Below are 72,089 nucleotides of genomic sequence, written 5' to 3'. Positions count from 1 at the left end.
AGGGTGATTGACACCCGACCGGGTGGGGCTTGGTACATTCAGGTCGGCTGATTGACAGCCGGCCAGGTGTTGTCTTGTTCCCATGCTCTTCTGCAGGTACAGAGGTTTCCCCCTGCAGTAGGCCGGTGGTACACTCCTGCAGGTACAGAGGTTTCCCCCTGCAGTAGGCCGGTGGTACACTCCTGCAGGTACAGAGGTTGCCCCCTGCAGTAGGCCGGTGGTACACTCCTGCAGGTACAGAGGTTGCCCCCTGCAGTAGGCCGGTGGTACACTCCTGCAGGTACAGATGTTGCCCCCTGCAGTAGGCCGGTGGTACACTCCTGCAGGTACAGAGGTTGCCCCCTGCAGTAGGCCGGTGGTAAACTCCTGCAGGTACAGAGGTTTCCCCCTGCAGTAGGCCGGTGGTACACTCCTGCAGGTACAGAGGTTGCCCCCTGCTGTAGGCCGGTGGTACACTCCTGCCAGTACAGAGGTTGCCCCCTGCAGTAGGCCGGTGGTACACTCCTGCAGGTACAGAGGTTGCCCCCTGCAGTAGGCCGGTGGTACACTCCTACAGGTACAGAGGTTTCCCCCTGCAGTAGGCCGGTGGTATACTCCTACAGGTGCAGAGGTTGCCCCCTGCAGTAGGCTGGTGGTACACTCCTACAGGTACAGAGGTTGCCCCCTGCAGTAGGCCGGTGGTACACTCCTGCAGGTACAGAGGTTGCTCCCTGCAGTAGGCCGGTGGTACACTCCTACAGGTACAGAGGTTGCTCCCTGAAGTAGGCCGATGGTACACTCCTGCAGGTACAGAGGTTGCCCCCTGCAGTAGGCCGGTGGTACACTCCTGCAGGTACAGAGGTTGCCCCCTGCAGTAGGCCGGTGGTGTATAACGTACATATTCAGAGACAATGAACTCAATATCATTAGCCGAAACATTTCAGAAATGCAAGTCCTTCTCTGCATTGGAGAAATCTGTGAGCAGTAATGTTGTGTGCTCCCATTGGAGGAGGAGTGTGGAGGCTTTAGAGAGAGTCCAGAGGAGGTTTGCCAGGATGTTGCCTGGATTGGAGAGTATGAGCCATGAAGAGAGGTTGGGAAAAACCTGGATTGTTTCCTCTGGAGTATTGGAGGCTGAGGGGTGACTGATAGAAGTATGCATCTTATGAGTTCAGATCACCTATCCAGAGATTTATTTTCCCAGGGTGGAACTATTAAATACTAAGACATAGGTTTGTTCTGAGAGGAGAAAAGCTTAAAGAAGGTTCATGAGGCAAGATGGAGAGTGGTAGAAGGTGCCTAGAACATGCTTCCAGCAGAGGTGGTAGAAGCAAATATATGATAGTAACATTCAAGAGGCTTACAGACAGGTAGGTGAACAGCCAGAGAATGTGGAATGTAGGCCATGTCCAGGCAGATAGGATTAGTTAGATTGACATCATGGTCAACACCAACATGCTGGGCTGAATGGCTTGTCGCTATGTTGAAAGGAATTGTGCAGGACAACGTTTTTTTACACAGAGAGTGGGGGGTGGCTGTAATGGGCTGCCAAGAGTGGTGGTGGAAGCAGGTACAATTGTAGCATTTAAGAGGCCACTGGACAGACAGATGAATAAGCAGGGAATGGAGGGGCATGGATCATGTGTGGGCAGCAGAGATTTAACATGACCATCGTGTTCAGCACAGACTTCATAGGTTTGTTCCCGTGCTTACTGTTCTATAAAATATGTTTTGCCCATTCTACCTTCATGAATTATGATTCACGTGGAGTCAAACACATCTGAGCATCACACAACACTGGAGTCTTGATGCAATAGAAAGAAAAGTTCCACAGTGTGCAGCAGAATTGAGAAGCTGGACATAATCCAAGCCACATCTGGAAACTTGGTTGAAGTGCAGAGATATTTGGAATTTTTTTTCTCTGTTAAATCCTGGTGAATTTTGGCAAAGCATCATGTTGTTAAGCCCTCATGTTAAAAACTGTTATAAATCTAAAGCAATGTGAAGCTGATGTCTGAAATGCTGATGTGACCTCTGACCTTCCATTGCTTTATCCTGAGTTCAGCAGCGAGCGTCGTTACAGAATACCTGAGCTCACCAATGATAGCACACTGGAAATATCTTTAAAATTTTGAATGTAGACTGGTAACGGGCCATTTCAGCTCATAAGCCCGTGCTGCCAAATTACACACAATTAACCTGCACCACCAGCATGTTTTGAACGGTGGGAGGAAACCGGAGCCCTGGGGAAAACCCCAGCAGACATGGGGAGAATGTACAAACTCCTCACAGTGTGGGATTTGAACCCTGGACCCGATCGCTGGTGCTGTAATGCTTTGCGCTAACCACTACGCCAACCATGCCAGCCAAAACTCCATTTTGAGCCACACTTCACCAGAGTAATCATAAAGAACACAGAAATGCTGGAGGATCTCAGCAGGTCTCACAGTGTCCATATGAGGTAAAGATTGTTCAGGTGTGATAGGTCTCAGGTCCAAAACATCAGAACAGTATATCCTTACAGTATATTCTTGCTGCAAGTCCTGCTGAGTTCCTACAGGATTTCTGTGTTTTTACTACAATCACAGCATCTGCTGACTTTCATGTTTCACCACCAGAATAATAACCCGATACCTTAGTGTTGGTCAAGGAATGCAGGAGAATTTCCCTCCTCCTTCTATCAATAACGTAGTGCCTTCTACACCTCTAAAAGGCAGCTCCTGTTTCAGGGCAGCACTCCCTCCTCAAGGTTCCTTTATTGTCACAAAATAATACATTAAAAATGCAATATACATGATATACTTCAACGTTTGCCTGTTGTAAGGCAAACAAAGAGTTGCTGTGAGCAATGCCCGGCGCCTCTAACAAGAGGAGAAAGAGAAGCCAAAGAGACTTCTTTCAGAGCCACTGAGTGTCTGTGGATTTGCTTCCAGCACTCCTGCAGCCTCACAGACTCCTGTTCAATCCATCAGCAACCTGAGCTCCAGATCCAATCTTTTTAAGTATCTTTTCAAGTATCAGATCAGCAAAGTCCCTAAATCTGCTGTCATGGTTTGAGGCCATCCAAAGAGAGAAAGGTCATTAATTTACAGTGAAGAGCTTGTTAATTCACATGACAGGATCTCTATTCTCCCAAAATAAACAAACACAAGTTGGGCAAATCATCTCACAGCCTCACAGCTCCCAGTGACCCTGGTTCAATGCTCACCGCTGGCCCCGTCTCTGATGGAATTTGCACGTTTTCTCTGTGATTTTGTGAATTTCCTTTGGCTGCTCCAGTTTCTTCCCACATCCCAGGGACATGCTATATCGGGAAGAGGCTTATTACAACATTATTGGATAGGAGCTGGAGAGAGTAGATTGGGAACAGTTGCTACTGGGTAAATCTGCGTCGGACATGTGGGAGCTGTTAGCTGATCTGAATTCAGGACCAATATGTTCCTGTGATGTAGAGAGCCAAGGATAGCAAGATTCAGGTACCTTGGATGTCGAGAAATGTTGCAAATTTAATTGATTGCTGCAGATTATTTGTTAGTGTAGGTCAGTGACAAGAATGAGAGTTAATCAAGAAAGTCTGAAGGTCAGGGGTGGCCAACCACAAGTTTTAATTTTTAATTTAGACATACAGCACAGGAACAGGCCATTTCGGCCCATGAGTCTGTGCCGCCCAATTATCCTACATCCCCAATACATACTCGTGGGCCAAAATGGCCTGTTACCATGCTCTATGTCTAAATTAAAAATTAAAAGGTTGGCCACCCTTGCGGGATGCTGGGGTCGAGTGCAATGCACAAAGATGCTGGAGAAACTCAGAAGTCACGCAGCATCAATAGGAACTTGACGTTTCAGACCTGAGCCCTTCTACAGGAGTGATGAAAAACAGGTTGACAACTGAGTAAAATGGTGGTTGGCGGAGGGGGGGGAGGGGATGAGCACAGGCTAACAGGTAAGAGGTAATAAGCAGATCTAGGTGGAGGGTGAAAGAGAAAGAAGCTGAGAAGTGATAGCGGGAGAGGGCAGAGGGCTAACAAGGGTAGTTCTCTGATAGCAAAAAGACAGGAAGGGGGTGGGGAAGTGAGACAGAGGAATAGGGAAAGAGAAAGACTGGAGGGGGTTAATGGAAATTGGAGAAGTCGATACTGATGCCATCTGGTTGGAGACTGCTGAGACCACATACAAAGTGTGGCCTTGATTTGGAAGAGCATGAGACCTCTCCAATTGCAGGTGGCAGATGGCCTCATAGAAATCATAGAAACATACAGCATAGTAAAGGATTCAACCCTCCTCATCCACACCAACCACGATTTCTGCCTGTACTAATCCCAATTGCCTGCATGAGGCCTGTCATCTCTCCATGACTTTCCTATCTGTGTAGCTCTCTGAATACCTTTAAAACACTGTAATTGTATATGCCTCCACCATGACACCTCATTCCAGATATTCACTACCCTCAGATCTCCTTCGAATTTCTACCTTCTTCCCTTAAGCCTGTGCAAAGGGGAAAATACATACTATCTATTGTATAATATTCTCATAATTTTATAAACCTGTATAAGGTCACCCCTCAGCCTCCTTTGTGGCAGTGAGAGTAAATTGAGGCTAATCCAACTGCTCCTTATAGCTACAGCCTTCCATTCCGAGCCATGTCCTGGTGATTCTTTTCTGCACAACTCTCTATGGCTACCACATCACCCTGTAGTTTTTTTCTTTGGCTTGGCTTCGTGGACGAAGATTTATGGAGGGGGTAAATGTCCACGTCAGCTGCAGACTTGTTTGTAGCTGACAAGACCGATGCGGGACAGGCAGACACGGTTGCAGCGGTTGCAGGGGAAAATTGGTTGGTTGGGGTTGGGCGTTGGGTTTTTCCTCCTTTGCCTTTTGTCAGTGAGGTGGGCTCTGCGGTCTTCTTCAAAGGAGGTTGCTGCCCGCCGAACTGTGAGGCGCCAAGATGCACGGTTTGAGGTGATTTCAGCCCACTGGCGGTGGTCAATGTGGCAGGCACCAAGAGATTTCTTTAGGCAGTCCTTGTACCTTTTCTTTGGTGCACCTCTGTCACGGTGGCCAGTAGAGAGCTCGCCATAGAACACGATCTTGGGAAGGCGATGGTCCTCCATTCTGGAGACGTGACCCACCCAGCGCAGCTGGATCTTCAGCAGCATGGACTCGATGCTGTCGACCTCTGCCATCTCGAGTACTTCGACGTTAGGGATGAAAGCGCTCCAATGAATGTTGAGGATGGAGCGGAGACAACGCTGGTGGAAGCGTTCTAGGAGCTGTAGGTGATGCCGGTAGAGGACCCATGATTTGGAGCCGAACAGGAGTGTGGGTATGACAACGGCTCTGTATACGCTTATCTTTGTGGGGTTTTTCAGTTGGTTGTTTTTCCAGACTCTTTTGTGTAGTACAGCACAGCAAACAGAAATGAACACAATACTCCAAAGTGGTGATCTTCTCACAAGTAGTCTGGGTGTGAATTTCGGCATTATTAGAGTGTGTTCAGATGAAGTCACATACTCTTTATTATCATGTCATAAAATGGAAATGTAATAGTCCATGAGATTGCCTTTAGTCTGTCATAAGGCAGACAAAGATTCACCAATAATATTGACTGGTGCTCTTTACAATCAGGGAAAGAGAAGCAAAAGAGAGTTCCCTCAGAGTCACTAAGTGTCCATGATTTGTCTCCAGTGCCCCTGCAGCTTCTGCAGCCACACAAAACTCCTGTTCAGATCAAACCATCCGAAACCCGAGCCAAGATCCAAACTTCCGACAAGATGAGGAAGCCTTCAGCGCCCAGGGTCCTTCAGGATCCAACCTTGCCCTCTTCACCTTCTTGAATTCAAATTCCGATACCTGGTTCTCATGAGCCAATCTCCAGCAGCCCGCAGTTTGGTATGAGTCGTTAGCAGGCCCACAGTCTGTGTGCATTCCTTGCCCACAAGTTTTTTTTCTCTATATTGCACAGTCAATTTGTTTACATTTTTTATTTGTTTACGTGTTCATTGAGTACACTTTTTTTTGCACTACCAATAAGTGGTAATTCTGCCTTGCACAGAGGAAATCTCAGGGTTGTATGTGGTCATGTATGTAATCTGACAATTCAGAGAGCTACACAGATAGGAAAGTCATGGAGAGATTACAGGCCTCATGCAGGCAATTGGGATTAGTACAGCAGAAATCGTGGTTGGTGTGGATGAGGAGGGTTGAATCCTTTACTATGCTCTATGTTTCTATGATTTCTATGAGGCCACCTGTGTGTGTCCTTCAGCCACAGAGCCCCTTGTTGGTTCACCTCAGTGGTCACCATCCTTAGTGTCATCTCCTTTGCTTCTCCTTCTCAACAAGAGTGGAGGGGGGTGTTATTTCTCCATTACTGGTGCCCTGTGTTGTTACCATAGAACATAACAGCATAGAAACAAGACCCTTCAGCCCTTCTAGTCTGTGCCAAACCATTTTTATGCCTAGTCCCATTGACCTGTACCTAGTCCATAGCCATTCATACCTCTCCCATCCATGTACCTGTCCAAATTCTTAAATGTGAAAATTGACCCCATATTCACCACTTCAGCTGATAACTCATTCTACCCTCTCACCACTCTCTGTGTGAAGAAATTCCCCTTAATGTTCTTGCTAAACTTTTCCCTTTCACCCTAAATCTATATCCTCTTGTTTGTATCTCATCTACACTCAGTGGGAAAAGATTACTTGCATTTAGTCTATCTATATCCATCATCAATTTGTATAAATCTCACCTCATTCTTCTATGGTCCAGGGAATAAAGTTCTAACCTGTTTAACCTTTCCCTGTATCTCAGTTCCTGGAGTCCAAGCAACATCCTAGTTATGATCTGTAAAGGCCAGGGGGTGGAAGTTGGAGAAAGGTACAAAGTGGAGCGTTCCTTCAAAGTCCTCTGTATGCACTTATCATTCAATGTGTGGATCTTTGAATTCGTTTACAGCCCACAACGTTCTGGGACAAGATCAGTTTGCTTCACATTGCTCCTTGGGTGTATCTACAAGTAGGGGAGGTTAACAAGCAACTCCTCGACAGCAGTATGTACACATGACCTTGCATTAGACCTCATCTAATGTGAGTGGAGCTATCCTTTCATACCGACAGCACTGATTCACTGAAGACACCTCACAATCAGGCGGATTGGAGTACTGCGATAATTCATTATCTGTCACATGCCCTGCTAATAAAAGACTGTGGAAAGAAAGATTCCTCAGGCCCCTCAGTATTTCAAGCAAGCCGTGTGAATCTGAAAAGTCTCTCTGTGTGATTTCTTTTACTGCTGTCAGTTTGCACTTTGGTCAAAGTGAGATGATAAGCCTTGTTGAGCAGGAGGTGAAGCAGGTCAACAAGCCTCAGCAAGGTCGAAGTGCTGGTTTAGTTAGTGTTCACGACAGCAGATTGTCCAAAACAACTAGTTATACAAATCCTCTCCTTACTCACCCAATAAAGGATTAGAAGTAAGACCCTCATGCATTTATCACCTTGCACTCTTCTGGGACAGGCCAAAGCACTTTGCAACCACAAAGCTCTCCGTCTAAAGGGCACATAACTGTAATAATCAAACCATGAAAAAGAGGTTCCGGCCATCAGATGTGTGGCAGGTAGGGAGCCAATGTTAGAGAGAGAGAGAGAGAGAGAGAGAGAGAGAGAGAGAGAGAGAGAAAGAGTGTGTGTGTGTGTGTGTGTGTGTGTGTGTGTGTGTGTGTGGGGGGGTGGGGGGGGGGTTAAGGGTCATTTGCACACATTATTGTCTTTTTGCATGTCAGCTTTTGCCAAACCCTCAAGGACTTTTACTCAAACATGGGTTTCAGAGCTAGTGACCTGGATTCGATTCCACCACTGTCTATAAGGAGTTTGTATGTTTTACACCCTCCCCCCCCCACCCATTTCTGCGCTTGTTTCGTCCAGGTGCTCCTGTTTCCTCCCACCCTTCAATCTGTACTGGAGTTAATTGAGTTATTTGGGTGACACAGTCTTGTGGGCCAGAAGGGCTTTTTGTCTACATTTAAATTTAAAATATAACATCGAATATTTCTGGACACCAATTATCAGGCTTGCCGGAAAGTCTTGAGTATGCTTGCTGGTGGACAGGCTCCAATTAGAATATTTAAAAATAGGCTGTGGACTGGGTTGAAATGTCCTCTCTACTGACCCGGGTGACTTTTCATATTTCACATGTTTTCCGCCTTAATCAACTGGTTGGAAGTGGTATTGATCTGTTGACGCAGGTCCAAAGTGACAGGGAATGGCATTCCTCCTGGTGTATTGCATCTGGTTGCTGCCTTAAACATTGGCTGCAGAAGAAGAAATGCTAGCTACCAGGATGAGGTGGAGACATGTTTTGTATTTTAATTCTCATTGAATTAAAGTTTTAAAATTCATTTCTAATCCCTTTTCTGGCTATCCACCACCTTTTCTCATCAGAGGTCTGACAGCCACAGATGCATGCAATTGCAGAAGCCTGAATCTGGAGCAAAAGATTGGAATCTTCAGCAAAAATTAATAAGAGATTCACCAGGACTTTGCCTGATTGGAACACATTCATGGTTTACTTGAATCTTCTTTTCTTCTTTTTCAATTAACCTCATGATACACTATCAATAAGTCAAAAGACTGGAATTACGGAACTATAGGCTTTTATTTACAATAAACTTGGAAATCATCTTGTGCTGTGACCCAGGCTTTCTGGGGAGGGGTTGTGGTGTCAGAGCCTTTATACAGGGTCAAGAAAGAGGAACCACGGTCCAGCCACAGGACGGGGCAGAACCAGATTAAAGAGTGTACAGCAGTTCACCACATTCACCCCCTTGTTTTTTTTTGTCCAGCAGGGTGACGTGGAGCACAAAGTCTTACAAACGTCTTAGAAGTTAAGTCTGTCCGGTGGCCTGGTCTTCCGTTGAGACCAGCAGAGAGTCAGTTGTTCTGCTGTAGCTGGGGCCGTTGATCCTTCCTGGACCTCCAGCGCTGTGTTGGCCTGCTGGGGGCGTGGCGGCTTGACTGGAGTGAGGGAAATGGGGATAGGGTGCCATGGTATGTGGTGTGTGTCCATGAAAGGGGAGGGTGCTGTTTTGTGGGTATGCTTCTTGGGTCCTGGATGGAAACAGTTTCCTTGCAGCCATTTAAGTAGGCCACATACATTTGCATGAGGACCTGGACCCTTTGGACTAGTGGGTCAGTTTTATGGCCCCTCACGTGCTTCCTTTGCAGGACTGGCTCTGGGGACATCAACCAGGATGGAAGGGTGATCCCTGATGTGGACTTCCTAGGGAAGGAGAACATCCATTCATGAGAGGTAGCATGGATGGCAGTACATAGCAATGACCTGATTGCATGGAGCACTTTGGGCAGGACTTCCTGCTAATGAGAGACATGCAGTCTCTTAGACTTAAAGGCAAGGAGGATGGTATTCTACATGGCGGTGTTTTCCCTCTCTATCTAGCATTAGCTGTAATGTTCCCCTTATATTAGATCTCCAAAAGTTCAATGCCTCATAGTTTACCTGATTAAACTCCATCTACCATTACTCTGCCCATATCTGTAACTGATTTATAGCCTGCTGTATACCCTTTTGCTTCAGTCCAAGTAACACCCTTCCACCACCCTTCTGAGATTCCATCCTTTAAGTTTCTCTCAAATTCCAAGCTGAATTTATTGGTGACTGTATTCTTGGCTTCTAATTCTCGAAATATTTACTTTTCATAATTGTACTAACCCCATCACATCTTATTGCTTCTGAAGCCTTCAAAGAATATTAAAAACAGACAAATAAAGTTTCCATGGTTCTTGTAGCCACATTAAACTTCAGATGGAACAATAATACACATGAGTAAAACACGAAACTCTGCGGACACTTTGATCAAAGTAAACACACAAGGCTGGACAAACTCAGCAGGTCAAACAGTGTACTTTATGTAGCAAAGATAAAGATACATAACCAACATTTTGGGCTTGAGCCCTTCATCAAGGCTTGAAATTATAACCATATAACAATTACAGCATGGAAACAGGCCATTTTGGCCCTTCTAGTCTGCACTGAACTAAGTACTCTTCTCTGGTCCCACCTACCTGCACCCTGCCCATAACCCTCTATTCCCCTCCCATCCATATACCTATCCAATTTTTCCTTATACAATATTAAGTGCACAGTTTGACCTGTTGAGTTTCTCCAGCATAATGTTTTTACATTTATACACATTGTTTGGCTTTAAGTTAGTTGCAAGAGGTCCTGCTTTGTGCAAAGATTTAATTACCAATAAATACTATCTCACACAATTAGATCCTAGAATGATTTTTCCAAATTTTTTGTGAAGTCTTTGGAGCTATTCCACAGGGCAGCTGGAAGCTGAGAAGCCCTTAGTGTTGCAAGAGACATTTGGTGTCCTCTGGACCGTCTGCAGATTTCAGGGTGCTGTTTTGCACTGATATTAATATGTCTTTCTCTAGCTTAGTCATCACATTGAATAATGCCAAGTTAAACCTGCACATGATCCAAACCCCCCTCCAATAACATATAAAGTACTGGAGGAATTCAGTTTGGCATGGTTACAGTAGCTGTTAGCACACCAGTGAACCGATTTCAAATCCAGCACGGTCTGTAAGGAGATTGTATACTCTCCCCATGACCTGCGTGGCTTTTTCCTGGTACTCCGGATACCTCCCACCCTCCAAAAATGTACGGGGTTGGGAGGTTAATTGGGCGGCATGGATTTCAATGGCCAGAATTGACTTTTACAATGTTATAATTAATTGTTTTAAAACTTCAGTGGGTTAGGCAGCATCCGTGGAAGGCAATAGGAAGTCATGTTTTGGGCCAAGACCATTTATCAGGAACCAATGCCCAAAATATTGCATGTCTATTGCCTTCCACAGTGTTACCTGACCCACTGAATTCCTCCAGTACTTGGTGTGCTGTTTCACTTTCCCACCATCAACTGATTATACACATTCAAGATTATTTTAATGTCATGTAATAAAGTAGAAGATGTGATATTACACAAATCTTTCTTTAGTCTACCGTAAAGCAAAGATCTGCTATCAAAATAAATTATTCAACGTCCCTTACAGTCAAAGAAAGAGAAACAAAAGATTCTCCTCCAGCGCTTTTACAGTCTCCACAGTCTCACAGACGTTAGTACAAACCATCGGCAACCTGAGCTCCAGATCCAAACATCCAATACAATCAGGAAGCCTCCATCACCCTCTCGAATCCCAGATCCAATACCTGGTATCCTTTCTGTCAGTCTCCAGCAGTTCGCAGCCTCGTGTGAGTCCCTTGACCTCAGTCACAAGCAGCCCGCTGTCTTTGTCTTTTTCAACCTAAAAGCCCCTAGCTGGACTGCCGCTGTGGATATCATCCCATGGATCGGCTCCTCTGCTTCTCCTTCTCAAATGGGGGATGGTATCCACATTTTCTGGTGCCCTGCACTAGTCCCCTGATCAGTCCCTGAAGTCACAGGAATTTAAAATTAACCTCCAGGTATTTTAACGCCTATATGCACCTTAGCAGTCAGATTGGACAGTGGACCACGCGGGGGAGTGCTGTATCTCCACTCCCTATTCTCTGTGGGTCCGCACCAAAGGCAGCGCTGCTATTGCAGCAACTCTGTCAGTGCTGTCACATAGTTTTGTCCCACCATTCCCTGCATATTTAGGGTCTATTCCAGTGATTCCTCCGCTGACCTTATATGAATGTTCTCCAGTTCTTGGCATTTTTACCCCAATAAAAAATTATTCTAAATGTCTTAAAAGTTTCCGGCTGTCTAAAAAGATTCTGACTGTCTAAGTTTGTGTGGAGTTGTAAATAAAAATTAATGCATCAAATGTCAGGAATGTGCTAAATATTTTTGTCATGGGACTGTAATCCTGCAAATTCATCGGGAGTTCAAATCCCAGATGGGCATCTGGAATCTTAAATTGATTTTAATTGTATAAGAAGAAGCTTGAGTCAGTAATAGGATGCAATTACTGGATGCTGTAAGAATGCAGGTGGTTTCACTAACTCTCTTTGAGGGAAGGGAATCTGCCAGCTTTGCCCAGTGTGGTCTGTGTGTGGCTCCAGACACACAGAAGTGCAATCAAAGATGAATAATCCCTGAAATTGTGCAGCAAGCCACACAGTTCAAGGAGCATTGAGAGTGGGCAATGAAAGCTGACTTTCCCCTTGACTCTCATATTCTTCATTCAAGTTTATTATCATCTGAATCTACATATTCAACCAGATGAAAAGGTGTTTCTCTGGACCACGGTGCATAGTCATAAACCCATAATAGAACCCTACAGCACAGTAGAGCACAAAAAACAAGCCCTTCAGTGCTTCTAGTCCATGCTGACCTATTATTCTGCCTAGTCCCACTGACTTGCACCCATTCCATAGACCTTCATACCCCTCCCATCCATGTACCTATCCAAATTTTTCTTAAATGTTAAAAGTGAGCCCACATTCACCGCTTCAGTTGGCAGCTCGTTCCACACTCCTACCACCCTTTCACCTTTAACCCATGCCCTCAAGGTCATGGCTGGCGGGGGTGGGGGGGGGGTGGTGTCCAATTGCCCTCTTAATTACAGCTCAGACCTGCATATGAGTAGTGAGATTCATGAAGTTATCACTTTATCCTGATCCGTTTACAATGTACATCAGAGAGTCAGTTCAAGAGAGAGCTTGAACACACTCTAAAAATCTTCCATCAAATTGTAGCACTGCTTTATGATGGTTACAATGTTCACATGCTGCTTTCACAACTTCACAATCCCCCAACTTTCCCCTCCAGGATGGTGACCACACATTGGTTATTGATTTATACCAAACTTGATACTACTCCTCGATGGTCAAACAGACAAGATTTTGACCTACAAAAAAGTGGCTCATATGTCCATCTTCTGCATATACTGAAGAATTTATGGACCTACCTTTCTATCTCCTCTTTGACCCATGACCTCACATAAGTTCCAATCATTGTTATCTTTTGGTTTTTGGTGGATTGGCCTAATTTCCCATTCATCCTTTTCCCTGAGGTATAATTATATGGCGAGCTCTCCACTGGCCACCATGACAGAGGTGCACCAAAGAAAAGGTACAAGGACTGCCTAAAGAAATCTCTTGGTGCCTGCCCCATTGACCACCGCCAGTGGGCTGATCTCGCCTCAAACCGTGCATCTTGGCGCCTCACAGTTTGGCGGGCAGCAACCTCCTTTGAAGAAGACCGCAGACAAAAGGCAAAGGAGGAAAAACCCAACACCCAACCCCAACCAACCAATTTTCCCCTGCAGCCGCTGCAACCGTGTCTGCCTGTCCCGCATCGGACTTGTCAGCCACAAACGTGCCTGCAGCTGACGTGGACTTTTACACCCTCCATAAATCTTCGTCCGCGAAGCCAAGCCAAAGAAAAAGAAATTATTGCACATTTTACTTATGATTTCTGGAGATACCCTCTTTGGGGACCACACATTCCAGTGCATCCTCTTTACCCAGGAGGCCTAGCTTCCAGCTCTGTGTGATTCAGAGGTGAAACACAAAAGTCTGCAGTCACTGTGATTGTAGTAAAAACACACTGATATGCTGGAGGAATGCAACCGGTCTTGCAGCACCAGTGGGAGGTAAAGATATATTACCGACGTTAGGGGCCTGAGGCCTTCTTCAAGGTATGAGTAAAGAACAGGTAGGTGTCAGAATAAAGACTGAAAGAGAAAGGAAGAAGAATGGGAGTGGGAGGAAACCAGACCAGCCCCCAAAAACTGTTAATTCGATATGATAAGAGGAAATGTGAAAATTGATTTTGGTTCTGTCAAAGGAAAGAGAGGGAAAAGAGAAAGACGAAGCTGGGGGGAAGGGGGGGGGGTGGTTTTACAGAAAATGGAGAAGTCGATGTTAATGCCGTCCAATTGAAGGGTGTCCAGACAGAAGATGAGGTGTTGTTCCTCCAATTTGTGGGTGGTCTCAGTCTGGCAGGTCATGAGACCACAGACATGTCAGCAAGGCAATGGGATGGGGAATTGAAATGGGTGGCCACTGGGAAATCCACACTATTGCAGCGGACAGAGGCGAGGTGCTCAATGAAGCGATCATCCAGTCTCTCCAATGTAGAGGAGGCTACAATGGGAGCACCAGATGCAGTTGTATGACTGTCCATTGGACCCAAACATACTTTAGCAAGGGACACCACTGTACTTGCTTTCAATGACGCTGAGTGGAACTGAGCAGCTGCCAAAAATACTCCAATTATTGATTCAATCATCAGAACAAATAAGCTGAAGAGACTGAATAACTTCCCTGCCCCAAATCCATCAGTAAAAAAGCAGCAGAAAAGGGATTTCTGAAAATCCCCCCACTGATGTTTTTTGAGTAAGCTTTATTTGCTTATTCTCTGGTACAAAATTAGCTCTGTGGTGACAAATGTATTTCACTTCCAGTCCTGTGAGAAAGTATTATATTTATATTGTGTTTATTTTTTTGCAACTCTTAATATAATCCAGTCACGCTTCTTTGAAACAAGTCCACCGTGGTTTGTTCCTGGCCATGGGTACTGTCTATGTGGGGTTCGCACGTTCTCTCGGTGACCCCGCGGGTTTCCTCCGGGTGATCAAGGCGACATGGACGTGTGAAGGGTGAATTACCTGGGAGTGTAGCTGAGGCTGGGGGAGTTGAAGGGAATGTGGGGAGATGAAGAAGACATTTGTGTGAACTGGTGGTAGGGTTGGGGGGGGGCTGAAGGCCCTGTTTCTGTACTGTGTCTCTGTAACTATGGTAGTGTAGGAACAATGGTTGCAGTTTTGCCCACAGCAAACTCCTGTTAACTAGGAACAAGCAAGGTTCAAGTTTCCTTTTAATGTCAGATAATAATACATTAAAAATGTAACATACATGATGTACTTTAAACTTTGTCTGCCCTGAGGGCAAAGAGTTGCCATGAGGCTGGCGACTAACAGTAGGAGAAAGAGAAGCAAACGAGAGCACCTTCAGAGTCACTGAGCAAGGGAGATAAGCAAGGAAGCCGGTCCTTGTTAAAATTGACAGCTTCCAAGGAAAGAAAGTTGATGTCTTTAGATTTGAGGGATATTGAAGTGATGGTTGTTGAAGGATAAGTGATGGACCTGTTAACTCCTGTTTGATAACCCAGCGAAGGCAGGTGAGACCTCATTCTACAGCCTATCTTGAAAGATGGATGCTCTGATAACACAGCTTGTGCTCAATACAGGTCGGCAGGATGTCTGTTGCTACATCTCTGGGAGAGGTTGGGACAGACCCCAATGTGGTCCAAAGTAAACAGAACTCATCGAAAAATTAGTGATCAGTGCTACGCTGTTACAGCACCAGTTACCTGTGTTCGAATCTGGAGCAGTCAATAAGGAGTTTATACGTTCTCCCCGTGACCTGTATGGGTTTTCTCCAGGACCTCCGATTTCCTCCCCCTTCAAAAACGTATGTGAGTTTGTAGATTAATTGGGTGTAATTGGAGTACACATGTTTCAATGGCCGGAATTGCCATACACTATGTTGATTCTTAAAATTTTTCAATATTTAAATTAAATTTTAAAAAAAGTACTGTTGTCAGCAGTGTGAGAACACAGAACTGTTCTGCGCAGGAACAGGCACTTCGGCCCACGATATCTTTGTCCAATGTAATGCCTAAATTAAACTAAAACTTGCTACTTGCTCACTATACACTTGGTAGAAATATTAAGCCTTGGTTATGAAGACAAAAGAACTATCAGGTGGATCATTCAAGTAGTTATATTCTCCAATAATTAATCGTTTGAGCTCTGTAAGGAGAAAAGAGAATATCCAGGAGGACAGAGCAAAGGATGCCACCAAAGCTTCTGTGAAGGGATACATCATCCCCACTGCCCTGTGAATCTCTGGCCAATGAAGGAGCATTCAAGATGGTCATGGGATCATGAATCATGAGCTTACAGAAGACTTGTACAAGCAGTGTCACCTCCCCATCACCCACCTCCTGCCCCATCTGCAGGAGTCTTCACTTCCAACAGTGCCCACCTCTGAGCCAGGAAAACTTGAGTTGATGCAAGTCATCTTCCATCCTGAGGGGCAGACTGAGAAGAACCATTCTCTGGAGCCCCCGAGTTATTGGTAGGTGAGTGGACCATCTCTCGTGTGGTTTGGAGCTGGCTGGTTCGATGTCCTGGAGTGAGTCAAATGACTTTTTAGTAGACATGAGATAATCTCAAACACAGAAATGCTGGAAGAACACAGCCAGTATCACAGTGTCCATAGGAGGCAAAGGTATATTACTGATGTTTCAGGCCTGAGCCCTTCCCCAAGGTTATATCTTTACCTCCTGTGTCTATGCAAAATAGTGTCTATGGCAGGGATGGCCAATACGTCAAAATACAAGGTTTCAAGGAAGTCACGCGAGAGCTGGCCTTGGTGGCTCTCATGTTGTATTTGGCATTGTATAATTGAGAGTGAACGCAAGGAAGAGGAAGGAGGATGAGTGTACCGAGGGTAGAAGAAACAGGTGTGTTCCTTCTATGTCCGGGGTGGTGCTGGGTAGGGGCAAGGGGGCACACAGGCATGTGCCATACGCCCCTGCCTGGCTGAGTTCCTCCAGTATTTCTGTGTTTTGAATGCAATCACAGCATCTGCAGGCTTTTGTGTTTTACACAAGGTAGACTGCAGAGGTTAGAATCTAGAGCAGATCTCCCAATGTTGCTGCTCTCCCCACTGAGATCCTCATGTGCTTTGTACTTGGCTCTTCAGTGAAGACTAAATATAGAACCAACAGGTTTATTTGTCTGATGACAAAAGCCTCTCCCCCCATTTTAGATCCCCACTTTATGCTGGCATGTCTTCACATCTGTCTTCACATGACTGACGTTGCAAAAATGTCAGATGTGCTGGCAAAATTTCTCACAGGACTAGCGTGGTCCAATCTTGACCAAAAATGATTGCTTAAAACCATTTACTCTAGGTTGCATGAATTTTTTGGATTGTATCACTTCAAGCAAACAGCAAACAGATTTCTAGTCACTTAGCCTGGATGTACTGATCAAAGACTGTTTTTATTGCAAAATTCTACAATACATGAAGTCTATATTACAGAAATAGGTTCAAAATTCACCTACAAAAGTCAATGTAGAAAGCGGGTAGAAAATGCTGTACATTATTGTCATTGTAGAGTGAGGACAATGAACCTGTACATGGGTTTCCAAAGTTAAGTCCAATGTAAACTCCTCATTCACTGTCTGAAGCACCTGGAGATTCAGATTAAAAAAAAATAGGAACATGGGTCTACAAATAGGATTATCACCCCTCCAGTTTTGTCCAGGAGTCTCTAATGAAGTAGAGATGGACCTTTGAACACCAATGCATGGATCACCCAGGATCCTTTAAACAATCACATTCAATTCACTTTCATTGAATGTTTCTCTTTATTGCTTGCTGACTGTAGTGTGGATTGTGAAGGGTCATGTGGTCTCTCCATCTGGAACCTAGTGGGAATGTGGATTGTGGAGGGTCACGCGACCTTCCCACCTCAAACTTAGTCAGAAGTCACCTGGCAATCACAAGGAACAGAAGTAGGCCATTCGGCCCATCGAGTCAGCTCTGCAACTCCACCTTGAGCTAAACCATTCTCACATCTAATTCCGATTTCTGGCCTTTTCCCCATATCCCTTGATTAATTAGACACCTATCAATCTCCTCAAGCTCTGCCAATGCTCGGGCATCCACAGCTGTATGTGGCCACAAATTCACCACCCTCTGTTTAATGATATTTCTCCTCATCTCTGTTTTAAATGGGTACCTTCTAATTCTAAGACTGTGCCCTCTTGTCCTGGATTCATCAACCAAGGGAAACATCTTATTCACATCTACTCTGTCCAATCCTTTCACCATTCAAAATGTTTATATGAGATCTCCTTTCATTCTTCTATACTCCACTGAATACAGTCCAAGAGCCACTAAACATTCCTCATTATTTTAGCCTTTTCATTCCAGGAATCATCCTGGTAAATCTTTTCTGTACTCTTTCCAATACCATTACATCCTTTCCAGGATAAGGGGCCCAAAACTGCACACAGTACTCCAAATGAGGTCTCGTCAGTGCCCCATAGAGCCTCATCAACACCTCTTTACTCATACACTATTCCTCTTCAAATGAATACCAACATAAAATTCACTTTCTTCACTGCTGATCCAACCTGGTGGTTAACCTTTAGCTTATCCTGCACGAGGACCCTCAAGTCCCTTTGCACTTCCGAATTTTGAATTTTCTCCACATCCAAATGATCACCTGCCTGTTTATTTCCTCTTCCAAAATGTACAACTGTATATTTCTCAACATTGTATCTCATCTGCCAATTCAAGGTTGGACTCTGCCACCTATTTGGAGCACACCTGACCACTGGCCCCTTTAAAGAACCTACTGATTACCTAGGCCAGACTCACCGGTTTATTGCACTTTAAAAGCCTACCACATGCAGCCAATTACTCTCTTTGCTTCTTGGTCCTGACTACCAATGCTACTCCACACCAGGTCAAACTGTGGACATCACTGGAGGGGTCACTGGTAAGGTATGCACTACACTTAGAGCGGGACTGTAGTATTGTGTGGGAATACTTAGCATTGAGCCACATCCCGTCGGTTCAGGGAATCGGGAGCATTGTGCAGGGAGGTGGGACTAGAAAGGGGTGTTTGGTTCGGTGCGGACTAGAAGGGCCTAATGGCCTGTTTCCGTGCTGTAATTGTTATGTTATGTTATCGAGGACCCTGTCTGGTAAGAGTAGTTACTGAATATTACTACATGTGTATAAAGAGAGAGAGAGTGTGGATAGCCACTGGTATCAGAGATTGCTGTATCCAATGTTAATGCAGTTTTAGCATCAAGTGATGTTTTGTGTCTTTCCCATTTCAATTTTCCCATGTGAGCAATAAAAATCATTTTTTGTTCGTTAGCTTGTGTCTGGACTCGCTTCTCTGTGAACCTGCCGAACCGGACTAAAATCTTAATTAACCCTGACCTATCGGAGATAGGGAATAGTCCATTTAATTGAAGGCCATCATCCAAATAGAAATGCCAGACTCTTACTCATTCTCCAATTGGTCTCAAAGAAGGGGGTGGCTAGATGATGAGAAATCAATAGCATGATGGTAGTGGACTAGTCATGTGACAAGACCTCTGGGAATAGGATCAGCCTGAGAAGGGGAATTATCTTCTGGAATAGACTGCCATTGACACTATCCATGGGTCTGAGAAGAAATATAACCTAGAGAGTTTCAAAGAGGTGCTGACAACGTAGGTAGGCTTGAGCTATTAGTAAGAGATGGAAGCATTATATTACATTCTGGAGATTGCTTCAATTGGCTTTTCAGATTAATTGCTCTGCATATCACTATCTACAGATTCTTATGAAATGTTCCAGATCACAGCTCAATATTTGGTTACCCCAGTAGGTTAATTAGTATTTCACCATTAGTAGGTGCAATTTAAAAAATGATCACAGCTGCAACATCAACTACCTTTTTATTTCTGATGAACGCTGCGTGGCCTGCTGAGTTTCTCCAGCACTTTTGTGTACTGCAGTAGGCCCCAGTATCAGCAGATGTTCTTGTTTACTAGCATCAAAGCACCAAGCAGAGATTTATTCAAAATGATTCTGCTCCTTGAGCTTGTAAACATCATTACGTGAGTAACACAAAAGTTTGCAGACACTGTGATTGAAGTAAAAACACAGTGCTGAAGAAACTCAGCCAGTCAAACAGTGTCCTTTATATAGCAAAGATAAAGATACATAATCAACATTACAGGCGTGAGCCCTTCGACAAGGGATGAGCCTGAAATGCGGGCGCCTGTCTACATTTTGTTCATCCTTTGATGAAGGGCTCAAGCCCGAAACATTTTTCATGTATCTTTATCTTTGCTATATAAGGTACACTGTTTGACTGGATGAGTTTCTCCAGCCTTGTATTTTTGTCTCTTTACATGACCTGGTGTCATATTTGGTTTGATACCACTCCTGTAAAGTTTTTTGAAAAATTTTAATTTGTTTAAAAATATATATAAAAGTTACTGAAAAAAGAAAAGAAAAATATACATTGATGCGATTTGTTGTACAATGGAAGGACAAGTTCTGAAATTGTTCAAACTGAGGTTGACATGTTGCTGAGAAGTGTCACGGTTAGCTCAATGTTGTTACAGCGCCAGCAACACTGGTTTGAATCTGGCACTATCTGTAAGGATTTTGTATGTTCTCCATGAAACTGCAAATCACTACGGGGGAGGTTGTAGGTTTATTGGGCTATTTGGGTGCCACGGGTTCATAGGCTGGAAGGGCCTGTTATCTTGCATGTCCAAAATAAAAAGCAACGGGTGGACAACAGCCAATTTGAAGGCACAGTCACCAGAAATGAGGCTACTTAAGTTTGAGATAAAAAGGCTTCGTGGCTGCATATCTTTCCCCGTCAATTATTCTTCCCCGTCAATTAAATCTTCCCTTTAACGATGGAATTGCAGAGATTTCCTGTGCTCCACTTAGAGACAGCTATATCGTGGAGCACAGGAAATCTCTGCATGAAGTTTTTTAATCAAGAACTTCAATTACAATAGACTGCCAAACCAAGGCCAATCGTAAAATGGAGGACCAGAACGTCATACTGTGCTTGTGCACTTTCTAACCAGACGGCATTCACATTTCTGGTTTCCATGGATCCACTCTCATCCCCATCCCTCTGTCTCCTTTCCTCCGCTCTCTGCCCACTACCCTCTCCATTTACAGAGCTATCCCCTCCTCTATTACTCACAGCTTTTTTCTCTTCTGCCCCTCCCACCCATGTCCACCTATTACCTCTTGCCTGTGGCCCTGTGATTCTCCCCGCTCCTCCCTCGACCATTTTATCCAGACACCAACCTGCATTTTGCTCTCACCTTGAGGAAGGGCTCAGGCCCAAAACGTTGGTTATGTATCTTTATCTTTACGACATAATGAATGCTGCGTGACTTACTGAGTTTCTCCAGTATTTTTGTGTAAACTACAATTGCAGTATCAGCTGATTTTCTTGTTTCAATTGAAATACATTTTAGGATGTTCTTAGATAATGGACCATGTTATCTAAATGCAAAGAAGGGGTCTAAACTGAGGCATCCAAACGTGCGCAGGAGCAGAGACATCGCAATACACTGATACATTAAGAAGACTGCCCTTGGAGTAACATGCAGTTTTGGTCATTTACCAGGCTAATTCCTGGAATCCCAGGGTTGTTCTGACTATGGTTAGACAGCATTGGTATTCTTTGGAATTTAGCAGAATGAGGGATGAGCCTATTCAAGCACAAAAGATCTTAAGGGGGCTTGGCAGGGTAGATGTGGGGATATTTTGTCCGGTGGGAGAGTTATGAACAAAAGAACATAACTGTGATTGAAATAAAAACACAACGCTGGAGAAACTCTGCAGGTCAAACAGTGTACCTTATATAACAAAGGTAAGGATACATAACCAACATTTCGGGCTTGAGCCCTTCATCAAGGGATGAGCCTGAAATGTAGGCGCCTGATCAAATACCTGGTCAAGAAGGTTTTAATCATCAACTTAAAGGAGGAGGGAGAGGACAAATAGTCTCATCTTTATGAGGGAATACAGGAAAAAATGTGTCAGGTATAAATTAGATGGGAAGAGATGTTTAATTTTAATAATACAACGTGGCTGAAGCAGATTCTGGCTATTGAAACCCGTGCCGTCCAATTGTACCCAAATAGCCTACCAACCCTGTATATTTTTGGAGTGTGGGAGGAAACTGGAGCCACCTGAGAAAATCCACACAGGTGACAGGGAGAACATACGAACTCTTTAGACAGTGCCAGATTCGAACCAGTGTCATTGGAGCTGCAATACCGTTGCGCTAACTGTAGCACCCAAGATCACAGTTGCAGTGATTGAAGGCTTCCTTCAGAGATAATGGCTCCTTCTTTAGTCATGCACTAATCTACTGAAGGAATGGTTTAGGTACAAGTGAAGCTCCATCTGATCAATTGATTGAATCCAGCGAGATCAAGCTCAATGACAACAGTGGTTGCCACACTGGATTCAGCGCCTGATTATAGTTCTCCACGTGGAGAGCCAACATATTTCAGACTCATTTACTGGACGACTACTTCAACGTGATCTTTCTTTCATCTAAGCTCAAACAAAATTCTAAAAGTAACCTCCTCGCATATTATCCAACCTGGAGAGTCTGATGAGACTAAATTATGGACAGGGCAACGTCTCCAGTTCCACTTTTTGAAAACTTCGAAGACCTGACCTCTTGTAGTAAATGGTTTTAGAAACTGCTCTTCAATCCAAGGACCTCTGCTGTCCTAAATCGAGGGAGGGCTTTGGATCTCAGGTGACCTGCAAGATTCCGAAATGTAGCACAATGGAAGGGGCTTAAGTAGAAGATGATCAGGTTATTCTGTTAAATATGAAGCATGGAATTATCATCATTAGAAGCAAATGGGAGAGAACCTTGTTTGCCCCAAGTGTCAACCAGCAGTGTTCTCTCTACAAGTTACGAGAAAGAGATTTTGCATTGCATGTGAGACTGTGGTCGACTCTTGCCCTTTGGAAAATAGAAAGGCATCTCGAAGATGTGAGGAAACCCATCTCATTTCACTCTTGTCTTCACCAAGTCAGATGTTCTCCTTGGGGATTAAGCAACCACCTGATCATGAGGCCACACCTCCAGCAGGAGTTACCAGGAAAGGAATACAAGTGAATGGGTCTTGGTCCTGACTTAACTAGCTAGTTGTGGTGACTGTTCCCCATTGGAGGTTGGTTTGCTGGGATGTCTGTAGATTTACAATACTGACAAGTCGTGGCAAGACTTTGACCTGACCTTCAAGGCCATTTTTTGGTTGTTTTTTGCCACTAACTTGTCCAGGAAGCGCCGGGCCTTTCTTGTAACACTCTCCCTCCTCTTGTGGTTGGCCCTTCTCCGTTCATTGGCCTCCTTGCTGTCCTTGCGGAGGCGGATCTGACGCACGATGCCCTCGAAGAGCTCTGTCACGTTGTGATGCAGGGTGGCCGAAGTCTCGATGAACTTGCAGTCAAAGACCACGGCGCATGCACGGCCCTCTGCAACAGAAAGTAGGGCGATGAAAAACTGGATTCCCACAGCGCCCTTCCCATCCATCCCTTGCAATAACGTGGGAGATGCAATAACTATAAATGGCAATGTTGCAATGACCAGGAATCTTGTCTGGAATAAGTTGGAAATATTTATCAAGATATTGAAGATTATCTTCTATTAAAAATGTGAAGGGATCCAGAGAAGAGATAAATGCATTTTTGAGAGATTGGGCATTTTACATAGAGGCGGAGTTGAAGAATGGGACAGATCATCCGTGGTCATGTTAATTGGTAGAGCAGGCTCAAAGGGCTACTCCTATACCTGAGAAATAGGAGCAGGAAGTAGGCAATCCAGCCCATCAAGCCGGCTCCACAATTCAGCGCAACCATGGCATATCTGGCCGTGGACTCAGCTCCACTTACCCACAACTCTTAATTCTCTGATCCTTCAAAAATCCATCCATCTGTATCCTAATTAATATATTCAATGAGGCAGCCTCTACTGTTTCATTGGGCAGAGAATGCTACAAACCCGCTCTTTTCTGGGAAAAGCATGTCCTCCGCATCTCCATCCAAAATCTAATCCCCTGGTATACCCCCTATGTTCTTTCTGTCGATAAATGAAGGCAACACAGTCATGCTTTATTGTCCCACCCAGTACTCCCTTGGCCAGTAGGTGAAAGATCTGTCCCAATTCTTGTGGTCAACAAGAATTGTGGTCAAGTGAGACTTGAGGCCACAAAGTTGGAGCACTTTGGGACATTTTACTGTGCTACCTTGCTGTGAAAGTGAGTCCACTTGAAAGAAGACTTCACATATATTCATATTTTTATGTCATAATCCACACATTTAAAAAAGCCATGATAAATTCAAGATACTTTGATGAAATCAGAAATGTATCACTGTGAAAATGCCCCCTACCATTTCATTGGAACCAGACAGAGTCACACAGCATGGAAATACACCCTTGGGCTTGACTTGCCCATACCAACCAAAGTGTCCTAACTGCTTGCGTTTAGCCCACATCCCTCTAAACCTATCCTATCCATGTGTCTGTCTAAATTTTGTTAAATGTTGAAATAGTACCTGCCTATACTTCTCCCTTCGGCAGCATGTTCCTTACACGTATCATATTCTATGTAAAAAAAAAAAAGTTACATAGAGGAGTTTGAGGAGATTTGGTATGTCACTAAAGACTAGAAAACTTCAACAGTGTACCATGGCTGGTTGCATCATGGTCTGGTATGGAAGTGTCAACGCTTAGGGCAGGAAAAAACTCCAGAGGTTTATTAACTCGGCCTGCAACATCATAGGTACCAGACTTCACTCCATCAAGGACTCTATGAGAGGCGGTGTCTTATGAAAGCAGCCTCTATCCTCAAGGACCCCCACCACACAGGCCCTGCCCTCTTCTCTCTGCTACCATCAGGTAACAGGTACAGAAAATGAGCACTCAGTAACACAAGGACAGCTTCTTCCCTGCTGCCATCAGATTCCTGAACAATGAAGCACAGACTCTGCCTCACTTTGACTTTTTCTTGCACCTTTTTTTAAATTTTGTAAAGTAATTTATATAAATGTTTGTACTGTGATGCTGTCACTAAACAATAAATTCCATGACAGGTTCATAACAATAAATTCTGATATTACGTGGTGATAGGAAATTAGCAGCTAATAATTTTACTAATTTTTTTATTTCTTAAAACTTATTGATTTGACTTTGTCAAAATTGCCTCCAAGTGAGTCCTGACAACAGGGACAAGCTTGTAAAAAGCCAGGGATTTAACACCTGACTTGAAAGATGAGACCTTCAACCATTCCACATTTCCTTAGCACTTCTCTGTAAATCAAACCTACTCAGGTTCCTGGAGCAGATGTGGAAGGTGCAGGTTGAGTAGATGTGGAAGGTGGCACCGCCCATAGATGCTGCCCGACCTGCTGAGTTCCTCCAGCAGATTGTCTTGTGAGCGGATAGACCTACCCTATGCCTCCTCCCTCTTTCAACCTGCGCTTCTGGAGATTTAGAAGTGCTATTTGATGACATAATTGGTTCAATGCATTGGAATTTCCCGACAGTTTCAGAACTGGGGATCAGCGGAGTTTGAGCCATAGAGATCTCAAAGAAATGAAAATTTTTGCTTCATCAAATGAATGAATTAACCTCTCCTTCAGTATAAAGAGGCAGATTTGAGAGTTAACATTTGACTTGAAACTTTGACTGCTTCTCTTGCCATGAAAGCTGCCCAACCTGCTGATTTCAGAATCAGAATCTATTGTCATGAACAAGTCACAAAATTTGTTGTTTTGCAGGAGCCTCACAGTGAAAACATTTATTTATATAAACCAGTAGTTTTCAACCTTTTTCTTTCCACTCACACACTACCTTAAGTAATCCCTATGCCACAGGTGCCCTGTGATTAGTAAGGGATACTTAAGGAGGTATGTGAGTGGAAAGAAAAAGTTTGTAAACTACTGTTTTAATTTGTACCAAATTGACTCATTATGTGCATGGTTTCATAACTCCAAAGGAAATGGGCCAATGACAATTTTTCTCAAGCAAAATATTTCAGTAACAATTGGGTCTAGAGCAGTTGTTTTCAACCTTTTTTCCCCACCCACATATCACCTGAAGTAATCCCTTACTAAACACAGAGCAACGATGGCATAGGGTTCACTTAAGGTGGTATGTGAGTGGAAAGAAGGTTTCAAAGCCACTGATATACCTTACAAAAAATAAATGAAAATAGTGTATAAAAAGTCAAAGTAAAGCAGTGTCTTGTTCATTGGTCATTCAGGAATCAGATGGCAGCAGGGAAGAAGGTGTTCTTGTGCCGCTGAGTGCTCGTCTTTAGGCTCCAGTTCCATTTTCCCAATGGGATTAGAGTGAAGAGGGTGGTGGGGAACTTTGAGTATAGAGGCTGTTTTCTTAAGACTACGCTGCTTGTAGATGCCCTTGATGGAGTGAAGACTAGTCCCATGATGTCAAAGGCCAAGTTAACAACCCTCTGGAGATTTTTCTTATCCTGAGCATTGGCATCTCTGTACCAGATAGTGAAGCAACCAGCCAGAATGCTCTCCATGGTACACCCACAGAAGTTTTTGAGAATCTTCGATGACATATTGAATCTCCTCAAACACTCCACAAAGTATAGCCGCTGGCAATCGTTCTTTATGATTATATTGACATGGAGGCTGCAGAACAGATCCTCGGAGATGCTGATGCACAGGAGATCCAGTATTTGTAATATTTTGCAAACTGGTCTGCATAAACATGCAATGCTGGTCATAAATGTTCCTTCTTCAGTCATTGTTTGCAAAACGTCTAACTCTTTGAGTGAGAGTCAAGCTTAAAGTTTGTTGTTTAGATTCCTGGCTCATGATGTCAATAGATGAGCAAACATTCAGTTTCCAGCCAAGAGTCTGAAGCCTCCCAGTGAGAATCAGACTATTTTTATCTGTCCGCAAGCCTTCAAGTTACCAATAAATGGAAAGATTTAGAACTCTTGAGGTTTAATTAGTGTCACAGAACTTTTGCCTGCTGCATCCATTCAGCTGCAAGATCTTGTGCAGCCTGAGAAAGATACTATGAATAAAGATTAGCAAACTGATAACCAGCTTGTCAAAAAAGCTTGCTTTGGACCAGGAGATTTATAAACCAAAGAGGGATAAAAAGAAATTTTACTCTAATCTATTTAATCAGTGTTGCTGCCATTCAGACATGAATGACTGAGGCAGGCCCTATAAGGAAGAGACAGTGGACAAGCGTGGGGCTCGTGGCTGAAGGATCCACAAATGCCATGAACTGCTGGAGATCAGCTCGAAGGAACCAGGCATTGAGAGGTTGTCATTGGCAAGAAGGGCTCCAAAGGGTCCTCAGGTGGTAACAGCTTCCTGATCGTACCGTAGGTTCAGATCTGGAGCTTGGGTTTGCCAATGTTTCGAACAGGAGTCCTTGTGGCTGCAGTTACGCAGGAAGCGAATCCATGGACATTCTTTTTTGCTCATCTTCTTCCTATTTTTGGGGGCACCGGGCAATGTTAATGGGGTCTCTGTGTGCCTTTACGGCAGGCAAAAATTAACAAATTTTGCAAACATTACATTTTGCACATTAATACACTACAATAAAGGAACCTTGAATGATGTTGAAGGATGTACTCTGGCTGAGAGCTTAATGCGACTAATTAGGAATGATTTTGTGTGATGGCGCACCGAGTTTCTGCATATTGAGGTGGAGACCAAATGTGGATTCATGGTTAAGGTCAACATTCATTGTTAGTCGAATGTTGATCTGCAAAGTAAGTGGATATCTCCTCAATGAACTGGTTTTAAGAATGTAGAACAGTACAGCGCAGGAACAGGCCCTACAGCCCACAACGTCTGTGCCAAACAGGATGTCAAATTAAGCTAAGCACATGATGCATATTCTTCTATTCCCTACATTGTACTTTAGAGGTAATGAGACTGTATCTCTGAAAGAATTCTCTTTTGCTTCTCTTTCCCTTTTTGGTGGGAGTGCTGGGCCAGTGGCACCTCTGTGTCCTTTACTGCAAATAGAAGATAACAAGTGTACATGATAATGAAGGAATCAAAGAGCATCTTTCTCAGCCCTCTGCCCCCATCACCCCCTTTCTCTTCTCCTCCCACCTCTCAGCGACAAGGAAGGGCATCCATGGGCATTGCCTCCCCCAAGTGAGGTGCTGTGCCCCCACTAAATGGTCGCGGCCATCACTCGCCGTCAGACTCTTCCCCCCCCCCCCCGACTCCTTCCCACGTCACTAGCATGCATCAAACATCAGTAGCGTCTAGTGACGTTTGACACAATAAAAAGCAGTGCCCTTGTTTCCTACGTCAGAGGGGCGGATGGTGTTTACGTTCATTGGCAGGTAGGTCCCAGCATCAAACAGCACCCCACCCTGAGCGAGTTTATGAGCGTTCCACAATGCCCCCCACTAACATGCTAATGCCCCCCTCTAGAATTTGTTCTGGTGCCAACCCTGACTCTGATCCTCCCCCTCCTCCCCTTCTTATTCAGATGTCTGCCTGATTTTGGGCACCCTGACAAAGGGTTCGGGCCCGAAGTGTCAACTGCCTGTTGCTTCCCAAGGACCACTGCATGACCTGCTGTGTTCCCCAGCACTCCTCAAGTTGGCTTCCACCCTCAAATCTTGTGAGAATGTTAGGATTTTAGCTTCAATCCAACAGTTTTGAGGTCAAGTTTACTGAAACCAGACTGAATTCAAATATCCAAATGTTCATTCTGAGATCTGAGAGTGGATTCTCAGTGTGTGCTCTTTCTAGCCCTGCTCCTAAATTCCAAATACTGTAAGTTATGGGTATTGGAACCTCTGGAATACCAATCCAGTGGAATGTGGTCACCTGACATTATGCAGTGGAATTTTCATTTTTAATTTAGACATACAGCATGGTAACATGCCCTCCAGCCCACAAGCCTATGCCACCCAAATACTCCAATTAACCTCCAACCCCCAGAGGTTATGAATGGTGGGAGGAAACCAGAGCACCCAGAGAAAACCCATGTAGACACGGGGAGAACATACAAACTCCTTACAGACAGCACCAGATTAGAACCTGGGTTGCTTGCACTGTAATCGCATTGTGTTAACTATGGCACTGTAGCCTTTTTCAAAAGCTCAGGACTTCTCTGAACATCCCCACCTTCTGCATTAGTTTTAAAATTCTCCTCAAAGTCTATCCTTTGACCAGGCTGCCCTAAATCCCTGATGCAGCTTGATATAATGTCTAACTTGACAAAAATAAACCTGTGGACATTAGAAATCTAAAATAAAAGCATACAATAGTGGGAAATCTCAGCAGGCAAGGCAGCCATCCATGGGAAAAGACACTTAATTTTGCAGCTGAAGACCCTACATCTGACACTTTGACCAAAAATATTAACTGCAGCACTTTCCACAGTTGCCCAGCATTTTGTGTTTCGATTTCTCGGAATGCCTTGGTGTGCTGTACATAAATGCAAATTGTAGTGAGAAAAAAATTATTTGTTTGCTTGATGCTTTGAGAGTTTATTGTTGTGTACACAAGTATAATGCAGATGCCCCAAAATTCCTAAATGCTGCAGTAACAAAGGTACACAAGATACACCAAATGGAAATAGAGAGGTTGCAGACTCTAGGAGAACAGTCAACAGGCATAGGGCATCAGAAACAGGGAGACCCCCCCCTCCACCCCCACCAGATTGAGAAGTATAGGACATGACCCTACTAGATGATGACCATGGCAGCAGACCAGAGAGGGGAGTCAACAGCTGAAGGACCTGCACAGGCTGCGGGGGTCAGTGGCTTGCAGTCGATGGATTCATAGAGGCAGTGGGCAACTTACGATCAAAGGACACACACAGGGTACAGGCTGCTGACCGCAAGAAGGTTTCATCATTAAGTCAGAGGTTTGGATCTGGAGCTGGGGTTACAACAAATAGAATTGGGAGTTGGTGCGGCTATGGCAGGACTGGAGGTGAATCACGGACACCCAGCGACTCTGGGGGGGGCTCTCTTTTGCTTCTCTTCAGCAATACTAATGGTGACTCTTTGTTGGCCTTATGTCAGACTAAAGGAAATTTTATGTAATATTACATTTTCAGTTTTATTACATGACAATGAAAGAATCTTGAATAAAACAAATCCTGAATAGAATAAACAAATGATCAAAATTTCTCCAACACAGAATAAGAGATAAAGAATAGATAAATAAAAATAGGATGTTTCAGTAATAAGAGATCTATAAAAGAAACAGGATCAGGAGTCGGCCTCCTGACCCGTTGAGCTTGCTCTGCCTTTCAATAAGATGATTGCTGATCTGTCTGTGGACTCAGCTTCACCTACCTGCATGCTCCCCATAATCCTTAATTTATAGTGTTGTAGTTGTTGATCTCAGTTACCGATTGATAAGAATTTTGGTACTTGTGCACATCCCATCATCATTTCATGGAATTTAAATTCAGTTAATTAAATATTGAAGATTGGTGGTGTAGTGGGCAGCAAGGAATGCTTTCAAGGCTTGCAGACAGATCTGGACCAGCTGGAAAACTGAGCTGCAAAATGGCAGACAGAATTTACTTCAGACAAACGTGAGGTGTGGCACTTTGGAAGGATAAAGGAAGGTAGGACACACACTGTAAATGGTAGGGTACTGAGCAGTGTGGTAGAACACAGGGATATGAGAATACAGATACACTATTCCTAGAAAGTGGCATCACAGGTAGATAGGATTGTAAAGAGAGCTTTTGGTACACTGGCCGTCATAAATCAAAGTAATGAATATAGGAGTTAGGACATTATAGTAAAGTTGTACAATGGGGAAGCCAAATTGGAATATTGAGTGCAGTTTTGGTCATCCAAGAACTGGAATGATAGCAATAAAATTGAAAGGATGCAGAAAAGATTTACTAGTATTACAAGCTCACATTTAATTTAGTGACCATCATTTTAAGGATTAGTGCAAGCTGCAACAATTCACAGGTTGTAGACAGACAGAATGGCACCATTAAGTACTGACTATAAACAAAGTGATGCTCTGGAGGAATGGTTGTTTATTCAAGAAAAACAGGTGGAGAGTGAGTCGTATGAGTGGAACACTTAAAGAAAGTCATGTGTTTGGGACACTTAAAGAAACAGGATTGATTATTGACTAACCAGTCAATGAACACAGAAGTGGAATGAGTGTGTAAAATGGACAAATCTGCTGATTCTCCTTTATCAGGGGAATTATTGAACAACTAGGACCATTGTAATGGTCATTTTGTTTGACCCATATCTGGGTAAAGGAAATAGGAGAATTCCTGCATTGGATCATGACCACTGAGATGGTCATTTCAACTGACCTCTGCCTGGGTTTTGAAAGCATTGTGGAAGTGACACATTTTGTTTCCCCTATGCAAGGAAAAGGGGAGTTATGACAACCATTTGTACGAAAGGACATTTCTCTGGAAGCAACTCGTTAAAGATTCATGAGTTTTCACAGTCTGATCATTCAGTCTCTCTCCTCCTTCATGATTTTCTGTGCATCAGTTTAAAAGTCTGAGTTTCAACTCAAGATTTCTAAGATTGAACTTTGGAATGACTTTCCAGAATTGTGTCTGAAGTATATTCACACATAGTTGAGGTTAAGCTAACTAGCTAAGTTGTTATATTATTAATAAATAATTTGTTTTAAAAATAACAGTCTCTTGGTGAATTCCTATTGCTGTTGGTCTGTGATGCAACACTAGGATATTGCTGGGACTTGAGGAACTGAGTTACAGGGGAAGGTAAAACAGGTTCGGACTTTATTCCCTGGAGTATAGAAGAATGAGGGGAGATTTGATAGAGGTATACAAAATTATGTGTATAGATAGAGTAAATGCAAGTAGGCATGTTCCACCTAGTTAGGTGAGGTACAAACCAGAGGACATGGGTTAAGAGTGAAAGGTGAGAAGTTTGGGGGGAATGTTAGGGGGAACTTCTTCGCACAAGTGGTGGGAATGTGGAACGAGCTGGTAGATGAGGTGGTGAATGTGGATGGGAGAGGTATGGAATGCATACAGGTCAGTGAGGTGAGGCAAAAGAATAAGGCTGGTGGGGCCAAAGGGTCTTTTTTCCTGTGCCGTAATGTTCTATGGTTCTAAATATATCAGGAATCAAATGCTGCTATTTATAATAATCAGAATCCCATCAAAAACCTATCTAGTTTGTCAGAAAGGGGAGTTCACTCGACGTGGGTCTGCAAATGCAATGGTCCACTGATACTGTGCTCAGATTAGAGGTGTTGGGATTTCAAAAGATGAAGGTAGAACGGGGTGGGTGCATTGGTGCACTTCTGGTTATCTCTCCGTTTCTCAACACGCAGACCATTGCTTCACTGACCTTCGACAGAGACATCTCGCCGTCGGACCAGGTCGCTCTTGTTCCCCACCAGGATGATGGGGATATCTTCAGCTTGCCTCATCCTGCGCAGCTGAATGCGGAGCTCCGATGCACTCTCAAAACTGGTCCGGTCGGTGATGGAGTAGACAATGGCATAGGCATTTCCCACCTGCATGCAATAATCCTGAATCCATGGCTCATCACCCTGCAGAGGAAAAGGGGAGTTATGACAACCATTCAAAGATTGCTGAAGGGTCCCAATTCAAAACGTTGACTCTTTTTCTCCCGCGGATGCTGCTCTACCACTGTGTTCCCTCAGCAGATGTCTTTTTTGTTCCAGATTCCAGCATTTGCCATATTCTGTGTGTCTCTGATAATCTGTGAAAACAGAGTTGCTGGAGGAATTCAGCCAGTCTTGCAGCATTCATAAGGTAAAGATATATTACTGACGTTTCAGGTCTGAGCCCTTCTTCAAGGTCTGAGTGAAAAACATACAAGCATCTGTGTTAAAAGACTGGTGCAAAGGGAAGAATGGCACTTTCCACATGAGGACTCCTTTTCCCTAGCTCGGTCTCAGGCCTAATACATCAGTAATGCATCTTTAGCTCCTGTGGATGCTGCGAGACCAGCCGAGTACCTCGAGTATTTCTGTGTTTCTACTGTATCACAGCGTCTGTAGACTTTAGAGTTTCAGACCAATTATCAGATCCATTTCCTTCACTAGCAGAGAAAAATAACTTCTTTTTTTATCTTTCTAGTTGCTTTGCTGTCGACCTTATTTTGGTTTCCCTGCATATATTCTATCATATCCAACCTGTGCTTCTCTGACATGAGGATGATGATCAATTTCTCTCTCTTAATTCTCCAGAAAAGGAGTGCAGGAAGAAACCTGTGCTAACATTACATCGGTATATTGTATTCATGTAGAGGACAATAAACTCTCTTTCATTTATTCCTTCATTCTGGTTCCAGGGGTTTAAACAGGGCACAGTGGTCATGAACTCCCATGGTTTTTTGACTTTAGTTGGGACACTGGTCGAAATTGTTGGGAGTGCTGGGGGTGGGGGTTGGGAAAGAAGAGGAAACGTGTTTGCCAAGCGGGTGAAGGGTAAAATGTGAGGGTGGCTCAACATGCCTGTAGTACCTGTTGAGTAAGAACCGGCCATAATTCAGAATGGCTTTACACAAGGACACAAGAAGCTGGAGCAGGAGTCGGCCATCTGGTCCGACGAGCCTGCTCCACCGTTCAACAAGATCATTGGTTGATCTGGTGGACTCCATAACCTTCAATTTATTGAAAAAGCTATCCGTGTCATTAATAAGGCAGCGACTATTGCTTCCTTGGGCAGAGAATTCCATAGATACACTATTCTCTGGGACAAACAGTTCCTCCTTCAATCCACTCCTGAAGAAGGGTTCAGGCCCAAAACATCAGTTGCTTTTTACTTCTTATGGATGCTGTATATCTGCTGATAATCATGTTGAGGAACTTTGGGGGACATCCGATGCGCTCTAGTATTTGCCAAAGCCCTTTCCTGCTCACGGTGTCGAAGGCTTTGGTGAGGTCAACAAAGGTGATGTAGAGTCCTTTGTTTTGTTCTCTGCACTTTTCTTGGAGCTGTCTGAGGGCAAAGACCATGTCAGTGGTTCCTCTGTTTGCGCGAAAGCCGCACTGTGATTCTGGGAGAATATTCTCGGCGACACTAGGTATTATTCTATTTAGTAGAATCCTAGCGAAGATTTTGCCTGCAATGGAGAGCAACGTGATTCCCCTGTAGTTTGAGCAGTCTGATTTCTCGCCTTTGTTTTTGTACAGGGTGATGATGGTGGCATCACGAAGATCCTGAGGCAGTTTACCTTGGTCCCAACAAAGCTTGAAAAACTCATGCAGTTTGGCATGCAGAGTTTTGCCGCCAGCCTTCCAGACTTCTGGGGGGATTCCATCCATACCTGCTGCTTTGCCACTTTTCAGTTGTTCGATTGCCTTATATGTCTCATCCAGGGTGGGAACCTCATCCAGCTCTAGCCTTAGGGGCTGTTGAGGGAGCTGGAGCAGGGCGGAATCTTGGACTGAGCGGTTGGCACTGAAAAGAGATTGGAAGTGTTCTGACCATCGGTTGAGGATGGAGATCTTGTCGCTGAGGAGGACTTTGCCGTCTGAGCTGCGCAGCGGGCTTTGGACTTGGGGTGAGGGGCCGTACACAGCCTTTAGAGCCTCGTAGAAACCCCTGAAGTCGCCAATGTCCGCGCTGAGCTGTGTTCGTTTGGCGAGGCTAGTCCACCACTCATTTTGGATCTCCCGGAGTTTGCGCTGAAGATGGCTGCATGCGCGACGGAAGGCTTGTTTCTTCTCTGGACAGGACGGCTTTGTAAGGTGAGCCTGGTGGGCAACTCGCTTCTTTGCCAGCAGCTCCTGGATTTCCTGGCTGTTTTCGTCAAACCAGTCCTTGTTTTTCCTGGAGGAGAAGCCCAGTACCTCTTCAGTGGATTGCAGTATGGTAGTCTTCAACTGATCCCAGAGGGTTTCAGGGGACGGGTCCGTGAGGCGGGTTGCAACGTCGAGCTTTGCTTTGAGGTTTGCCTGGAAGTTTCCTCTCGCTTCGTCTGACTGCAGTTTTCCAACATTGAACCTCTTTCTGGGGGCTTTATTGTTCCTGGGCTTTGGCTTGAAGTGAAGGTTGAGCTTGCAGCGAACCAGCCGGTGGTCAGTGTGGCATTCCGCGCTAGGCATGACCCTGGTGTGGAGCACATCTTGTTTGTCACTTTCTCGCACCAGGATGTAGTCCAGGAGGTGCCAGTGTTTGGATCGGGGATGCATCCAGGTGGTCTTAAGGCTGTCCCTCTGCTGAAAAAGGGTGTTTGTAATGACAAGTCGCTGTTCTGCGCAGAGCTCCAACAGGAGGCGCCCATTGTCGTTGCACTTGCCGACGCCATGCTTGCCCAGGATTCCTGGCCAGGTTTCTGAGTCTTTGCCGACACGAGCGTTGAAGTCGCCCAGGATGACAACCTTGTCGGCTGTAGGGGTACGTTGGATGAGGTTGCGCAGGTCGGTGTAGAACTTGTTCTTTTCTGCTGGTTCCGCCTGGAGGGTTGGAGCATAGACACTGATGAGGGTGATGTGACGCTTGTTTTGAAGTGGGAGTCGCATGGACATGATTCAGTCCGAGAGGCCTGTCGGAAGGTTTTCGAGTTTGGAGGCAATGAAGCTCTTGACCATGAAGCCTAAGGTCGGGTCAGATACAGCAATGAGCTCTCTGAACCCTTCTCCATTAACAATGGCGTGAAGCAAGGCTGTGTTCTCGCACCAACCCTCTTTTCAATCTTCTTCAGCATGATGCTGAACCAAGCCATGAAAGACCCCAACAATGAAGACGCTGTTTACATCCGGTACCGCACGGATGGCAGTCTCTTCAATCTGAGGCGCCTGCAAGCTCACACCAAGACACAAGAGAAACTTGTCCGTGAACTACTCTTTGCAGATGATGCCGCTTTAGTTGCCCATTCAGAGCCAGCTCTTCAGCGCTTGACGTCCTGCTTTGCGGAAACTGCCAAAATGTTTGGCCTGGAAGTCAGCCTGAAGAAAACTGAGGTCCTCCATCAGCCAGCTCCCCACCATGACTACCAGCCCCCCCACATCTCCATCGGGCACACAAAACTCAAAACGGTCAACCAGTTTACCTATCTCGGCTGCACCATTTCATCAGATGCAAGGATCGACAATGAGATAGACAACAGACTCGCCAAGGCAAATAGCGCCTTTGGAAGACTACACAAAAGAGTCTGGAAAAACAACCAACTGAAAAACCTCACAAAGATAAGCGTATACAGAGCCGTTGTCATACCCACACTCCTGTTCGGCTCCGAATCATGGGTCCTCTACCGGCACCACCTACGGCTCCTAGAACGCTTCCACCAGCGTTGTCTCCGCTCCATCCTCAACATCCATTGGAGCGCTTACACCCCTAACGTCGAAGTACTCGAGATGGCAGAGGTCGACAGCATCGAGTCCACGCTTATGAAGATCCAGCTGCGCTGGATGGGTCACGTCTCCAGAATGGAGGACCATCGCCTTCCCAAGATCGTATTATATGGCGAGCTCTCCACTGGCCACCGTGACAGAGGTGCACCAAAGAAAAGGTACAAGGACTGCCTAAAGAAATCTCTTGGTGCCTGCCACATTGACCACCGCCAGTGGGCTGATATCGCCTCAAACCGTGCATCTTGGCGCCTCACAGTTTGGCGGGCAGCAACCTCCTTTGAAGAAGACCGCAGAGCCCACCTCACTGACAAAAGGCAAAGGAGGAAAAACCCAACACCCAACCCCAACCAACCAATTTTCCCTTGTAACCGCTGCAATCGTGTCTGCCTGTCCCGCATCGGACTTGTCAGCCACAAACGAGCCTGCAGCTGACGTGGACTTTTTTACCCCCTCCATAAATCTTCGTCCGCGAAGCCAAGCCAAAATAAAGATATCTGCTGAGTTTCTCCAGCACTCTGTGCATTTCAATTTCTCCTTATCGTTGTCTTAAATCCCTTCCCCTGAATCTTGAGGCCATGCCCCCTAATTTCTTGACACAAGGCATCAAAGGACTCTCCTCTCAGAGGAGAAGACATGGTAGAAACTGTAGAGGAAAGGAATGACCCAAGGTTGAGAACATTGAATGAGAGTTTATTGTCATATACACAAGCACAACACACACATAATGGAAGTCTTACTTGATGCAGCTTCCCAGTTACATAATATACACCAACAATTTAATGTCATTAAGATGTCATGAAGAAAAGGTTATAAATGTAATACGAAGATAAAAGAAAATAATAAATATGTATATAGTTGGAAAATTCCGACTAACAAGTTACATCAGGACTGTGATCCCACCAAATGACTGCAGCTCTAAATCAGGAAGCTCAATGCCACCCTGGACATGGTGGCTATTTGAATGGAAACCCCCCCCCCCCCCCCCACCATCCCAAACATTCATTCAGCCCACCACTACTGACAAGATGTACTCAAGCAGCTCAGATAGCGCTTCCTGTGTGCGGCCACCACAGCCAAGGAGGACCAGGAACTCGGCCGCCTCCAGATTCCCCTTCAAGCCACACACCAAACTGATTCTGAAATGTTTCACTGGGTCTCAATCCTGGGAAATGCATGGAACAGGCCCTTCAGCCCAAGTCCATGCTGGCCAAGCTCCCGATTGCCTAAATTTGGTCCATATCCCTCCAAGTTCTTCCTATCCACATAATTCTTCCAAATGTATGTAGAATGACAAAATTGTGCCCAGCTCTACGCTTTCTGTATCCATTCCAGATACAGACCACTCTCTGAGTAAATAAGTTAGGCCCCTCTGAAATCTCCCCTCAAACCAATCATACATCCTGGGAAAATGATAGTGAGCATTCACTTTATCCATGTTCCTCGTGATTTTATAAACCTCTGCAAGGTTACCCCACTGTAGTGTCCTCCGCTGTATAGAGGACCTAAGATATTAGGAGTTGCAAAAGCTGGGATTTATTCCCTAGAGCAGTGTTCAACCTCTCAACCCATTTCTTTCCACTCACATCTTTCTTTTTCTTTGGCTTGGCTTCGCGGACGAAGATTTATGGAGGGGGTAAAAGTCCACGTCAGCTGTAGGCTCGTTTGTGGCTGACAAGTCCGATGCGGGACAGGCAGACACGGTTGCAGCGGCTGCAGGGGAAAATTGGTTGGTTGGGGTTGGGTGTTGGGTTTTTCCTCCTTTGCCTTTTGTCAGTGAGGTGGGCTCTGCGGTCTTCTTCAAAGGAGGTTGCTGCCCGCCAAACTGTGAGGCGCCAAGATGCACGGTTTGAGGCGATATCAGCCCACTGGCGGTGGTCAATGTGGCAGGCACCAAGAGATTTCTTTAGGCAGTCCTTGTACCTTTTCTTTGGTGCACCTCTGTCACGGTGGCCAGTGGAGAGCTCGCCATATAACACGATCTTGGTCCTCCATTCTGGAGACGTGACCCATCCAGCGCAGCTGGATCTTCAGCAGCGTGGACTCGATGCTGTCGACCTCTGCCATCTCGAGTACAACCACTCACATACAACCTTAAGTAATCTCTGACTAACCGCAGAGCACCTATGGCAACCTACTTAAGGTGTTATGTGAGTGAAATAAAAGGCTGAGAACCACTGCTCTAGGGAATAAATCCCAGCTTTTGCAACTCCCAATATCTTCGGTCCTCTATCACAGCAACAATTCCTTCCTCAATTGTACTTGGGAACATCCTGACTAGAAAAGAGTGCCACAGTTGATGAAGGCGAATCTCCATCACCTTTAAGGAAAATAAGGGATGGGCAATCAATGCCAATCACGTGTGGGAATTCTACAGATCAATTAAAATAGTGAAATGGTTACCTCAGTTCCCCATGTATCCATTACTATTAATGTAGTATCCTCGCCATCAACAGTTAGGGTTCGCTCATACGTATCCTCTGAAATAAAGGAGCAACACAGAAGAGTCAAACATCTGGAATGGGCAACCTTGGAGACAGAGTGTTGTGAATTCAAATCCCACACCAGACACTGGAGCACAAAATTCCAGCACGTTATTCCAATGCAGGATCTAGGGAGTGTCGCACTACCATAAGTGCCAATTTTTAGATATGGCATTAAATTATGGCTCTGACAGCGCTCCTGAAATGGTTCAATGATATTGCCTTGAAAAAGAACAAGGGAGGCTTCTTTTAACTTTCCCATTATTCCATAAGGTCAGGGAAATTCCCTCGGAATCACCCACTGCCCTCACCATCTCTGCCACACAGGTTAAATAGTTCTCTCTTTTCAACCCGAAAAGTCGACCTCCCCTGATCGCCCCATGGATGCTGCTCGGCTCACAAATTGCATGAGTTTTATTTAACTTCAGATTCTAATGTCTTCTCTGGCTCTCTCTGTGATGTAGTGTTCTAAACTTTTAACTCTTTCATGACTGTTAACAGTTTCTCCTTCTGCAGATGCTGTCTGACCTGTGGAGTATTCCCCGGCATTTTCTGTTTTCTCCTCCCCCCAAGAGGAGTAGAATCTTCGATGTGACTGGTAGCTGGGTTAACTGTGGGGTATCTTTATTGTTTCTTAAAAAGTCTTAGTTCATCATCTGGTCCTGTGCTGGTGTAGTGAACAGAATTTTGCTTTCTATTTTGCCAATATTTATTCCTCAACAAAAGAGCTCCAAAACATGGTCATAAAACAAAGCGTCAAAAACTCTATTTTAACCTCATCTTTTAATTCACTGATTTAAGAATATGTTCCAGTGCCGGGACAGGAAATCAGCCAAAGCTCAGTGGGGATTAACTGTACCCCCGAGGCTAGAAGTTCTAAGTTCAAGTCCTATGCTGTAAGCTGAATATAGATCTCGTTGCCACACCAGTAAAATGCTCTCCTATATTATAGAAACATGAATGAATCTAGTTTTGTCAGAATACTATAGGATTCATTGAGATGCATAAAATTCTGACAAGATGATACAGGTTGGATGTAGGAAGAATGTTTCCAATGTTGGGAAGTCCAGAACAAGGGGATGCAGTCAAAGGATAAGCGGGAAGCCATTTAGGACCGAGATGGAAAGAAACATCTTCACTCAAGAGAGTTGTGAACTTGTGGAACTCACTGCAAAAGTTGTTGATTCTGGTTGGTTAGATATATTCGAAAGGGAGTTGGATGTGGCCCTTATGGCTAAAGAAATAAAGGGATATGGAGAAAAAGCAGGAATAGGGGACTGAGGTCACATGATCAGACTTGATCGCGATAGTGTTGCAAGGTCAAAGGGCTGAATGGCCTCCCCTTGGTTCCATGTTCTAGGATTCCACCCTCCAGGTGACAAACAGGTCCTTAAATTCCCATTGGCCCTCCCACCCCTATATGCAACGCAGGTTTTAATCAGTGTGGGATGTTGTTTGAGGAGAGAGTGGAGTCTGGTAGTGCCAGCCACAAGGAACAACCTGCTGGAGTTGGCCAGCCACGAGGCACAGCACTTGACATCATTGCTCAAATGGTCTGTGGCCAAGCTAATTGCTGATGCAACAGTGGGGGAACCTTTCCTGAACTGGCCTTGAACCTGGGTACAATTTCAACAAATGTCTTGGGCTCGGAGTCAAAGCTTAAATGTGACTGGTAGTTGGGAGAACCTTAGGGTATCTTTAGCACTTGTTAAAAATAAGTCTCCACTCATCATCTGGTCCCGTGCTGGTGTTGCAAACGGAATTTTGCTTTCTAATTTTGGCTCCCTATTTGAGCTATCTCAGTCTGATAGGACTCCATGCGTTCCATTTCTGGATTGTCCTCAGATTGACATGTGGCTGCCCATTCCACGGACGCCTGTGGCCTCCCTCAAGAATTAGATACGCGAAAGTGCTGGAGAAACTCAGCAGGTCACACAGCATCAAGTTTATCTAACGTTTCGGGCCTGAGGGCTTCATCAGAGTTGGTTTTGCACTTGTAAATGTGGCCACATACCTTTGAAAATAAACAATAACATTTGGATATTTGCCTTGTAGGGTTCAAAGTCCTCAATGTTCTAATCAATAGGAGGCAAAGGGAAAGAACAAAAATGAACAGCAATTTCTTCAACCAGAGGGTGGTGAATCTGTGGAATTTGTTGCCACAGGCAGTTGTGGAGGCCAGATCATTGGATGTAATTAGGGCGAAGAGTGATAGGTTTTTGATTAGCCAGCATATCAAAGGTTATGGGGAGAAGACCAGGCAGTGGGAAAATGGATCAGCTCATGATTAAATGGTGGGGCAGACTTGATGGGCTGAATGGCCTAGTTCTGATCCTATGTCTTATGGTCATATACACATGTTCAATGGACATCTGCAGCAAAATTATTACTTGCTGCAGCCAAACAGGTACTTTTGTGAGGGAAAAAAACTGCAGTACAGAAAGGGATAATGAAAATAAAAAGTAAATAGATGAAACAAATGGACTAAAACACAAATGTCTACAGTCGCTGTGATTGTAGTTAAAACACAGAAGTGCTGGACTTGCAAAGGAGGTAAAGATATATTACCGATGTTTTGGCCCTGAGCCCTTCTTCAAGGTACGAGTGAAAAATAGACAGACACCTGAATTAAAAGAAAGACCAGCGGGAGGAGCACAGACCAACAAAGGATGGCATTAATATCGACTTCTCCAGCTTCTGTTGGCTGCCCCACTCTTCTATCCTTATTTTCTCTCCCTCTGCATTCAAAGAACCACCTCTTCCCAATCAATTCTCACCATTTCAATTATCACTTTTTCTCTGTGGGTCTGTTCTCCTGCTCCTGCCCTTTCTTCCCTTATCCCCAGCCTTTTAAAGCAGAAACCTGCCTGCTTTTGCCTCATACTTTGAATAAGGGCTCAGGCCTAAAACATCAATTAAAAATCTTACCTCCTATGGACACCACAAGACCTGCTGAGTTCCTACAGCATCTTTGTGTACTAACTATAGATAATAAATTCATAGTTACATTTGGTGGAAGAAAAAGTTCAAAAATTTAAACTGTGCAGGCAGGTCTTTTTGTGGTCCCAGAGTTGTAAGAGGAGATTCAAGAGCCTGATAGCTGTCTTGAACCTAAAGGTGCTGCTCCATTTTGCCTGAAGGGAGCAGCGAGAAGAGGTTGAAGCCTCCATTAATGGAACAATGGAGACAAGAGAAAGCAGATTTGAATCAATGCAAGGGAAACCTTTTCACATGCCATAGATAAGGCAATTAGTCTTTTTCGCATGGTAAGGAAGTCCAAAAGTAGAGGATGAGGGTTTTAAGGTGAGAAGGGAATCATTTAAAAGAGACACCACCCCCTCCAACACGCACACACACACATGCACACACACACGTGTAATTGGAACAAGCTGCTAGAGGAAGTACAGGAACAGGTTGAGTACCACTTATTGGTATCAGAAGTGTTTCAAATTTTGGAATAAAGTGTTTAGGGTAACTAAGGTTACACTACACTATATTATACATTTTTTTCCATGCAATAATGTTGCTGGTCATGTCATACTCAAACATAGCATTTTAGATGGAGATGAATTTCAGATTTTACATTTAAATAATGTTTTGTTCTTACCAAAAAAACTTGATATTTGCTTACAAAAGAAGCTAAATGCAGCACCAAGTACTATAAATTCTCCTGGTTGGAAAAAAAAACTGAGTAACGCACACAAGTCTGGCAGTGAAGATGGCTGGTAACAAACTGGTGCCAACCGAGCGTCAGAGCCATATAAGGGCAACCGAGGTCAGGTGTGGAATTTCCCACTTGTGGCGCCATGTTGGCACTCAAAAAGTTTTAGATTTTCGGAAAAATGGTACTCGACCTGTACATGGATAGGAAAGTGCAGTAGTTCTCAACCTTTTTCAGTCTAAGGCCCATCTGGTTTCTGGCCTAACATGCCATGGCCCACTAGTGGCAATGACTGAGCAATATTTTCAAGTCAAAGGCAGCTCTGTAAGAAACACCTCTTTATCTAATATAAAGTATAATACGTTTCCAATTATCTGAAAACCACTTAACCAAAATTCTCAGTTATCCGACATTTTGAAAGTTGAAAAAAAATCTTTTCTTAAATTTATGCATTTATCTTATTTTGTAAGCAGAGATCACCTTTTTTTGTAAGAATTAAACATTATTTTGTTTGAAAAACCTTCTGTTGTTTCTTCCTGTTTAACCACTTATACAAATATTCTGCTGATGCTACTGGGTTGCTTTAAGCAATTTCTCAGTCATCTGAAAAATTCGGATAACTGATAAATGCCCATTCCCAAGCATTCTGGATAACCAGAAATGTACTGTATTTTGTTTAACATTTTTTAAAGACCCACATGGGAACACGCTGTGGCCCACTGGTTGAGCACCACCTGGTTTAGAAGGATGTGGGCCACAGACAGGCAAGTGAGGGCAGCTGAAGTTGGCAACATGGCCAGCATGAACAAGTTGGGCTGAAGGGCCTATTCCACTCTGTGGAACTCCACAACTTTCCAAAAGGGCAATGGAAGTAGATTCAAATGGGGAAATTTGAAAGAAAAGGAAAAATAACTGGAAAGGACTGGGAATTGGACCAACTGGACTCAAGAGTGTTGTGAATTCAAATCCCACACCAGAGACTGGAGCACAAAATTCCAAACTTCAAACTAGAGTTATACACATTGTACAGTGTACACATGCACCAACATTCTTACTTTTTGCAGCCAAACAAGGTACTTTGTTTTAAAACCTACAGAGCACAAATTAAAGAGATAACAAATGCAAAAGATAAGATAATGAATGTCTATAATTACCATAGTGCCAGAAAAAATGTAGCATTACAATAGTGTAGAGAGGAGCGAAACACAAAAGTCTGCAGACGCTGTGATTCAAGCAAAATCACAGAAATGCTGGAAGAACTCAACTGGTCTCGCAGTGTCCAGTGGATGTACCTTCAGGTGGGGCTCAAGCCCAAAACGTCGGTGATATATCCTTGCCTCCTATGGATGCTGCGAGTCCTGCTGAGTTCCTCCAGCATTTCTGTGTTCTCACTTAGGGCTAATTAGGTTGCTTTCAGATAAACAGTGGGAACATTATGGTTGCTTCGTCCATACTGTGCTGTAATGATTCTATTACTTTGTATGCTTCCTCTGGCGATGTAAACTACATAAGGTATTTCACAAGAATGATCACCAAACAAAATCTTTAGGCCCTACAAGGTGATATTCTGGATAGGTAGCTAGAAGCATTTTGAAGAAGAGCGTGGTTTGAGGTCCCTAGAGTACGAGAGAAGTTTATAGGAGGAGTTCCAATATTTAGGTCTTGTTTGTGTTGCTCTTTCCAATGTTCCATCTCTGGTTGTAATAATGCTTAAAATAGCAATTTGCAATGGATCTTTCAACGAATTATTGAGTGAAAGGAAACATCTCCAATATCTGCAGAGAGCTATTTTTATTTGATTCATCAGGAACCAAATCTCCAAAGAATGTACTTTGCGAACAGCAGAATTATTTGTGGTTAACACAAAGAGTCACATTACTCGAATTCTAAATTTCCCTGTGGACTATCCAATAGTGAAGCTCGTTAATTTGGAAGGCACCGTTCATCAAAAGTTAAGCTTACTTATTCAAACCTTTTCCATTGCAACAGCTTGAAATCAGCTTGTGAAGTGTTCAAGTAGTTATTAATGATCTTTGAAGGCCCCAGTTGCAGTTCTCTGAAGACTTGTGACCAAAGAAGGTCCTAACCTTTTAGACAGACATGCATGCAACACAATTAACAGGCTCCCTCAGCCTAGGAGTCCGTGCTGCCGAATTACATCCAATTAACCTACAAGCCCCGTAAATTTTGAACGGTGGGAGGAAATCAGAGTCCCCCAGGGAAAACCCACGCAGTCACAGGGAGAACGTTTAAACTCCTCACATACAGTGTGGGATTTGAATCCCAATCGCTGTGGCCAAATAAAACATTTCGAATTCTCTTCATACTCTGATATTCCACAACCCCACCCTTGACCTTCTCACCTGCCTCTCCTCCCACAAGACCCTCCTAAAATCCCCTCTGCTTTTATTCAAGTTTCCTGGTTTCTCTTTCCTGAACCCAATGCCCATTCTTCAAATACACCACCATGAAGTTCTGTTGGATTTTATTTTTAAATTGCAAAGGTGATATTACTCTCAAGTGTTGCGATTATATAAAAAATAATTAAAACTATCAAAGTATTATTATTCCTGTTGAGTACCAACCAATTTATTTATAAGACCATAAGGCATAGGTGCACAAACAGGCTATTCAGCCCATCAAACCTACCCCTCCATTCAATCATGAGCTGATCCATTTTACCCATCAGCCCCAATGCCTGGACTTCTCCCTATAACTTTTGATGCCCTGGCTAATCAAGAACCTATCAATCTCTGCCTTAAAATACACCCAAAGTCCACAACTGCCTGTGGCACAAATTCCAGAGATTTACCACTTATGGCCAAAGAAATTCCTCCGCAACTGTTCTCAGGGGACGTCCTTCAATCCTGAAGTTGTGCCCTCTTGTCCTGGACTCTCCACCATGGGAAACAACCATTCTCTCAATGAGATAACCCCCCCCCCCCCCATTATCCCAAATTCCAACAAGTATAGGCCAAGAGCTGTCAAACATTCTTCAACCCTTACATTCTCAGAATCATCTTTTGAAAGATACAACATGGAAACAGGCTCTTCAGCCCAGAGTCTGCACTGACCATCGACCACCTACATACAGTAATTGCATCCCAATCAACTTTACCCCCACTTATACAGAGTAGGGATAATACATGGTGGCCAATTAATGCCCCAGCCTTTACAGATTTGGGATGTAGTTTGGATTTTTTTTGACAATGTTGCTGATGTGGGAAACTCCAACTACAAAAGGCATGTGTACGGTATGATTGCCTTAATCGGTTAGAGATTTGAATACAAAAGTTGGCATAAAGCTTTGGTCAGGCCACATTTGGAGTAATGTGTGCAGTTCTGGAAGGGCGAGGTGGTTTTGGAGAGGGTGTCGAAGAGGTTCACCAGCATACTGCCTGGATTAGGGTGCATTAGCTCAAAGACGAGGCAGGAGAAACTCCAATTGTTTTCTCTGACTGTTGGAGGCTGAGGAAGTTTATAAAATAAAGAGAGGCATATATAGAGTAGATGGTCAGAGTTTTTTTTCCAGGTTAGAAATGTGTCAAATACAAAAGGTCATAAGTTTAAAGTGAAAGGAGAAAAATTTAAAGGAGATTTATGCAACATTAGAAACAAAATCAGAGCGGTAGGTGCCTGGAACAAGCTGTCAATGGGAGGTGGAGGAAGGAGATACTTCAGCAGTGTTCAAGGGCATTTAAACAGGCACGTGAATCGGCAGGAGTAAGCGATATGCATCATGTGCAGGCAGATGGAACTAGTTTAGATTGGCATCAAGGCCAGTATAGACATGATGGGCTGACAGGTCTGTTCCCATGTTACATACAGTAATTTACATTTCTCTCCTGGTTTTCAGGCACTGAGGATGCCAGGGTGGATCACAAGATGAAGGAGCAGAATGAGGCCATTCAATCCATCGAGTCTGCTCCATCATTAGAATCAGAGCTGGTGCATTTTTCCTTACCTCAATATTGTCCTGCGTTCTCCCCATAACCTTTGACACTCTTGCTAATCAACAATGCATCAAACTCTGCTTTAACTCTACCCAATGACTTGGCCTCCATAGCCACCTGTGGCAACGACTCCACAGTCTGGCCACCCTCTGGCTGAAGAATCCTCATCTAATTTCTAGAGGGCTGTCCTTTTATTCTGAGGCTCTGGTCTGAGACTCTCCCACGACTGTGGATGGCCCAGGTTTGAATCTGGCGCTATATGCAAGGAGTTTGTATGTTCTCCCAGTGTCTGCCTGGATTTTTGTCTGGGAGCTCCATTTTCCTCCCACACAAAAAAAAATGTATGGAGGTTGTAGGTTAATTAGGCGCATGGTCTCATGGGCCAGAAGGCCAGCATGTCTACTGGAAACATCATCACGCCCACTCTATCCAGTCCTTTCAATATTCAGAAAAAGTTACTCTTCTCCCAGAGGATAATGAATCTGTGGCAGTATCCGGCCAAGGAAGATGATGCAGAGTTTGCCTATATGGAGGCCCACAGCTCTGCTGAAGTTGCCCCATCTGTACACAACTTCCCAATGAGTCACTTGTGCAACTACTGAGATGAATTATCATTGGATAAATGACCAGCTTCTAAGAGGCTACCTTGCTGAATATGGGATATTATTAACCCAGGTGACATTTTAAGGACTTTAAATAATGTAGTTATCAAAACTAGTTCTTGATAAAGTGCTAGTTGTCCTTGAATTTGAATTCCATGACGGCTACGGTGGGATGCTACAGATGGTGTCCTTTACCTGGAAAGTTGGAAGTATCAGACACCATCTCAAGAAAATAGATCATCTTCTGAGGAGGAGAAATTTCTATGGAGAGGCAATTATTGTAAGTTTGGAGAGTTTATGACACGGTCATAAAGTTTAGACAAGACTGAGACTGATAAGTTTTTTTTGGGGGGGGGGGGAACTAAAAGTTGTGGTTATCAGGCAGAAAATGAAACAAAATTCAGATCAATCACAGCTTATCAAGTGAGATCAGGGGCCTACTCTAAGTTCCTCCAAGGTTACATGAGCACTGAGATTAAAAGAAGCCATTCTCAAGCATTGTTACTGGGTAGGAAACAAGACAACTAGTCTGATGAGTCCTTCCAGTTCCTCATTGTGTCTGCTCTATGCTGGTCTAGCAAGACCCTACATTCTCAACTTTATTTTAGCTATGGACTCTGTTCAAAGTTTACAGGCCCACTTCCCACTGAAGCAGTAAAGCTTAGTTGGTTTCTTCCATACTTCTTTCCGACCGTCAACATTAAAATATTTTATGATTTCATCAAGAGTCCATGTCCCCACAGGGGACAGCACGGTCCCCATTGAGAATGACTGATTAGAGTACCGCTGCATTGCTCTAAGGCTGATTGAGCATGGGAGACAACATTTTGTAGTCTGAGCAGTGTATTTATTCTAGATGTCGGGGAAATCACTGGAGCAGATTGTTCTCTTACTCCACAGCATCTTGACCTATGCATTGGGAATACACTTTCATAACCGCTCCACAGGACTGTCAAGGGTTGAGTCCTTCATTTCAACCCTGAACCCTGTACAGCTACATCAGCACAATATATTTATAGAACTAAGTGCCCACAACTCTGGCTTGTTTAGATGCCTCTAGTTTTGAATGTCCAGCCACTTCCTCCTGTGCCTTTCTCGGTGCTCAAATGAAATTACAATTTTTTTTTTTTTTTTTTAAATATAAATTGCTCTAGTTTCCAGAGTTTGGTTCACACTAGCTTTCCCTTCCCTTACACCCTTACACCCTTCTACTCCTTTCCTGTGTTTGACCAGCTATCTCTCAAAAGAGTGACACATGAAATTCTGCACACACCGTGATTGTAGTAAAACAGAGAAATGGAGCAGCTCAAACAGGATACTTTATGTGGTAAAGATAAAAATACACAATTGATATTTCAGGCCTGAGGCCTTAATCAAGGTATGATCAACATGTAGAAAGGCGCCTGAATAAAATGGTGGGGAAAGGGGAAGTTGAGGAGCACAGGTTCCAGTGATCACATTTCAATTCCCCGCCCCATTCCCTTGTTGACATGTCTATCCCCTACCTAATTCACTGCCAGACTGAGATCATCCTCAAATTGGAGTAACAACACCTCATATTCCATCTGGGCACCCTCCAACCAGATGGCATTAACATCGGCTTCATTGGTTTCCATTGGTCCCCCTCTCCATCTATCCCTATAGAGGGCAAGTGATACTCCTGATCATTTGAAGGAATCAGAGATTAGTTTGTTGCAGCTTGACTGGATTCACAATGAATGTCTCCACACAGTCCTGAGTTCTATAGTTAATAAAGTATAATTGTTTTAAAAGAACAAGTTTTTCTATTACAAGAAAAAAAAATCACATCCAGGTGCCCTTTTCTCCAGTTCTGCCTCTCCCCCTCTCTCTTTTTCTGCCTCCTTTCCTCCAGCTCTGTATCCACAGATCCACCTACTCCCACAATCAATTCTCATCTTTCCTCCCCTGTCTATGTTCAATTAACACCTTTTGTCTGTTGGTCTGCGCTCATCCCCCTGCCCTTTCTTTCCTTCTTCCCAGCATTTTAATTCAGGGGCCTGCCTGGTTTTTAACTCATACCTTGAAGGGCTCAGACCCAAAAATGTCAGTTGCATATATTTACCTCCAATGGTGCTGTGAGGCCTGTTCACTTCCTCCAGCATTTCTGTGTTTTTTACTACCTCTTGAAAGAACCCATCCAGGAATCTGTTGCCATACTGCCAAACGATTCCATTCTCTGAAGAATGGATTTTCTCCTGAGTTGATGGATTGACAATTATCATTTTTTTTTAAAAATGAAAAACAAATAAAACCACGTTCAGTGTCAGCGACTAAGCTCGAAGGATTCCTGACCCAAAACATGAACTGGTTTCTCTTTCCACAAATGCTGCTCGACTGCTCAAGTTCAGCCAGCACCGTGTTTTAATACAGATTTTGTGGTTATGCCAACATTTATTGGTCCTGAAGGAGTTAAAAGTAAACTATTCTCGATCCACATCTTATGACAAATTTCAATCAAGAGTTAAGACAAAAACTTCTGCAGATGCTCAGGTTGAATGCAGTACAAAACAGTACTGGAGAAGACACAGTTAGTACAACTCTATTAAAGCACCAGCAATTGGGACCAGGGTTTGAATCCCACATTGTCTGCAAAGAGTTTGTATGTTCTCCCGGTGTCGGCGTGGGTTTTCTTCAGGTCCTCCAGTTTCCACCAATGTTTCAAAATGTATGGGGGGGGGGTGGGGGTCAGTTGGAGGTTAATTAGGCAGGCTGAAATGGCCTGTTACTGTGCTGTACGTTTTAAGAAAAACCTCAGCAGGTCATGCAACATCCATAGGAAGTAAACAGCATTCAGTGTTTTGGGCCCGAGCCCTTCATCAGGAATCTTGAGGCTTGGGTCCAAAACTTTGGCTGCCTTTTACTTCCAATGGATGCTGAGTTTCTCCAGCACATTTGTGTGTTGCATATTTAAATCAATAGTTCCTGAGGAACTAGGTTTACTTTTTGCAAAATCTATTTTCACTTTCAAGTTGGCCCATAAATCAGGTGAAAATTGAATTGGATAAAATAGAAGAGATAATGGTAGAGGACTTTATATATAAATGGGATGTGAAATTACTTACTGGTGAGAGAGAAACCCCTTTGCTAAAAGCCAATCAATATTTGGTATAAAATAAATAGTGATATTGGAACAACGGGCTGGGGCTCATCTCCCTAAACTCCCCCAACTCATAATAGGCTTATAAAATAGGCAATCAGAATTTTTGAAATCTGGTCTCAAAGGAATTCAGATATATTGAAGATTGTTATGAGCAGGGACAATTAATGCATTAGAACAATTAAAAAATAAGTATAGAATTCTTAACACAATCTTTTGCTACTTTCCGAATAAGAGCGTATCCAAGGGATAAACTGAGCCTAACAATGTTTTTAACCAAATTGTAGTGATGTGGAGACTGATTCGAAAGGGCAATACAAAGAAATTTGCTTCAACAATGTATCACTTACTTCAAATGGGAACCCCTCCAAATGGGGGGTTTATAAGTCCAGGCAGATAGGAATCAGACTTAAATGTAAGAATAGATGAAAAAACCTGGTCTGAACTATGTTGGGACAGTATGGCTAATACAATAAATGTAAGATATAGATTTGAACAATATAATTTTTGCATCAATTATATCTCACCACAGAAATTAAATAAATTAAAGTCAGACTTATCAGACTGATGTTTTAGATGTGGCGAAGAGGTAGGAACTTTTTTTTTTTTTTTTTTTTTTACATTCAGCCCAGAATTTAAAAATTAAAAAAGAAAAACATGGATAGGACCTAAATTGAAACTATCTAAACATCAAATAGAATTTGTTAAAATTGCATTGGCAGTGGCTAGAAAATGAAGAGCAGATGCAAGGAAGTCTGATTCCCATCTCAGTATGGCACGTTGGAACACGGAGATACATAGTTGTATTCCCCTCAAGAAAATTACCTGTAACTTAAGAAATAAATATGACATTTTTGTAAGTTTGGTGTCCATATTTACAATTGTGTTCTGCCTAAATTTCAAGACTTGCATTGATCTTTTCCAAAGAAAATTAAATAGAATATGAATATATGATCTGTGGAGTGTGCGGCATTCTTCAGTAATTCATTCTGGTTTCTTTTCTTTCTTTTATTTTTCTTTTTCTCCTTTCCTTGATTTTTGATCTACTCTTTTCTTTGGGATTTTTCTTGGGGAGATGGGGTTGGGGCATAACCATCATGGAGTAAATACTAGTCTTGTACTTGTAATTTTTAATTTTGTAATTGACTGCATGTATGGTCAAAAATTTCTGATGCTCCCTCCCAATGCAAAATTCCCACACTTCCCTTTTGCATTTCATAAAGTTGACTCCCTGACTTTATTTTGATCCCCCTTTCCTCTCAATAACCTTCTGCAATCGCTCACTGATGATTGATGTGGCAAGCAACAAATTCCTCTCCTCCACCGCTCCCCCCCCCCCCCCCCCCCACCAAATGCCAGGCAGCAATCAACTCGACACAGAATAGTCCCCTTGACAACCCATCAATGTTCTGGGAGTCACCACTGCCCACAGAGCTCATAGGTCCAGCTACACTTTTTAAAAACACAAAAATAGACTTTATTCACAAAAAAAATATTTACAGAAGGATAACTGTTTGAAGTCTCTTCCTCCCCTTAGTTTCGCATCCATAAATTTCCATTTCTGTACATTGTTACATTAATTCCTATTTACATTATTGCCACCACTGTGGAAGCTTGTTGTTACTCCTGCCTCCGTTACTCCCCTTGGTCTCAGCACATCAATGCTTGGTAACGGATGGACTCTTGTCTGTGGTCCTTCCCCACAGCACCCTTGCATTGGCTGCCATCTTCACAAATGCTATGGATAAGTAGGAACCTGGGTATGCTATGGCAAGTGACACCCCAGAACCTTCCCATTATCTACAAGGCACAGTCATTACCATAGAGCAGGAGAACGTAATGTCTAGTTCCTCGCTAAATTTTTCCTCACACAATATTATCCCTACAATCCCAATAACTCCCTTACCTATGCATTCCGGTAGCTAATCAACTTCTCAACCTGCACACGTTTGGGATGTGGGATAAAACACAAGCACTGGAAAACCCATGCAGTTACAGGGAGGACGTGCAAACACCACACAGTGACAAATGTCAGGATTGAACCAGAGTTGCAGGAGCTGTGGTACAACATATCTACCAGCTGGAGAAACTCACCAGGTCACACAGCCTACTTTATATAGCCAACGTAACCAATGTTCCGGACATGAGCCTTAATCAATGTACGATCAATATGTAGGCAGGTGCCTGATTGAAATGGCAGGGGGAGGAGCACAGGCCCACAGGCATGAGTTGTAGATGGTTAAGATGGGGAGGACATAAGAGGGAGGGTGTTGGGGGGATGGGGAAGTCAGGTCATCGGCCCTCTGGCCCTCCACTGATATCTGGAATCCAAGCAATCAGCAAAAAATAGCAGGAAAAATATGGAAGTTTAAAATTGTCGTGCCTCACCATTAGTTTGCCAACCCACACCACACGCAATCTCAAGCAACCAGAAAATTCACTAGTCCAGTATCTACCAATCCCCATAGGTGCTGGATACATAGGATTTTACTGTATATTAATTCCAGCTAGAAGGGCTCAGGTCCGAAATGTTAGTAATGTATCATAATCTTTACTAAATAAAATATGCTGTGTGATCTGCTAAGTTTCTGACATTTCAGTGTTTTTACTACAATCCCATTGTCTGCAGACTTTCATGTTTCAGTCCTTATCTACCAGCATACCAATGTGTTATCCACAACACTATCCACTTGCTTGGATGATGTAGCTCTAACAATTCTCAGGAAGCTCAATACAACCAGGAATGGTCTCTTATTCCACACCCCAAAGACTCACTCCCTGCATATTGCCACCTTGCAGTGCCAGTTAGTCATCAAGGCTATGCCAGCATTACCTCCTAAACCCTCCATCTCTACACATAAGAGGAGCAAGGACAGCAGAGCATGACAACACAACCACCCACAGGTTCCCCTTCAAACTGCCAGCCATTCCAATGTGGAGATACATCTCCAGTCCATTGCTGCTGGGTTGAAATAGAGGAACTCCCCTCTCAACTGCACTGTGAGGGTATTCTACTCCGGAAGAATTCCAGCAGTTCAAGGCAGTTGTGTATCAAGGGGAACTAGGGATGGGAAATAACTGCTAAACTTGCCCAGATCTGGAAAATGAAGAACGATGAATCAAACTATAGAGAAGAGGTGGAAAACCTCACTGTATGGTGAGAGAATAGCAGCCCAAGTCTTAACTTGGACATGACAAAGGAACAATCATGGTCTTTAGGAGGTCCAAGAATGACCAGCCTCCAAGACACATCACTAACTCTGTAGTGGAGAACAGAGAGAACTAAATCCCTTGGAGTTCACTTAACTAGTGACCTATCATGGACACACATCTCCTCAGTTGTCAGGAAGGCACAAAGGTGACCGCACATCCTGAGGAGACAGAAGCGGGCAAGGCTACAGGCCACCATTAGGTCAACCTTCAACAGGAGCACAATGAGAGCATCCTGGCCGGCTGCATCACAGCGTGGTCCGGTTGCTGCAAAGAAATGGATCGGAGGTCAATCCACAGGACCATAAGACCAGGAGAGAGGATCACTGGGGTCTCCCTCCCCACCAACAATGTGATCTACTGGGATTGTTGTCTCAAGACGGCACGCAAAATCATCGAGGACCCTTTCCACTCCACAAATAGCATCTTTCTGCCGCTCCCGTTGGGAAAGAGATACAGGTTGAGGATTAGTTTCTTCTGACGGGCAGTGAGAAAGCTGAATGACCAAAGGAACAGCTCACTCTAGACATCTGAGACTTTTCTATTCATGAAACTATTTATATTTATTTATTTGTTTGGGTGAATACTTGTCCTGCATATTTATTCTTTATCTGCAGGTGTGTTACATCTAGTTGTGTGTCTGCATCTTTTGCACCATCTTTTGAAGAACAGTGTCGTTGGGTTGTACTTGTACAATCAATAAACTTGACTGGAACAATCAGAGAAAAAAAGAAAAGCCAGATCTGACACTGTCAGTCATGAAGGACTTATTGAATCTGGTCTGCATTCAGCACTGATGCACCAGAACGAAAGGGTGAAATCATGTGCTGTATACACCTGAATGAAATGATTAATTTACTGATACAGAACAGAAAAACATGGATGAAAGGTTAAATTATTATTGCTGTTTGAATTCTCCAACCTTTAGGCTGGCATACTCAAGAGTTTCAAGGCCAGTAGCAAAGTTCAGGTCTACAGATTCAGAGATGAAAGTTCATATCCCATTTTGGTGGTAGTTGGGAATTTAACACTCGTGTAAATCAATAAAACTGAAACCTGCATTTCAACATGGTGGTGTGTTACAAACCCAACCAGTTCATCAGGCCCATTTTGAAAGGAAATTTTACCCCATCTGGCCAATTTGTGACTCCAAACCCATCAATGTAACAGAACATTCCTTAATTCAGAAGCAAATAAGGATAATTTCCTTGCATTTCCAGCAAGGTTCTAATCAAAAGGTGTTAAGAATATCATACACATTATATTTTCAATGTATTATTAGGTGGCAATAAAAGAACTGTTGAACATTTTGTGTTAAGAGCATCTGCCCTACCTACATTGGTCATAATTTTACCACCACTCAAGTTTCGCTGATTCCAGAGAAAACAGGTTCAGTCCACCCAAGCGCCGTGCATCAAATTCCTGCAAACCAGCTCACATTCTGGTGAATCTCCTCTGCACTCCATCCAGTCCAATCACGACCCAAAGAAAATGGGATAGAACACAATGAGCAAAATGGCCTTCCCTGATTGGGCAATTGGACAAGGGGAGGTGTCCATCTGGAGCTTGGGCTGCTAATGGTTTGGACAGAAAGCTATGTGGTTTCAGAGGCTGTAAGAGCACTGGCAGTGATGCAATGCACACTCAAGGACCTGGGGGGGGGGGGGGGGGGATGGGGGATGGGGGCATTGGTGAGAAACTCTCTTCTTTCTTTCTTTGGCCATAATGAGCGCACTGGGCAATTTTTGCTGATAGCATATCTTTGTCTGTCTTACGGTAGATGAAAGGAAATTTTGCATGATATCACATTTTCTGTTTTATTACAACAAAATAGTTTTGAGTCTTGAATTTTAAGAATCCAGCTGGACTGCCCAGGGGTTGAGACTGGGAAGCATGTCCAACTGGTGGAAAATGTGGCTATTGGGCCCCAAAAGTAGATTATGGAAATACACATTTTGTTGTGTAGCAAGATCAAGATGTGGAGCAATGGTGGGAAACGGAATGGATAAGACAATGGAAAGAATGTTAAACTGGTTAGAGGGGCTGAACATCCTCCTCCTGTCCCAGGTTCCCTTCCTTGCCTCCAGTATGGTCTCCGTGAGCATCTTGGATTCCCGCAAAGATGTTGGCTAGGCTGGACTTGCCCACTCCAGAATCACCGAGGAGCAGTACCCGGAAGATCCCATAGCCAGAGTCGTTGGAGGCATCAGATTCTGCCGAGTCTGACGACCAGCCGCCAGATTCCCTCTCCACGGGCTGGCAAGAGACGGAGCAGCCTAGCTTGGGCCTCCGTGGTTGGGCAAGGCACGCTGCCAGCTCTCGCTCGGCAGTGAGACCACGAGCAGGGTGGGCACGAGGGCGGGCATGCTGGTGAGCCGAAGGCACGGGAGAGCTGGCGCGCCTTTGCAACGTGGCGTGGCTGTTGTCGCGTTGGGTGTTCAGCGTCATCTCAGCAAGACTGGAGAAAGAAAGAGAAGGGAGGAAGAATCAGTGATCTGATCAGTAGCAAAGCTGCCCAACTCTCTCCCGTCCACACACAAAAGTATCAATGGACTCACCAATAAGGCAAGGTATTTTCCCAACAATTTTCAGTGTTTCATCGAAGACTGAAGCATTAAAGCAAATTTAAAGCAAAGTAACCCAAATTAATAAGCCATGGGTGCTGTAAATCCTGCCATGGCACCAACTCATTTACTCAAACAACTTAGAACAAAAATTGCCAGAGAAACTCAGTATGTCAGGCAGCATCTGTGGAGGGAAATGGAGAATCAATATTTGGGGTCAAGAAGTTTCAAGGGTTCAGATCTGCTGCCTGGCCCATTGAGTTCCTCCAGCCACTCCAGAGGCATTCTCCAGGGGCATTCTCTTGTCCCTCCAACTAAGTAACAAATGCATGAAATGAACCATATGGAAAATAATGAGGGGCACCAATAGGGTAAATTATTGCAGCATTCCTCACCCCATCTCTCCCCCCCCCACCACCCGAGAATAGAGTTTAAAATTGGAAGGAAGAGATTTAAAATGAAAAGGGAAAGATTTAAAAAGGAGACAGGAGGTTCACAAGGTTAATTCCAGAGATGAGGAGGTTAGCCTTTGAGGAGAGATCAAGTCATCTGGGACTGTATCCAATGGAATTTGGAAGAATGAGAGGGGATCTTGTAGAAACAAATACAATTATGAAAGGCATAGACAAGATAGAGGCAGCCAAGTTTCAATTGGTGGTGGGGGGTGGGGGGGAGAAAAGAGACCAGAATGAAGGGATATAGCCTCAAGATTTAGGGAAGTAAATTTAGGACGAGATGAGGAGGAACTGCTTTTACCAAAGGGTGGTGAATCTGTGGAATTCACTGCCCACTGAAGCAGTGGGGGTGACCTTAGTAATTATATTTAAACAAGGTTAGATAGATTTTAATATAGTGGGGGAATTAAGGGATTATGGGGAAAAGGCAGGTGGGTGGAGTTGAGCCCATCGTCAGAATAGTGATGACAGGCTCAATGAATAGTGGAGCAGGTTGGACGGGATGGATGGTCCACTCCTCCTCCTATTTCTTGTGTTCATGGAGGGTACCTTTTTCACTCAGAGGATGGTGGGTATGAGGAATGCCAGAGGGAGTGGTAGAGGTGACACATTTTGAATGTTTAAAAATTAGACAGGGACATGGATAAGAAAGGTTCAGAGGGATGTGGGCAATTAGGAATAAGTTAGATGAACTTGGTCAGTGTGGATGTTGGGCCAAAGGATCTGTTTCTGTGCTGTCAAACTGAGACTATAATACAGTACTGCCACATTGTCTTAAAAAGATCTGCATCACCATTGCCCTTAAGGTAAGCAAATCTGGTGTCATAGAGTTAATCAATTGACACACACTTACCCTCAGTGGAAAAAGTCTACTTGCATTTACTCTATCTATATTCTTGTAATTTTGTATACCTCTATTAAATCTCCCTTCATTCTTCAACATTTCAGGGACTAAGTCTAAACTTGTTTAAACTTTCCCTGCAACTCTCCTCCTCACATCCCAGCAACATCCTAGTAAATCTTTGCTTCACTTTTTCCAATTTTATTGACATCTTTTCTGAAGTTAGGTGACCAAAATTGCACACAATATTTCAAATTTGGCCTCATCGAGGTCTTACACATCACTATAACATCCCTATGTTTGGTACTTCGATTTATGAGGGTAAATGTGCCAATAGCTCTCTTTACAACCCTATATACCAGAGATGCAACTTTCACGGATTTCCCGGTTCCCCCTGTTCTACCACACTTCTCAGTGCCCTACTGTTTGCTGGGTCTCCTGTCCATAGGCAATCAGCTACACTCCAAGGCCATTCAACCATCATCCTACAAGTTCCAAGACCTTTGGAGGTCAATAAACTGTAGTCATTATTGTGTACACGACGGAATGCATGGAGCAAATCCGCACAAAATACCAAATGATGAGTAGATGTGTTAAAACACCGAAATGCTGGAAGAACTCAATGGGTCTCGCAGCATCCATAGAGGTAAAGATATATAACTGATTTTTGAGCCCTTCTTCAAGGTATGTGCAAAAAGTAGGCAGATGTCTGAATAAAAAGGGTGGGGAGGGAAGGAAAGGGCATGGAAAGGAGCACAAGTCCATAATTGGATGTGGATCAGAGGACAGGAAAGGTGAGAATTGATCAGAGAAGGGAGGTGGCTCTGTGAATGAAGAACTGGAGGAAAGGAGAAATAGGTATAGGGGAAGGGGAGAGATGGAGTGGGGTAATGGAAACCCGAGAAGAGAGTGTTAATATCTGGAGGGTGCCCAGACAGAGTGTGTTGTTATTTATCCAATCTGCAGATGGTCTCAGTCTGGCAGTGCACAAGACCAGAGACAGGAATATCTGCAAGGGAATGGTGTGGGGAATTGAAATGGGTTGCCATTGCAGCCAACATAGCAGAGGTGCTCATCGAAGAGATCTCCCAGTCTGTCCATTGGAGAGGGACCAGAAAGGGAGCACACCAGGTGTGTTAATGTTAGTTGAGGGAGAAATTTTTCCTGCAACTCTGTGGAGGCCAATTTTCCTCTTTGCTCTCGGAGCTGAATCTGCAGCATCAAAGAGAAGGTAGATGGAAAAAAATCAGTCAAACATTAGCACCCTTTATAGTGTAGAACTCCCTCCAGTACTGGAGTAAACAACCGAGGTTTCCTGAGCTGGGGCAGTGCAGGATAGAGATTCCAGGTGCATCCAAAAGTAGTTTCACATCTAATTACAATGTGTTAGCCAGAATCAGAATTTATTATCTGGATCGTGTCATGAAATTTGTTGTTTTGTGGCAGTTCTACAAGAACAAATATTGCTGTAAATTACATTATAAAAATAAATAAATTGATGCAAAAGAGAAAGTGAGGTGGAGTCTGTGGCTCATTGTCTATTCAGAAATCTGATGGCAGAGGGGAAGAAGCAGTTTTTTTTTAAAATCATTGTTCATCTTCAGGCTCCTGTATCTCCTTCCTGTTGATATCAGAGGGCCTGGCCTGGGTGGTGATGGTCTTTGAGGATAGAGACTGCTTTCTTGAGACACTGCCTCTTGGAGATCTCCTTAATGAAGTGGAGACTGTTGTCAACGATGTTCACAACTCTTGTGGCTTTTTTCTGTGCACTGGCCCTGCCCTGCCATCCCAGACAGTGATATCAACCAGTCAGAATGGTCTCCACAGTACACCTGTAGAGGTTTACAAGAATCTTTGGTGACATTCCAAATCTCCTCAAACTCCACAAAATATAGCCACTGGCAAACCTTCTTTGTGATTACATGGACATGGAGTTGCCAAGAAAGATCTTCAGAGATGTTGTCACCGAGGAATTTGAAGTTCTTAACACTTTGCACTGCTGCTCCTTTGATGAGGACTGGCTGGTATCTTCCTGACTTCTTCCTCCTAAAGTCCACAATCAGCTCCTTAGTTTAGCTAACGTTGAGTACAAGGCTATTGTCATGACACCACTAAACCAGATGATCCATCTCCCTCCTGTACGCTTCCTCACCGTCATGTGTGATTCTGCCAACAACCATGGTGTCAGACAAATGTGGAGATGACATTTGAGCTTTGCCCAGCCACACAGTCATGGGTGAAGAGCAGTGGTTCTCAACCTTTTTCATTCCACTCACATACCACTTTAAGTATTCCCTATGCCATAAGTGCTCAGTGATTAATACAGGATTACTTAAGGTGGTACGTGGGTGGAAAGAAAAGTTTGTAACCCATTGTTTTAATCGTACCTAATTGACTCATTATGTGCACGGTTTCATAACTCCAAAGGAAAAGGGCCAATGACAAATGTTCTCAAGCAAAATATTTCAGTCAGTGATTCTCAACCTTCCCTTCCCACTCACATACCACCTGAAGCAATCCCTTACTAATCACAGAGCACTAATGGCAAAGGGATTACTTAAAGTGGTATGTGAGTGGAATGGAAAAGGTTGAGAACTACTGGAGCAGAGAGAGAGTAGAGTAGTGGGCTAAGCACAGATCCTCAAGATGTGCCTGTGTTGATCATCAGTGAGCAGGAGAGGTTGTTTCCAATTCATATTCACTGTGGTCTTCTGATGAGGAAGTCCAGTTGTAGAGGGACATGCCTATCAAGAAGTGTGCAGCATTGTTGATCCATGAAATTTCAGGCTGACTGGTCCATCAGCTCTTGTTAATGAAACTGAACATGAAACTGATGTGTGGCCACACTCTTCCACAACACAATTAAACTGGCTGTTTTAAGCAACCAGCCAGTGTATTATTGCCTGTGATCAAAATAATTCATTAAGCTGCATGTTACATGTATGGAAGTGCCCCAAGCTACTCTGTTTGAGTGCTGTCAATCAATGTTTGACTCCAAGCTATTGGAGGTATTAAAATTAATGACCAAAAAGCTTAGGGCAGAGAATGAAAAATCATTGATTGAATCTCAGATAGAGACAGTGAGTTTGGGGCATAGCAATAATTTTAAACTTAGACATACAGCCCTGTAACAGGTCCTTTTTACCCATGAGCCATGCCACTCAAATATCCCAATTAACTTACAACCCCTGTATGTTTTGTAGGGTGGGAGGAAATAAGAAGGCCTGGAGGAAACCCACACAGATGTTGAGAGTACATACAAACTCCTGACAGACAGTGCCGGATTTGAATTTGGGTCGCTGGCTCTGGAACAGTGTTGCACTAGCTATGCCGCAAATATTTCATTGTCACATGTACAGAAATACAGTAAAAATTTTGTTGCTATCCATGTAAGTTAACAAATAGTTAGTACAACAGGTAGGGCAAAATTAAAATGTGCAGAGTACAGTGTTAAAGGGGGAAAAAAGCAGTTCAGCTAAAACAGTGCAAGGTCAATATTTTACCAATGAGAGCTCTGAAAACAGGGGGGTAGAAATGGTCCTCAAGTCTGGTAATGTTTCTTCTCAAAATTTCATGCATCCTCAGCCCAAAGGGGAGTGTTTTGGGTTGGGGTTGCTGGAAGAGGGTGTAGAAGAGTATGAGACTGGGGAGGGAATGGGTCTTTTAAGGTTTCAGCCCCTCTCCTGAGGCAGCAGGAAGTATGGACATAGACGATGGAAGGGATAAACACAAGAACCACAGGTTGTGGAAAATTCCATGGAGGAGAAGGTAACTTGTGTGATACACAGAGCTGCATTCACAACGCTTTTGGTCTTGGGCAGAGCAGTTCCCATCCCAAGTGTGATTTATCCAGTCTGGATACTTTCTAAATGCTAGATCTACGAAAATTAGCAAGAGACATCATGCCAAATTTGGGCAGCATGGTTACTGCAGAGGTTAGCGCAAAATTACAGTGCCAGTGACCCAGGTTCAAATCCAGCACTGTCTGTGAGGAGTTTGTACATTCTCCCTTTGTCTTCATGGGTTTTCCTCCCACCCTCCAAGATGCAGAGGGTTGCTGGCAGGAGTGCAGTGCAAATTTTTTTAGATGCCAGAGCTCACCAAAAATAGAGACAAGGCGGTCTCATGAGACCTGGCCTTGGTGGCTGCCATGTTGTATTTGGTACTGTATAATTGACAGCGAACTATAGGATTAGGAAGTCGGACTGGTCATGGGAGAAACAAGCATGGCCAGATTAAAGAACAGTGCTTCGCAAGGGTGGGGGGTGGGGGTCAACTTGTATGCCACCGCTGGCCTGAGCAGGCCTGTGAGGTGCTGGAGCAGCCCTGAATGGCCCAATGGAAGTGCCAGAATGGCCTGATGAGGCACTCCAGTGAGCTCCAGCCATATTGCACCCCTGGTTGTTGGTTAATTTGGGTGAAATTGCGTGTTGTTTGTTTAAATGGCTGTGATCTGTTTCTACTGTGTTGTAAATAAACTTTAAAAGTTTAATAAAAATCAAAAACAAAATTTCAATACTACAATCAAGAGCACAAGTAGATTAGAGTGAAGAGATTAAACAAGCCAAAGAAAGAAGACGAGTATAATAGAGACTTCAAAACACTAGTGTGAATTTTAGAATTAAAGATTTTCTCGGCCAGGAGCCAATGTGAGTTGGCAAGATGAATCAGTGGGTAATTACTCTGGCCAACATCCAATAGTTCTATCCTTATAGACCAACTAAATTAATTCAGTTTATAACCCATTCCTGTCAAAAATTTAAGCTGATTATATCCTCATTAGTTTTCTCAACAGTGATTGCTGCATTCAGAGACCATAACCCTCCCATTGGGATCTTCTTGTCAATGTTGACTAGAGTTACAGCACAGCACAGAAACACACCTTTTGGCACAACTTGTCCATGCTGACCAAATGGGATCTTCAAAAATTAACAGGAGTGAAACAACAGTCTGCAGATGCTGTGATTGTGGTAAAAATTCAGTAGGTCTCTCAACAGCCATAGAAGGCAAAGATATAACCAACATTCTGGGCCTGAGCCCTTCTACAAGTTACGAGTAAAAAGCAGGGAGGAGAACTTCTTCAGGGTAGGCATCCCTTGATGAGGTTTTGCAGGGGAGCAACTGAAGGGAGAACGTGAAGACCTGCTGTTTACTCATACCTCGAAGAAGGGCTCAGGCCCAGAATGTTCGTTATATATGGACACTGCGAGACCTGCTGTGTTCCTCCAGCAAGCTTGTACTTACATAAATTAACATAGAGGTTGTAGGACTTGAAGATGTCCCAATACACTTTACAGAGTAATTATAATGGAGGAAATATAGCAACTAAATTGTACACAAGTTGTCATAACATTCAGATAATCCTTTTCAGTGATAAATGTAGCCAATAGATCAAAATCATTCTTCCTGACAAGTCTTCCAAAATATTCCCTGTGGATTATTATTTTTAATTTAAAAAAAAATTATATAAAAGAAATGATTGTTTCATTTGAAAGTCAGTACTTCTAACAGTGCAGATTCCCTCAACACCACACGAGGGTTTGTGCTCACAGGTATGGAGAAGGACTTTTAAAAAGTCACAACGTTTGGAGGTAACAGTGCGGTGGCTGATACTCAGGGATATCCTGTGGTGGGGAAAGGAGCTTCATTGCAAGAGCTTCAACAGCACTTTTGTGTATTAAACTACAATCACAGCATCGCCAAACTTTCTTATTTAACTTTTTAAACAAAAACCCTAATTTTCCTGCATTTATATTCGGGAAGAAGTAACCCATGGCTGTTCTCCATTCTGAACTTTGGGGCAAGAATAGGTTTTAAAAAAAAACAAAGCAACCAGTTTTGGGTGCTTTCATAAATTTATACATCACTGCCTATGACAGGATTGACACTGATAACACCTTCACAGGAACTGAATGGGCAACAGATCCACTCCTGACAAAGGAACCCATTTCCCTGAGCAAACAGGTCAGGTAGGTTTATCATCTCTGCTTTTGCATTTATTGTCCTTCTTAATACAATTAGTGTAGTTGTTTTGTAGATTTTACAAAATGCACGTTCAACTGTGGAATTTTGGAGCATACTACCCTGTTGAATCTTCTTTTCTTCTTCTTCTTTGGCTTGGCTTCGCGGATGAAGATTTATAGAGGGGGTAAGTGTCCACGTCAACTGCAGGCTCGTTTGTGGCTGACAAGTCCGATGCGGGACTGGCAGACATGGTTGCAGCGGTTGCAGGGGAAAATTTGTTGGTTGGGGTTGGGTGTTGGGTTTTTCCTCCTTTGTCTTTTGTCAGTGAGGTGGGCTCTGCAGTCTTCTTCAAAGGAGGTTGCTGCCTGCCGAACTGTGAGGCGCCAAGATGCACGGTTTGAGGCGATATCAGCCCACTGGCGGTGGTCAATGTGGCAGGCACCAAGAGATTTCTTTAGGCAGTCCTTGTACCTCTTCTTTGGTGCACCTCTGACATGATGGCCAGTGGAGAGCTCGCCATATAACACGATCTTGGGAAGGCGATGGTCCTCCATTCTGGAGACGTGACCTACCCAGCGCAGTTGGATCTTCAACAGCGTGGATTCGATGCTGACGACCTCTGCCATCTCGAGTACTTCGATGTTAGGGATGAAGTCGCTCCAATGAATGTTGAGGTTGGAGCGGAGACAACGCTGGTGGAATCATTCTAGGAGCCGTAGGTGATGCCAGTAGAGGACCCATGATTCGGATCCGAACAGGAGTGTGGGTATGACAACGGCTCTGTATACGCCTATCTTTGTGAGGTTTTTCAGTTGGCTGTTTTTCCAGACTCTTTTGTGTAGTCTTCCAAAGGCGCTATTTGCCTTGGCGAGTCTGTTGTCTATCTCATTGTCGATCCTTGCATCTGATGAAATGGTGCAGCCGAGATAGGTAAACTGGTTGACCGTTTTGAGTTTTGTGTGCCCAATGGAGATGTGGGGGGGCTGGTAGTCATGGTGGGGAGCTGGCTGATGGAGGACCTCAGTCAATGTTAATGACATCTGGCTGGAGAGTGCCCAGATGGAAAATGAATTGTTCCTTCAACCTGCAAGTGATCAGGGAGGGATAGTACATTGGAGGTTAGAGAAAGGTGCTTCGCAAGGGTGGGGGTCATCTTGTATGCCGCCGCCGGCCTGTGAGGTGCTGGAGCAGCCCTGAGCGGCCCGATGGAAGTGCCAGAATGGCCTGATGAGGCGCTCCAGTGAGCTCCAACCACAATACACCCCTGGTTGTTGGTTAATTTAGGTGAAATTGCGTGTTGTTCGTTTAAATGTCCGTGATCTGTTTCTACTGTGCTGTAAATAAACTTTAAAAGTTTAGTAAAAATTAAAAACAAAATTTCAATACTACAATCAAGAGCACAAGTAGATTAGAGTGAAGAGATTAAACAGGCCAAAGAAAGAAGAAGAGTATAATAGAGATTTCACATGCGAGGATGGGAGTGTGACTCAGAATTAAAATGGTTGGCTACTGGGAGGTCTCTCTTGTAGTGGAGGGAGCGGAGGTGCTCAGCGAAGCAAACTCCCAATTTGCGACCAGTCTCTCAACCGGTTTCTCCCGCATTTTGTGTTTTGTGATTTTACTTCAACCAGTGTCTACAGATTTTTGTGATTTACATGTACCTGTGTGTCTTCTTGGAGACCTGTGACCTGCAGGGCCACAGATCCAGTGATGGAAGGCAATGTTAGGCAAGTCCATTCTCAATACAGACTTAAGGGACCAAACTGGAACGCTTCTATGATTAAATCTATTAAATTTCCCATCTTAGCAAAACAGATCTGACTTCCTTAATACAACTGGAGTGGACTTTAATTTATACATATTTTATATTATATTTTTATGTATGCTGTGTGAGAAATGCATTATGCACATGTGTGCATCATTGACTGGAAAAAGTTTTGTCTGGTTGTACATATACAGTTAGATGACTATAAACTTGGACAACCCAAAGTTCATATTCCAGAAAATTGCTATAAATCAATGTTTCCAAAAGAAAAACTCTAAATTTATAATTTTTAAAACTACTGATGAAATTAAAGGACAATAGTCTTCAGCAAGATCAGGCAGTGTGGCACAGTATAATGTAGCGGCCAGTATCCGGGATTCTAATCCAACGCTGTCAATAAGGGGTTTGTATGTTCTCCCCATGTCTGCCTGGGTTTGCTCTGGATGTTCTGGTTTCCTCCCACCACACAAAATGTACCAGGGCTGTAGGTCAAAGTGGGTATTTGAGTAGCATGGGCTCGTAGGCCGAAAGGGCCTGTTACTATGCTGTATTTCTAAATTAAATCTCATCATTCCACTTCCATTTCACATGCCATGCCTTCCAATCATCAATACCACAGGACTTTTCTTGATACATTTCTCATGTGCCAACAAGTTTATTTTGTTGGGTGCAGATCTCTGAAAAACTCGTACATGGAACATTACTGAGAATTCGAGTGGCTTGAAATCATTGGTCAATTGAGTCATCCACCCAAAGGCAGCACTGTTTCTCTAAACCTCTGCATCTGGTGGCACAATGTTTCGGTTCGTAGGACCAGGTTCAGTCCTGATCCCTGCTGCTGTGTTGAGTGCACACCTTCTCCCCATGACCATGTGGGTTTCCTCACACAACCCTGAGGATGTGCACCCAGTTGGTTGAGTAGCCTCTGCAGTGTCCCTAGTGTGGTAGAACAAATAAATGGACAGACTTTTCAAAATGGGGAGAAAATTGAAAATTCCCAGATGCAAAGAGATCTGGGAGTCCTCGTGCAGGAGAGCCTGAAGCCAAGTTGTTTACTCACCAAGTTGTTTAGAACTGTGGCCACTTCTTTTTATTTTGTACATTAATGATTTGAATTATGGAATCAATGACTTTATGGCCAAGTTTGCAGATGAATAAAAGGTAGTGTTGAGGAAATAGGGAGGCTTCAGAAGGATTTATACAGATGCGCAGAGAAGTGGCAAATGAAATCCAATGTCGGAAAGTGTATGGTCATGCATTTTGGTAGAAAATAATAAACAGACATATTATTTTCTAAATGGGGAGAAAATGGAAAATTCCCAGTTGCAAAGTGACCTGGGAGTTCTCATGCAGGAAAGCAACTTGCAGAATGAATCGTTGGTAAAGAACATATAGGAACATAGGAAGTAGGAACAGGAGTAGGCCAAAAATGGCCCATCGAGCCTGCTCCGCCATACAATACGATCATGGCTGATCTAATTTATGACCTAACTCCACCTACCTGCCTTCTCCCCATATCCCCTAATTCCTCTATCATGTAAAAATTTATCTAACCAAATTTTAAATATGTAGAAGGCAAATGAAATGCTGCCATTCAATTTAAGAGAAATAGAATACAAAAGCAGGGATGTGACATTGAGGCTTTATAAGGCACTGGCGAGACCTCACAAAGTACTGAAAGAAGTTTTGGGCTCCTCATTCAAGAAAGGATGTGCTGACATTAGAGCAGGTTCAGAAGAGGTCCACAAGGATGATTCTGGGAATGAAAGGGTTATCATACAAGGAGCATTTGACAGCTCTTGGCATGTACACATTAGAATTTAGGTGTATGAAGTAGGGAGGGGGGGGGGGGGGGGAGGTTCTCATTGAAAGGCATGGGCAGACTAGATAAAGGTTGGTTCCCCATGGTAGGAAAGTCTAGAACAAAAGGGCAAAACTTCAAGATAAAAGGGAAGTAATTTAAAAAAGACATGCAGAAATTTTTTTTTAGCCAGAGGGTAGTGAATCTGTCGAATATGTTGCCACAGGCATTTGTGTAGGCCAGGTCATTAGGTGTATTAAAGGCAGAGACCGATAACAAAGGTTTGTGGGAGATGGTCAGGTAGAGGGGCTGAGTCAGAAAATGAATCAGTTCATGATTAAATGGCAGGGCAGGTTTGATTGGCAGTAAATAACCTATTTCTGCTCCCATGTCTTATGGTGTGCGGATAAGTGGAAGAATCTGGGGAGCAGATGTTAACATAGGGAGAATTTTTAAAAAAATAACTATACATGGATACATGAGGGTTAGTATGTAATCATGGGGTGAAGGGCCTGTTTCTCCACGGTTCAAATCTATGAGTCATAGATTCATCATCATTCAGGTGTCTTGCCATTCAGAGTTGGTGATCATGTCTCTCCATCCATCATGACCTCTGACCCTCCGAATTGCAGTAGTTGCCTTCCCTGTTCTTATTCGGTGAAGGCTCCATCTTTGAGCTGAGACTGTTGTCGATGTTGAGTTCATGATTATACAAGGGAGGGAAAAAAAATGAAGTGGTTTCCCATTGCCTTCTTCAGTTGCAGTGTCCATACTGGACATGTAACCCTGGCCATGGATCAGCAGATTCATCTGCCCAACGTTTTTAGTTTTACAATCATAAATTTCAATTTGTAGAATCTGCTTGTAAAAACCATCCACCATCTACTTCACGTGACCTTGATTGGGAGGCTAAACAGGTACTACACCTTGCCCAAGGGTGACCTGTAGGCTATAGGATGGAATCATAGATTACATTCAACTTAAAATGAGCCAAAGACGGAGGTTGCTTGTACATCAGTTATCACATGGCTAAACTATTAAATAAAATATACAAAATAATCCATCGCAACACCTTTAATAATTAATACCCCACTAACAAAACGATCATGTGATATTACCAGATCAGACCCAGCGAGCAGGACTTTCTAGTCAAAAAGCAATTCTGCACATTGTGACTGGAGCCCATACAGTGGTGCTCAACCTCCTCTCCACACCCCCCCCCCCTCCCACATGGTAAGGGATTACTCCAGGTGGTATCTGAGGTGGGGGAAAAGGCTGATATCTACTGAAACTGGTCCTCCCACAGGAGGAGGAGGAATACCCGCTAACGACGGGCCGAAAGGTTGCAGAAGTTGGGGGGAGGGGGGCTGCCTTGTCAAAAAACGCCTGCTCTTCTGTCCCGTAACAAGCGGGTGCCCCCAATTCTGATGACCCTTCCCCTTCCACCCCTCCAAGGGGGAATTAACCACCAATTCTCCTGAGAACATTTAATGGAAATAACTCCCCCTCCCCACCCCAACGTTTAACAAGCCCTGGTTTTGCAACGTTTTTTTCTTAATTGCATTAACCTTTACTTGGAAGAACTGCAGCTCTTAAACAAAATGCAATGTTTAAAACTTTGCCCTGACCCCAGAAGCCAGCAAATCTCCACCACCCCTTCCCCTCCCCAAAAGTTAAACAGTGCTGCGGAAAAAGTGACTCAATCTGTGAAAACTTTGTACAGAGCATTTAAAACCACAGCCAATTTTTCCACCCACAGCGGGGATTAAATATTTTACTTTTGCATAGAACGGCTTTGCTGTGTCTACTTACAGCGTGAGCTTAGCCGCTTGCTTTCAAGTTTCTTTGGCGAGTTGTTTTGCCTGCAACGTTGACGAGCGTCTCACAGCATCACCGAACACTACCCCCAAGCCGTCCCGCTTTATACGCTCAGGGTGGGACACCAGCATCAGGGGTGCCGCCTGGACGTCAGTGGCCGGCACGTGTGCTTGTTGTGAGCTGACCCATCCGAGTAGCCGAGGATCTCCCCCCGTCCCAAGTCAGGAGGTGCCGACCTGATCGCGATCGCCCACGTCCACAGACAGGGAAGGAATGCCAATTTGTAAAGTAAACGGGGCAGCTCACTCTGGAGGCGGACCCGCGGTCTCAGCGGGGAACGGGGAGGTGCCATGAGTTGGAACCAAAAGAGACTTGCATTTTTAGAGCGCCTTGCCCAACCCCCCCAGAATGTCCCAAGTAAAACACAAAAGTCTGCAGACAGCGTTGAATGCTTTGCTGCTTGACTAGCTGAGTTTCTCCAACATTGTGCTTTTACCAACATCTCCCATCTAGCCTCACAGCCAGCTGAATCCCTTTGAAGTCAACTCATCCCTACAAGAATGTAAAAACAAAAGTCCATCGTGTCCAGTAAGGTTTCACAAGGAAGAACAATGGAGCGGCCATACTTGGTGAGGAGATTTGGTATGTCACCAAGACTTTTGCAAATTTCTACACGTGTACCTTGGAGAGCATTCTGACTGGTTGCATTACTGTCTAGTATGGAGGTGGCAATGCACCAGACAGGAAAAGGCTACAGACAGTTGTGAACTTGTTCTGCACCACCATGGGCATCAGTCTTCACTGCATTAAGGACATTTACACGAGGCAGTGTCTTAAGAAAACAGCCTCTATCACTGCAACCATCAGGAAGGAGGTACAGGAGCATGAGGATGCTCACCCAATGGCTTCTTCTCTTCTGCCGTCAGACTTCTGAATGGTCAATGAACCATGGACACTACCTCCCTTTCCCGTGCAAATTTATTTTGTTTTGTTTATAATGTAATATTTGCACCTGTGATGCTCCCAGTAAACAATGAATTTCATGTCATGTTCATGACAATAGATTCTGATTCTGATTTAAGAAGTAACCTTTTCACTCAGAGGGTGGTCCGTGCCTGGAAGGAGCTGCCAGAGGAAGGTGTGAAAGCAAGTAAAATTGCAATGCTCAAAAAAAAATTTGGATGGATTTACGGACAGGAAGGGTTTAGAACTTTATGGACCAATTGCAAGCTAATTGGACTCATCCAGATTACCATGGTTGATTTGTCCTGAAGAGCCTGTCCTGTGCTGTATCACTCCATGAAACAGGAATGTGGTAACCACCTTCCTCACTTCTTCAACCTGACGTGTTGACAGTTTCTCTTCCCAGCAATGCTTTCTCACCTGTCATATTTTACCATTGTTTTATTTCAACATTCCAGCATCTGCAGTCTTTTCTATCTCATTTTTTTTTAATCACCTGAGTCCAATTTAGTAATGAAGTCGGGAGAAAAGTTTACCAGGTCAGCGGATCCTCTCCCCTTCAGAATTATGGAGAGGGTTATTTCATCAACATGAGAGATCAGCAGGAGCCTGTCTCTTCCAGAAGATGGCAGTGGTAATTCCCCTGGTGCAGCACCCTCTCTCAGTACAGCATTGGAGTGACAACCAAGAGCTCTGTATCCAGAGTGCTGGGTCAGGGACTTGGACCTACAGTGCTCAAAGGAGTTGCTAAGGTCTCTGTATGAGACCTCTTTACATTGGAGACCTGGGGTGGTTTGCATCGAGCAGTACTGTGTAACTGCTTCCTGAGTAGGTTCATCGACACCCCGGCCGCCTGTCACTTCTGTGGCCGGGAGGAGACAATGCACCACGCACATGTGGAGTACAAGAGGTTGCAGCCCCTTTTTGCCTACCTGAAGAGCTGATCCTCAAGTTCTGGCTGTACTTCAGCCCCACTCTCCTGATCTATGGTCACCCGGTGTGTACAGTAATACCACTGTGTAAAATCTTTACAGAGGCCTACAGAAGCGACTGTAACCCTATATTGGCACCAGTGAGGTACCTATATGCTCTAAATAAGGCTGCCAGAATTTTAGGAAGGTGTTGTTTCCCATCCTAAGATTGTATGTGATCTTTACAAATGGGATGGAGCTATTCATCTTTGAAGACCATCTAACCAAGAGTAGATGGGAGTCAGACTTCCATGTTACCACTCTGCATTTCCTGGCCACACACACATAAGGCAATTTCTGTGGAATTTAATTTGAGAATTAGTTAGTGAACTACCAACAATGGTAAAGTTACCCAGAAGACAAAGCTCTGGGTCTACAGGGAAGGTGACTCCTGTGATCAAGCTGGCTATTCACGGGTCGAGGTGGTGGGCAGTCAAGGGTTTAGGGAGAGCTGTCTGCCTGCTCCCCTTTCAGGGTTACCTTCAGGCCCATGCGATGTTGGAACAAGAGCAACTAATAGCTGAGTTTCGGGAATGGTGGGTCCCCCAGGGGAGTGAGTGCATCTCAGACAATAGGCCATTTCATGTCGGGCCTCCACCGGCTACAAAGCGGATGGAAAAGAAGAACTTACCTTTCAGCCCTAAAAGGCTGCTCCAGCGACCCATTCATATCTAGAGGTGCCTCGTAGCGCCCTTCGGATCCGATGGAGGTGGGGCGTCTTATGCCATAGCGCTACCCAACATAAATACGTGACAGAACAATGGAAGTCTTCCCTATCCATAATCCCTCAGGCAGCTGAAACCACTCTATGGTTCCCAAAACGGTTCCAGCTGCTTGGTGGATTATGGGTAAGGAAGACGACCATTGCTCTGCCACGCTTAGAGCCACAGAGACCCCAAAGGCCGAAGCGGCCAGGAGTGGCTCTCCCAGCCTGCGCCAGCTGTCCCTGACAGCTCCCGCTGCCCCGCCGGCCCCAGCTGCCCTGCCAGTCTCTGCTGTCCTGATCGCCCCGATGGTCCCAATTGCCCCCACTGCCCCGTTGACAGCTCCCGCTGCCCCAATGGTCCCCGCTGCCCCGCCAGCCCTTGCCACCTCTGACTTGGAGGGAGAGGGTGAGTGGGGAGATGGATTGCGGGCTGACAGCATCATCAGCCCGCCCCTAAACAGCCGCTTAATGCGGCTGTACATTCAGATGGGTCGGCGGAGGGCAGTGCTGTGGAGATTATCCCTCTTGGAGAGGGGTTGGAATATGTGGCTCTGAGACCACCTCCGCACATTCAGAAAGGTAGGTGATTATGCATTTTGGCAGAGTTTCTCCACCTTTACATCTCAGCCTTTTGGGCTATCTGAAATGTCCTAGCAATAACAGCATTTTAATTTGAAAATGTGAAAAAGATGTGGCAGAGGGGCAGAGGTAATTTACCTCTTCTCACAAATTTCTAATGATGTTAATGATGGTTTTAGATGTGTCTTGTTGTTCTTGCTTTGAATAAACCCTTGTAAAAATAAAGAGAAGACAACCCAGCTGAAGCACTTGATTAACAATCAAGTTCATTCTCCATATCTGTCTTGTTCCAACACTTACTCCTCCACCAATGGAGAGACTGCTGAGTACACTCAGTGAGATTCACATCTATTGTCTTTCCAGGAGTCAAGCAGTCATGTGCATTGGGAGGTTGTGGGTGAAGTTCCACTCTGGAATGCCAAGCTGCAGATGTTACAGTGTTGTCGCACTAAATGGGTGTAATTCTATTAGAGTCAACATCCTTCAGATTTCCTATGTCACCAAAGACTCTTCAAATTTCTACAGGGGTACCATGGAGAGCATTCTGACTGGTTGCATCACTGTCTGGTATGGAGGTACCAATGCACAGGGCAGGAAAAGACTACAGAGTTGTGAACTCAGTCAGTGCCATCAAGGGCAACAGTCTTCATTCACTCCATCGAGGACATCTACAAGAGGTGGCGTCTCAAGACAGCAATTATAGCCTCAAGGACCCTCACCACCCAGGCTA

General features: G+C 44.1%; 1 protein-coding gene across 1 annotated transcript; it reads right to left on the bottom strand.

Annotated features, from left to right (window-relative positions):
• Positions 1-16,968: 16,968 nt before the first annotated feature.
• Positions 16,969-68,448, bottom strand: rem1 (RAS (RAD and GEM)-like GTP-binding 1). The gene is made up of 5 exons (XM_069884359.1): positions 68,135-68,448; positions 55,014-55,390; positions 38,309-38,385; positions 31,930-32,134; positions 16,969-23,059 (listed from the first exon to the last, which is right to left on the bottom strand). The coding sequence occupies exons 2-5, from the start codon at positions 55,378-55,380 to the stop codon at positions 22,782-22,784; spliced, it is 927 nt and encodes a 308-aa protein (XP_069740460.1). The 5' UTR covers positions 55,381-55,390; positions 68,135-68,448; the 3' UTR covers positions 16,969-22,781.
• Positions 68,449-72,089: the final 3,641 nt, after the last annotated feature.

Source organism: Narcine bancroftii, chromosome 6, assembly GCF_036971445.1.
Source record: "Narcine bancroftii isolate sNarBan1 chromosome 6, sNarBan1.hap1, whole genome shotgun sequence".
Lineage (NCBI taxonomy): Eukaryota > Metazoa > Chordata > Chondrichthyes > Torpediniformes > Narcinidae > Narcine > Narcine bancroftii.
This window is presented reverse-complemented; position numbering and strand designations above follow the sequence as displayed.

Excerpts from the sequence above, each read along its gene's own strand:
- rem1 (XM_069884359.1), bottom strand. The coding sequence starts at position 55,380 with ATGACGCTGAACACCCAACGCGACAACAGCCACGCCACGTTGCAAAGG. Across the intron at positions 38,386-55,013 it reads TCACGGAGACCATACTGGAG|AGGATACGTATGAGCGAACC; the intron begins GCAAGGAAGGGA and ends CCTTTATTTCAG. Across the intron at positions 32,135-38,308 it reads TGGATACATGGGGAACTGAG|GGTGATGAGCCATGGATTCA; the intron begins GTAACCATTTCA and ends TTTCCTCTGCAG.